General features: G+C 35.4%; 1 protein-coding gene across 1 annotated transcript; it reads right to left on the minus strand.

Annotated features, from left to right (window-relative positions):
- Positions 1-11,096: 11,096 nt before the first annotated feature.
- LOC138326817 (uncharacterized) lies at positions 11,097-46,298 on the minus strand. Its single transcript, XM_069272819.1, has 7 exons — positions 46,161-46,298; positions 43,800-44,016; positions 24,146-24,204; positions 22,002-22,159; positions 20,538-20,630; positions 20,056-20,172; positions 11,097-11,456 (listed from the first exon to the last, which is right to left on the minus strand). Exons 1-7 carry the CDS (start codon positions 46,296-46,298, stop codon positions 11,147-11,149), a joined length of 1,092 nt encoding a protein of 363 aa, XP_069128920.1. The 3' UTR covers positions 11,097-11,146.
- Positions 46,299-72,089: the final 25,791 nt, after the last annotated feature.

Below are 72,089 nucleotides of genomic sequence, written 5' to 3' on the forward strand. Positions count from 1 at the left end.
GTAATGTTCAAAACTGCTCTGTATTCCAGTGTGTTTTTCGCCTATTTAACTTGTTTGCAAGCATTACTTCGAAAAGATAACATTGCCATTTTCTTAGTAATAAAGTTTTTATTGTTTTACACATATGATTTACATGGTAAATCCGGTATAGACATAGATATACGCAAACGCGAACATCTTTCAGCAGGAATTTTGATAAATTATCGTTACTTGAAAAACTCGATATGTTTGTTAATTAATTTTGTTCTATCTCTGGTTCTTATTACTGATTTTTTATCTATTCTTATTCTTCTTATATTAACACATATGGACGTTGAGTCTAATCCTGGCCCTGGCGTTGGCGAGCTCTCTGTTTTCCATCTGAATGTTAGAAGTATTAGAAACAAATTAGATTATATTGAAGATGCAGCTGGGGAATATGATATCTTGTGCTTTACTGAAAGCCATCTTGATGAAAACGTCTGTACCGATGATATTCTTTTATCGGGCTTCCATGCACCATTTAGACTGGATAGAAACAGGGCGGGGGGTGGAGTCATTGTTTACGTTAATAGTCTATTGAAAGTTGACCGTCTAGATCATCTTGAACACCCAGGTGATGAAGTTATTTGGATACGAGTTATCTTGCAACATACCAAATTTATTTTATGTACTATTTATAGATCTGAAGTTTCAGCTGCGGCTTTTTGGGAAAATTTACGAAAATTTTCAAACCTCTATAGAAAATGCTCTAGATATTTCACCTAACATTATTATTACTGGTGATGTTAATGTTGATTTGCTCAATGTTGCACCAAACCATATTCTTTTGGATATTATGAGTACTTTCAGTTTAACAAATGTAATCAATGAACCTACACGGATAGGTCAGACTAGATCAAGTTTGCTTGACCCAATTCTTTTAAGTCAGTCTATATCTTGTATTGATTCTTCTGTAATATATATTGATAGATCGATAAGCGATCATGAAGATTGTATTGTCAGTGTAACTTTGCCATGCGCTTTTAAATCTGTTTATAAGAGAAAAAATTGGTTTTATAAAAGAGCCGATTATGTCAAGTTAAATAATCTTATATCGCAATACGACTGGCGTGAATCTTTGCTTGGTAGTGGGTCTGTAGACAATGCGAGTGAAACTTTTACTAATGTATTTTTAAATTTCATTAAAGAGTGTATACACTCTAAAGAAGTTACAATTAGGCCGTCCGATAAACCCTGGATGACTTCTGAGCTCAGAACAAATCTAAGAATCCGGGATAGGTTACATAAAATAGCTAGAAAATCTAAGCGTTTTCAGGATATTCTCAATTTTAAAAGACAACGAAACAAAGTAAACAATATGAAAAAGTATTGTCGTTTAAACTTTAATGAAAATGTGCATGGTATAATTGATAAATATTTTACTTCTGACCCAAAAGCTTATTGGAAGTTAATCAAACGTTTACCTAACTCTAATGGAACTTCACAAATTATACCAACTCTTGCAGATCCTGTTACGGATAACATAGTTACGAGTGATGATGAGAAACCAAATTTATTAAATGAGTACTTTTGCAGCATTACTCGTATAAATGAACAAGACGCTCAGATCCCAAATATTACACTGAAAACAAATAAAAGTTTAAATTCTATACAGTTAAATCACTCTGAAATCAAAGATGTACATGTACTGCAAATATTAAAGCTCGGCAAGGCCTCGGGTCATGATGGTATCAGTCACCATATGTTAAAACATGTTTGTAATACTATTAGTAAACCACTCGAGATACTTTTCAATATGTCTTTGTCATCTGGCATTTATCCGAAACTTTGGAAAATGGCAATTGTTATGCCTTTATTTAAAAAAGGTGATATACATTCCGTAACAAATTATCGTCCAATATCTCTTTTGTCCACTGTTGGTAAAGTGTTTGAACGTGTTATTTTTAATCATATATTTAATTATTTCATGGAAAATTCATTATTTTATAAATACCAATCTGGTTTCCTCCCAGGACATTCCACTGTTTATCAATTAATTGAAATGTACCATAACATTTGTTTATCCCTCGAAGAAAGAAAACATACATGTATTATCTTTTGTGACATTTCAAAGGCTTTTGACAGGGTGTGGCATTCTGGGTTATATGTAAAGTTAAAGTCCTATGGAATTGGAGGCGAATTATTAGTTTGGTTAAAGGACTACCTAAGTCAAAGAAAGCAAAAGGTATGTGTTAGTGATACCTTTTCAAGGTTGGGAAATATTGAGTCTGGGGTTCCACAAGGTTCCATCCTAGGCCCTCTATTATTTTTGATATACATAAATGATATTGCAGATGTTTTTGACTCCGCGTCGCGTCTTTTTGCAGATGATACCTCTCTTCAATGTTCTTCCTCTTCTTGTCTCGAAATTCAAACAACTTTAAACAAAGATCTTGAATCATTAAACACCTGGGCAAAAACATGCCTAGTGTCTTTTAATCCAGATAAAACCGATGTTCTTTTTATTTCTAACAGTAATGAAATAACTGAATTATTAGAATTAGAATTTAATGGTAATGTTTTAGACTTTACCGACCTTCATAGGCATTTGGGTGTGGTATTCAATTCTAGTGCCAAATAGGGAGATCACGTGGAAGCAATATATTCTTCAGTAATGAAAAGTTAAATGTGTTGAGAAAATTGAAATTTTTAATAAAACGTGACGCTTTGCTCAGAATTTATCGCGCTTTTTTTTACCTGTATTAGAATACGCATGTGAATTATGGGATGGTTTTTCAAACTCTGACTCGGAAAAATTAGAAAAAGTTCAAAAGGAAGCTGCTATAATAATAACCGGTCTTCCCTCTTATGCAAGTATCGATTCTCTAGATTTTGAAACTGGTTTGGAATCTCTATCTTTTAGAATTAAAAGGAAAAAACTTCATCTTCTCTATAAAATGCGCACAAATCAAACTCCTGATTTTCTTACTTCTCTACTTCCTTCTACCGTTCAAGATCAAGCTGCCTATCCATTAAGAAATAGAGATGACTATAGAATTCCGTATTACAGACTTTCATCTACAAACACTTCTTTTCTACCTTCTACTCTTCGCTCTTGGAATAACTTAGAAAACTCTGTTAAGTCAGCAATATCATTGAGCCTTTTTAGAAATTCACTAAAACCAGTTTTTGAATCTTCTCCTTCTTACTTTGGCATTCGTGACCGCAAGTTAAATATATTGCATACAAAACTTAGACATCAATGTAGTTCCCTAAATTACGATTTGTTCAGGATAAACCTTGTGGAAACTCCATGCTGTAACTGTGGACATATTTGTGAGAGTGTACATCACTTTTTTTTCGAATGTAAAAATTATAATGTTGAAAGGAATTTGCTATTGGAAAGCCTAAATAATATGAATTTAAATGTTCTTATTGATTTAAATTTAATCTTGTTTGGAAATGAGGATCTGTCTCTGGAAAAGAACACAGGAATATTTTTATATGTTCAAAACTTTATTAAATTAAGCAAAAGATTTTAATATTAGACGAATACCTTTATTGTTATACACCTATCAGTTCTTTTCGATATCTCTTTTGTGTATTTTTGTGTTATCTAGAAATCGACTTAAATCACGTTATTTTAGATATTATGGCAAGTTGGTACTAAGGCGACGATTGCTTATGGATTTGATGGAAGACCTGAACAGCTAGGAGAAAGATTTTAGGAGTGTGATGGACATTCTTTTAGAGGGAAGGCAAAGAACGAGATAATTAGTCCAACTGTTGCCGCAAATTATTATTTATTAATTAAGTCGATTTAGTATTACAATTTTAAGACATTGTATTTTCTCCTTCTCCTTACTCCCCCCCCCTCTCTCTCTCTCTCTCTCTCTCTCTCTCTCTCTCTCTCTCTCTCTCTCTCTCTCTCTCTCTCTCTCTCCAAAGTCCAAAGTGTTCTTATTTACTATTTAATCATATTTATATATTTCATTACTTTGCATATCATGTTTGTATTCGTTCTGTATTTTGGAAAGGGTGGCAATATAAGTTGCATAAAACTTGTACCCAATCCTTTTGTATATATTTGCAATAAAATATGTTAAATCGAAAAAAAAATCGGCAAGGGATTTCTGGCCACGCGGAATCGGCATGAGAGAATGGATCCCGAGACAAGTCTTTCTAAACCAAATTAATGATGGTTGACAAACTTAATATCATGTGTTGGAATATCGAAGGTGTGATGGCGGGTACTCACTATCTGCTAGAATGCCTTAATAAATTCCATGTGGACATATGTGGTATATCTGAACATTTGATTAGAGAATATAATTTGTCATTTTTTTTATACATTTAGACAATGCGGTTATACACATGTAGTTAAACCTGTGTGACCCGTTTCGTTTTAAATGTAATATTAGGGGAGGTGTAGCAATTCTTTGTAAATCTGATAAGTTCATATTGACAGAATTAACTATCGATAGTCCTAGAATAGTAGGCGTGGAAATCCAAACACCGAACAAAGAGTATCTGTATTGTTTTTCAGTTTATATGCCAGCATCCTCTCGACCTATTGAAGTATTTATTGAGCATACTGAACTACTAGAGTCGTTGGTAGAAGTGTATTCTTCGAAAGGAAGAGTTATTATCATTGGTGACCTTAATGTTAAAATTAGAGGTGACCGATGTAACTTCTATGGTAATGAAAGGTCATTTGTGTTCCATTCCTTTTAAGATAGAACCAATAGGTTATCTGTAAATGTCCAGAAAAATTGTCTCGGACCTGAGCACACTTTTTATCCTGTAACAGGGAAATGTACGACGATCGATCATATCCTAATCCAGACAAGTTTTGAAGATCTAGTAAATTAATGTGAAGTACTGGATGATGACCCTCACAATTTATTAGACCATCGTCCAGTTATATGTTCTTTATCTTTACCGGTCTCGGCCCCGTTAAACGCTAGTTACTATACCCACTTCAGGAACAATTGAAAATATTGAAATTTTCTATATGAGTATTGTACGTCCTATAAAGTGTACCACAAATAAAACAATGCCAATAAGTAAATTTAAAAAAATTCTGAAACCATATTGGAGTAAGGAGTTATCAGAATGGCATAATATCATGACATTTAAAAGGAAACTTTGGATTACAAATGGTAGGCCAAGGTCAGAAGACGTTAGTTTCTTAAGCTATAAAGAAAGGACATGTACTTTCCGTAGGCACTTACGAATTGCATTCGATAAGTATATGTCAACACAATTTTCTGAACTTGATAAATGTGGCGAGTTAAATCAATCTCTATTTTGGCAACTTTACAATAGAAAAGCACGGAAAACAGCGCATACTATAAGAGAATTGAAATATAATGAAAAAATTCTCAGAGAACCTTCTGATATATTGGATGTGTTGCATTCACATTTTAGCACAATATTAAAAGATAAACATAGCGATTTTTTTAATGTTGAATTTGCAAACTTTATCAATACAAAAGTTGAAAATATAACGGCTAATATCAAAGCTGAGAAGGAATGTTTTTCGATACCGCTGTTACAAGTGTTGAAATATCTAATTTATGTAAAAAACTAAACACCAACAGGGCTGGAGGGCATGATGGCATAGTTTACGAACACTTTAAATATGGTGACAAAAAACTGTTTGATTTTATCGGATGTTTATTTAATATGGTCATAGATAACGAGTATGTACCTAACAATTGGAAAAAAAAGTTTGATTATTACCTTATATAAGGGCCAAGGAAAGCCAAAAGAAAATCCGGACAGTTATAGGGGCATTACATTATTATCAGTTATTTTAAGTTGTTTGAGATGATAGTTTCGGACAGAATAAGCTCTGTTTTATGTTCGAAGAGCTTTCCAAACAGACAACAGTCCGCGTACCAAAGCCAGTTATGTAGTCTATGTACATCCTCTAATTTACATGAATGTATTAATTACAATTTAGAACACATTTCAAATGTTTATGTAGCATTTTTAGACAACAACAACGCGTTTGGCACTGTGTGGCACGCCGGTCTGCTCTACAAAATTCATGAAATGGGCCTAATAGGCAAAGTATGGGTTATCTTCAAAGAAATGTATACCAATGTTAAGACTTGTGTAATGTATAAAAATTTGTTGTCCAAAAGTGTTTTAATGGAGAGAAGGATTTTACAAGGGGGGGGGGGGGGGGGGGGGTCGCTCTCTTCCAAAATGTATCTGATTTTCATAAATTAATTATTAAACGAAATAGAAAAATGTGGTAAAGCCACATTGATTGTTGATTTGAAAGTTAATATACCCACTCAAGCAGACGATTTATGTCTTTTAAATACAAATTATCAAAGTTTGCAGGACATGGTTAACAAATGTGAAAATTATAGTCGGAAGTGGCGGTTTACGTACTCTTCAACTAAAAGTAATATTATGGTGTTTTCCAATAAACGCACAAAGTACAATGTATCTAATATTTTACTTTACAATTGTGTTCTACCGGTAGTTACCGAAATCAAACACGTTGGTATGTAGTTAAATCACTATAGAAATAGTGTCGAAAGAACTAAAAAGGCATGTTGTAAGCTAAAAACTGGTATTATGTCACTTCTAAAGTCAGGTGCTCATCCTAATGCTCTTAACCCTGCAACTATTGCCAAATTGGTCAAAATTAAGATCTATCCATCTGCTCTAAACTTAGAGATATATATGCTAGAACGAGCGCAGAATTTTATTGTCAAATGTGTTCAAGCCTTTAGGATGATGACCAAGACTGACATGTGTGATTCATTGCTAGGGTGGGTTACCAATGAATCGTATATTGACATAAAAAAATTATTGTTTGTAAGAAGAATTTTCACAAAATTTTTGTCACCAGATATTTTACGTATTTTTGAATGCAGAAAAGCAACAAGGTTTTATACCAGACATCATAAGTATATTACGAAAATACTCATTGTATGATTCTTTTACTCTTTATATTAAATCTGGTACTTCTCCTAGTAAAAAATATTGGCGAAAACGTGTTTAAAAAATGTCACAAATTTGATGAAAGATCACGTCTAGAACGTATGTCAAATGATATAGTTTTTATCAGATTCAAATGTATTCACCCTAAAAATAGGTTGCACTTTCTTTGGGAACTTGCTGTAAAGTTCCCACAGTATAATAATCATCTACATTGTATTTTGAATGTTTGTGTAAACTCACGAATTATATCAAATTGTATAGAATTATGTCAATATTGTGGAATACTTTTTAATGATCATGTTACCCATATTATTTTGCATTGTGATAAAAATAGCGAAATTCGTGACGAGTACTGGTGTTTTTTGGTGAATAATTTTGGATTAGAATTCATGTCGTCGCTTCACAATTAAATAGATTTTGATTTATGTAACACCTTGTTGGGTAAAGAATTTGCTTATTATTTCTCAAACAGTGCCTTTGAGCAGTTTAGATTAGGAAATATATCTTTTTTCTATAGACTCCTGAAAGCATGCGATCCTTATTGCTTTGCATAATCTCAACTTATTACTGATTATTAGACTTGAACTTGTACATATTCTGTAAATTTCTATTTGCTTTGTTTTGTTTCTTGTTTTCAAGTTAAATGTCCTTCTTTATGTAATCTTCAATTTTGGAGGAAATAAAGATAATAATAATCTCAGTAAAAATACCTTTCAAAATAAAAACAAATAATATCAAAGTACAGATTAAATGGCCATTCGTTGAATGTTGAACCTGGTAGGTAAAGCGGTATACCTAGACCTCAAATGTTATGTACTTTTTGTGATAGCCACGAGGTTGCAGATTAAGTCCATTTTATTTTGCTTTATCAGATTCAATGGCAAAATGTCTAAAACCATGCTTTTATCACCGATTATCTGTATTCAAAATGTTTTGCAGTACCAATTAAAAACCTTAAAGAAATTGGTAAACATTTAATTGAGACAACAGCTAAAAGAAAGTTACTATTAAATAGTTAAACAGAATATTTATAAAAATGTATTAGACACACCTTTAAGGCAGTAAATTGCGCTGCAGTTTTCTAATTACCATTGCATATGTCTTTCATATGTTATTTGGATATAAAGCCTACAGGTAAAGAACTATAACCGAATGTTGTGGGATTGGATATAAAGTCTACCAGGTATAGAACCATTACCGACCGTTGTAGGGTTGGATATTAAGTCTACCAGGTATAGAACTATTACTGAATGTTGTAGGGTTGGATAAAAAGTCTACCAGGTATAGAACCATTACTGAATGTTGTAGGGTTGGATATAAAGTCTACCAGGTATAGAACCATTACCGAATGTCGTAGGGTTAGATATAAAGTCTACTAGGTATAGAACCATTACCGAATGTTGTGGGATTGATATAAAGTCTACCAGGTATATAACCATTTCCGAATGTTGTGTGGTTATATGTAAAGTCTACCAAGTATAGAACAATTACAGAATGTTTTGGATTTGATATAAAACCTAAAAAATCAGGTATAGAACCATTACCGAATGTTGTAGGTTGGATATAAAACCTACCAGGTATAGAACCATTACCGAATGTTGTAGGGTTGGATATAAAGCCTACCTGGTAAAGAACCATTACCGAATGTTGTGTGGTTATATGTAAAGTCTACCAAGTATAGAACCATTACAGAATGTTTTGGGTTTGATATAAAACCTATCAGGTATAGAACCATCACCGAATGTTGTAGGTTGGATATAAAACCTACCAGGTATAGAAACATTACCGAATGTTGTGTGGTTGTATATAAAGTATACCAGGTATAGAACCATTACCGAATATTGTAGGGTTGGTTATAAAGCCTACCAGGTATAGAACCATTACCGAATGTTGTAGGGTTGGATATAAAGCCTACCTGGTATAGAACTATTACCGAATGTTGTGGGATTTGGATATAAAGTCTACCAGGTAGAGAACCATCACCGAATGTTGTAGGGTTGGATATAAAGTATACCAGGTATAGAACCATTACTGAATGTTGTGGGATTGATATAAAGTCTACCAGGTATAGAACCATCACCGAATGTTGTAGGGTTGGATATAAAACTTACCAGGTATAGAACCATTACCGAATGTTGTGTGGTTGTATGTAAAGTCTACCAGGTATAGAACCATTACCGAATATTGTAGGGTTGGATATAAAACCTACCAGGTATAGAACCATTACCGAATGTTGTAGGGTTGGATATAAAGTCTACCAGGTATATAACCATTACCGAATGTTGTGGGATTGGATATAAAGTCTACCAGGTATATAACCATTTCCGAATGTTGTGTGGTTAGATACAAAGCCTACCAGTCATAAAACTATTACCAAATGTTTTTGGGATAGCATATAAATCTGCCAGGTATAGAACTATTACCAAATGTAGTGGTGATGAGATATACGGTCTACCATATCGTAGTAAATATAAAGGCATTTCAGTACGAAAAAGCTGACCAATCACATACCTAAAGAGAGCGACTCTCAGCTTCAAAGCAATACATTCAACCATAGTGTACCCTCATTCGATTCTTTGTATGTACATACTGTCGTATACAGAGCCTTCACTTTTGTTATGACTTATCTCTGGGGTAGATATTAAAACAAAAATAGTATCCCCTGGCCATAGGGAGACATGACGATTTTCCCCCAAGGCATGTCGTATTTCCAGGGGGTGTAGCTCGAGCCCAAGCCAGACAAATAATATCTGTCTAGTGTGATAAATTATACCGAAAATATATCAAAGTGTTTATGCTTCACAATACAAGCCTAACGTTAGCTAGATTTGAAGCACTTTTAAATGTTAGTATTACAGTTTCAGTGAAAACCAACGGAAAGCATCAGGAAAAATAAACCAAAGTTTAAAGTCATTTAAGAATTTTAGTCTTTTTGACGCCTATGGCATTTAAGGAAGGTCAAGGTCATTTATTCAAACAACCTATAATATATATCGGCAATTAAGATACATTTTTATTGATTTTCCCCTAAAAAACTTCAACAAAGTAAGGTAATTAATTGGGTCTGTATTGCTCACATGTTCCAGGGTAACAACACAAGCCCCAACTTGAAGACTAGATTTTATCTTAATCTGTTTATTTCTACAGAAGGATTTTATAATAATAAACACACACATATGTATATATAATGTTGGTTAGAACTTTGTGTCAGGTCAGGTTGTGAACAGTCAGTAACATGTTTGCGAAGCGTTTCGTGAAAAGGCCTACAGCTTATATCGATCGTGTCACGTGATATTTTCCGAAAATCGAGAGTTTCCGTAAACTTCTTCGTATTGTTCCGGTTTATATTTATTGGCATCCTCGATACTCCAGGGGTTCCGATCACTTACGATCTCTACACCCCTGAACTATCTCATCGTAAAACTGGAGGCAACAGAACAAAACAGGTAATTTATTCTTTGATGTACATCAAAAGAGCCGTATAACGGTACACTGTGGTTGACTATGTGGCTTTGAAGTTGAGAGTCGCTCTCTCTGTAGTCTTCAAAGGAAATCTTTGCTGGTGTGTGATTGGTCAAATATTTTCAGCTGAGCTGCCTTCAATTTCACTATGAAATAGCCCAGGGGTGTAGAGATCGTAAGTGATCGGAACCCCTGGAGTATAGAGGATGATTTATTGGGGGCCACATTATTATTTTTTTTTTCGAAACTTCACAGTTGGTCTCAATAACATCTTACTTGGTTTAAGTCAACATATTATGCAGAGAGAACGTGGTAATTGTAACGTATTTTGGATTGGAAAAATCAGCCACAAAAGTATTTATAAACTGAAAAAATAAATCCGTAATTTTCTAATAACACGTTAATTTGTCGTCCTCACAGGTGATGTCTCTCGACCAATCAGATACTGTGATTCAGCGGTAAAGTATAATTAATTATTTTAGTTATTTTAGTTGGTGACTTATCGTCCTGGTAAATGTTTTAGTTCGGGCTCTCGCACCAAAGCAGGGCACTTCAGAATGTACACAAAAAAGGCGTTAGTTCATAAAGCTTTCTGTGCTATGTTTTGTACAGCTTGGAAGATGAAGTTGTGAAAAAAACGAACGCGCTACTTTACTTGTTTTGTTCACGTTGTTTACAATAAAAAAAAACATAATTTAACTCTCGAAAATATGACTTTATTAGGCGATCAGACTGGACACGGTGATGGTGTAAAGTATTACCAGTCACATGTTCTACAGGAACACGTTAGTGGGAAAGCGTCGTTGCGGAAGGAGAACATTCCTGTTCTGCGTCTAGTCCTCACGTCTCTTTTTGACGTGTCACCGCTTCCGGAATCACCGCTTCCGAAATCAGATATATCATCAAGGGTTGATTCATCAAATCCATCGATCGATGGATCTTCCAAACCCGTGAAAGTGATCCGACGCCCACTGTCATCCTTAAAGTAGGTGTTACAGTATACCAGGAACTTCTTACGTACATACGTACTTGGTTCACACCTTGTGTTCGGCCCACAACACTGTTCTCTGTAGATAGAAACATCACCTTCACATAGAAACGCGATATAACGATAAAATATCCTACAGTGTATAAAACTATGATTTGTAATATCTATCACGGACTTAGAATAAGAAATAGATAAATATATGTATAGTTATTACTTAAACTTCGATGAACCTGATAACTTTGGTAAAATATAGAGCTCATTCTTCACTAATGGATGTAAGAGTCAAATAAGCGTACGTAGTACAAGGGAACACACAACATACCTACCTGGACGGGTTTACAAGGATACATTTTACAGTACAGTAGATTATCTTCACATCCTAGATTCTGTTTATATGTATATCTATTTCCTAGAGTTATAGGCTCTGTATACAATGCTTTGAAATTCGTGACGTACTTATTACTGTCTAGAGAACAATAACTTAGCATATATGCTAATTGATGCTAATAGTTGATCGAGATTATCGGCCATCGCCAAATAATTCTTATTTATGCTGTCAATTCGAATTAATTTACCTGCAACTGGATTTATGATTTTTTTATTATATCTTTTATTATTTCTTTTCTGCATCATTTCATTCTACAGTCATTTGATATTGACATATTCTTAATCACCAATGTATACATGTAAAAACTCTAAATTTGCTATCAATATGAGAGTATAATAATTAAGCATTGATGTCACTATTTTTTAACTTCATCGGGGTGTGAAAGAAATTTTGTTTGCAAACTGTGTGAATCCGCGTAAATTATTGTAGGATACGTCCAATGCTTTCCCATTTCTGCCTTGTCTTTTTTGCTGCATTTGCGGTTAGCATATATGTGGAGTATAGTTCTAAATCTCTTGTTTTTAATAAAGGCTTTGCATGATTTCTAATCGGGTATTGATTTCTTTTGTTTTCTTAACGATATATATTTTTAATAGGCAAAAAATATCAAGTCTTTTAGGCTTCACATCTTTTATAACTCCAAATAGGAAAAAGTCAGGTTTCCTTACTATGATGATATCATAATGATATGCAACTATGTTTATGAGACTTGTCCACAAAGCTCGACTCTGTGTACATAGTCCCAGAAGAGGTGGCATATTTTTTCAGGTGCTCCACTGCAAAAACTGCATCCTCAATTGTCAAGGATTTTAATAACATATATTGTGAAGAAAATTCTGTGATTACTTCTATATTGTAAGCTTTGCAATTTCTAATCCTGTGTTTCAATAAACGGTAACGTGTAAACCAAGTGTCTAAGATAACATGCCATCTCTCCTAGGACTTTACAGAATTTTTTGTATTTGTAGACACCATTTGTTAGTAAAATTATCCGTGAAGATTTTTCATAACCAAAAGTAAGTTTTTATTCACGACAGAAACAACATTGTTTCCATATGTATTAATTATACTTTTCCACTCTGTAGGTATAGCACTTATGACACTTTTAAAGTTCATGAATTAAAATAAATTCGAGATTTTTCTACAAATTGATTAAATGTTTAAAAATCCCCATGTTTGTTTACAAAATCCTTCATATAAAAAATACCTTCTTGACAGAGTTGTTTGAACAACATTGTTTTTCTTTCAATGTTTTTATATTGTTGAACCATAAGGGCTGAGACAAAAAACATTCAGAGACTGTGGGAAGGTATTCATTTAGAAATCCCCATATATGGAATATTTCTGCCCCAAAACAACCTATTTTGCGTCTTTTGTATTTCCAAGAGACCGTTTTTGGTCAACGTCCAAATCTTATTACCAACATAATTTTAAATGTTATCAATTAGAAGTTCTTTCCCAATCTACTTGATTATGAACATCTAAACATTTTTGTTAATCCACATAAACTTTAATGCTTTACAGTAAGTAACAAGAGATCCCAATGGAATGTTGGCGCCAACCATAAAAAGATTTATGTCTGACAATAGAAAGACGGATCTTTTCCTGCTTTTCAATAATTTTCAAACATACTTCATATCAAATTGGAGAGAGATCGCTTCAGTACTTTCTGAGACACAGCGGTAACAAACTTCAACGATAAAATCCAGGATGATAGCCGGTTGGCCATCTTGTTGACAGATCAGTCCCTTAAAAATACTATACACAACTAGGGCCCAAGGGGAACCTACGTATGGATGGTATGGATATCCCTTCAGTTATTTTGATATCAAAATACAATATGGCGGCCGATCAGTTACAAAATGTAATATGCACAACTAGGGGCATAGGGAAACCTGAATATGCAATTTGAGAGAGATCCCTTCAGTACATTCCGAGAAATAGCGGTCATAATTTTTAACAATCAAAATCAAAGATGGTGGCCGGTCGGCAGCCGTGTGGGCCGATCAGTCCAAAAATGCAATATGCACAACTAGGGTCCTAGGGAAACCTACAAATAAAATTTGAGAAAGATCCCTTCAACACTTTCTGAGAAATAGCGATAACAAACATTAACTATCAAAATCCAAGATGGCTGCCTGGCGACCATCTTGTAAACCGATCGGTCCCAAAATGCAATATGCACTACTTGGGGCCTAGGGAAACCTACATATGAAATTTAAGAGACATCCTTTTAGTTCTTTCTGAGAAATAGCTGTAATAAGAATTGTTAATGGATGGATGGACGAAAGGACGGACGGTCGGATGGAAGGACGGACGGTCGGATGGAAGGACGGACGAAAGGACAGACGGACGACGGACCACGGACGAAAGACGATTTGAATAGCCCACCATCTGATGATGATGGACTAAAAATATCAGGAACGTTCAGTCCTCCTCCTTTATATTCACTAATTAAAAGGTTTCTTTTTAATTTTTCAACTTTACTATTCCAGATAAAATTGTAAACAAAGTGCTGCAAAGCATGGCATTATCCTCCCCACCACACTGTTGGTATAAAACCCAAATACATCAAGGTCAAAGTAACAATTATTGAAGAATGACTTTAGATAAAAAAACAGAAGGTAACGGAAAGAAACTGTAATTTCGTATTTTTGACTGAGTTTCAATGGTAACAAAACAAAAGTCCAAAAATGGAATGTCCGCAATAGCAAAATGCACAACTAGGGTACTTGTCTGATATATTCAGAAAATTCTTGGGGTTGCTTTGAACGGTTTTGGAGTTATAGTCCGGAAAAAAGGGAAAAATAATTTGGTTATTTTGATTAAGTTTCCATGGTAACGGAAAAAATTCTCAAAATGGAAGGTATACAATAGCAAAAGGAACAAATAGGGCACTTGTTTAATATAATCAGAGAGTTTCAAGGAGCTGCGTTGAACGGTTTTTGAGTTATAGCCTGGAAAAGAATCTCGGAAGGACGGATAAAGCCTAATTTAATATCCCCTGCGACCGCGTTTCCCAAGGGATAAATATAATTTGAAATTGTTTTTATATCTTGTGTAGTGGGCTAGGGAGGACTGTTAAAACTTGGACTAAAATTGGAAACGCTAAAGTTTTAATCACAGTCATCTCTCCTTTTATGGAGAGGTTTCTAAACGACTAATTAGATAGAAGAGCTTCAATTGACTGATAGTTTTGAGTAAAATTCTCCTAAAAAAGTCTGCTTTTGATAAATTATATATGATTCCTAGAAGCTTGAATTTAGCATGGTGATTCCTAGAAGCTTGAATTTACCATGGTGATTCCAGGAAATTTTTTTCTCGTGTTAATGTCCTCGCCACAGCCCCTTTTTACCCCCATACATACAGCTTGAGATTTTTCAAAACTTGTTTTAAGGCTAGAACATTTTCAAAATATGTCAACAAATATAGAACTCTTTCTAAAGATTGTTTATCGTCATCCATTATAAGAGTTGAATTATCTGCATATTGACTCACTAGATACTCAGTGTTATTGATTATCACACATTTGATATCAGGATCATGTTTTAACGCAGAACTTAAAAGTTCAATACAGAAAATAAATAAATAAGGAAATAGAGGACCCCCTTGTCGTACACCACGACTTACTTTCAAAAAGGAAGAAAGGTGACCATTGTTTTCAACTGAAGCAGTTACATCAAGTATATAAAGTTTTAAAACTATATTTTGTATATATATTACAACTAGAAATTTGATAAGGTTTCTTCTTTTTTATTATGATACAGTCGCTTTATTTTTAGCGGTGTACAGTCAAACATAAGGCCTTTATTAAAATGCCTCAGTGAAAACAGTTCCGTTTAAGATTACACACAAAGGTTCAGTTTCTATTAAAATTCAAGAAACAAATTAAGGCTTTGTTGTTTATTCATTTGCAAGTGTTTACGTTGTATATTTTAAAGTAGTGCTGTAGTGCTCAAAAAATCAACACACAACCATGTATACTTTATTTTTTTCTTCACATTACTTTTTTGATATATCATTACATATTATTCTTGTACACATCTTTATTTGCATTCTTAGTGTATGAGTGTTTCGTCACTATATGAATCAACCAACTGACGAAAACAAACATTTGCCTATGAAAACACTAGGAATACACTATGAATACAACAATTCTCGTGCATCGATCAACTGATTTCAAACATCACGCCAGTTTCATATCAATAAAAAATAGTCCCCCAAAATATTTTAATGTATAATCTTTAATGTGTTGTTTCTTGATATAGAATCAACTAAAGGTTACGGTAATAAGTCAATCAAATCTTATTTTAACTATATTTTTTGTTCATCGTTTGTTATTTGCAAAAAAGGTCGAAAGGTGGAAGCTTGAAAAACGTGACGTTGTAGAACGACTTTTTCATCCAGCTGTTTTTTAATCTCTTTTCTCGTCGTATATGGGTGCCATAATTTTAAATATAATATAACAACCTTTCAAATATATTTATTTTCATAAATAATTCTAATGTAAATACATGTATATGTTTTCATAGATGCTATGAATAGCAGAAGCTATCTTCATATCTTCCGAGGAGCGCTAACGCGCTTTATGTTTTACAAAGGTGGTAACCCTCTATGACAGTCGGTAATTTGACCGTCGTCCGGCGGATCACAAAATACATCATATTCAATGTGTGTTGGAAGTGGGCGAGGTTTTCCGATTGACCTATCGATGACAAAAGGCCAGGGTGTTACCTCTAGTCTATTCCACACCAACCAAAGATTTTCAACTTAAAAAATACTATCCTCTTTTTAAGCCCATCAAACATTGCAACAATTCAACTATCTAACTGTTGAATAGTTGAATATAACTAAATTGGTTACACACACAAGTAAAGATCTGCAGCTGGAACCGTATGTAACTTGTTCGTTACCACGACCACACCGTAGTGTCTTAGCTAAGCTAAGATGTGGTAGTTTACCACTACATATAGAGACAGGCCGCTTCACTAGCCCAGTGACTCCTTTACAAGAAAGACTGTGTAAATATTGTGATTTTAACGAAAAAGAACCTAAATCTTATTTTTATGCGACTGTATCTTTTATAATTGTGAACACCAAAGACTTTTTACAGAGATAATATTATCAATAATGACTATTCAAAGTATAGTTTTGATGTAAAGTTTAATTTCATGATGTCAAACAGTAAAATTCAGTTGATATTAGCTAGTTCTATACTCAGGTTTTTTTTTTTTAAAGAAAAGACGTTTAATTTCGTTTTTAGGTACATGTACATATTATCTAATGTTGTTATTTTCAACAGTGCCTCTTAAGTCTTTTTATATATTACAATTTTTTCTCATTTTTTGCATATAACACATTTACAAATAGATGGGAGTATTTGACATAAATTTCATTTGTATAAATTCTTTACATCAATGTTTTTAAGTACATATTAAGGGGAAGAATTCTGTGTTGCATCCTATATTGGAACCATGGTATTGTAGCATCAATGTTTTTAAGTACATATTAAGGGGAAGAATTCTGTGTTGCATCCTATATTGGAACCATGGTATTGTAGTGTCCTTGTGTTATTTTGAAGATATTTCTGTATATTTGTTTCCAGTTCTCTATTTAGATGTTGGTATTTAAAAGCCATTTCAATTCTACAGTGTTCATATTTTGTGTTGATTTCATCAGATTTTTATATATATCCTTACATCCCCATTTTTATAAGAATGTATATATGATGTGGAATAAAATGTCTATTGATAATGCAACTTGATTCTTTTCCTAATCTATTTAATCTTAAGGCACTTTTAATTAATTCACTTATCCCTGTGTAAAACAAGAAATATCAAGATTTTACATTGATTTTTTGCTTGAAATGTATAAAAACTTTTAATCTGTATCTAAGAAATCAGATACATATTTCACTCCCTTCTGATATCATTCTTTCTGGAAGAAGGATATATGGCCTATTCTTAGAGCTGGGTTGTACCAAATATGATATTTCAATAATTGACCAGGCCGCGAATACATTTTTCCAAAATGTATTATTTGTTTTGTAGTTTTTTTTGTATAATCCGTGTCATATCTATAAGATTTGAAGTGCTAAAATGATCTGTTTCAAATATGGAGATCAATTCTTTTTCTTGGGCCAATTTTAATCTTCGCATCCAGGTTAATTTTAGACTTTTCATAAATTTACTGAGATCAGTCATTTTAAACTCCCTTCTTCTTAGTTTTTGACAAGTGTATTACGTTTTATTCTATCAACAGGCGATTGCCATACAAAGTTAAAAAAAGTTTTATTCAACATATCAATCTTTTCATCATAAGGATATGGAAGGGACGAAAAAAAGATGGTTTTATTTATTGTATTTATTGCTTTATTGTAATTTATAAGAGTAAATTTTGTCTTTCCCTATGTTAGCTTCCATCTGTGATGATAGATGTCTCTACTGAACCTTTTATTTCCAATCCAAATAACATTTGTTTTTTCACGGTTTATCTTTAAGCCTGTTATCTGCCCAAAACGGACTAGTATACACAGAGCTTCATCAAATAATTTCTGAGATCCATCTAAAATGAATGATGTATTGTCTGCGAATTGCAGAAACCCCTATCACTATACCACTCATATATCTGTATTTTTTACCATAATAGCAAGGATTTCTGCAACTAGTAGAAACAGGTAGGGTGATATAAGGTCACCTTGACGACATCCACGACAAAAAGTCGGATAAGCAGCAGCTTTTGGTTATGGTAGAAAAGATATTTTTTATTAAATATTTGTATCCATTTTTGAAGCTATCCTTAAAATTAAGAAAAAATCTATATTTTTTTTATAAAAATTCCAAGAATCAGAATCAAATGCTTTCTCGAAATCTATATAAAAAAAGAGCCCAGGTATATAATTTTCATCCTTGAAATGCATTAAATCGTAAATCAATTTTTTTACTTTATAAAACCAGTTTGTGTTTTCGAAATGATTTTGTCTAAGACTTGTTTTAATCTATTTGCTAATTTGCTATACATGATGAGGCAAGTTTATATGTAACATTTAACAAAGTAATTGGACGCCTGTCTTGGTTTAACACCTTTTGGAATGCATGTTATGATACCTTGTCTTTGGGTAATGGATATTTGGACATTTTCATATCCGTAATTTAAAGCTCGAACTAAAAATAATTTGATATCTATCATAAAAAATGGATAATTCACAGGTAAAGCCATCAGATCAAGGGGATTTAAAATTTTCAACTTTTTAAGAGCATGAAGTATTTCTTTTTCAGTTATATTCCCTTCAAGCGTATCACTTTGTTCTTGAGATAATCTAGAAAAAAATATGTCCTAATAAAAGTTCTTGTAAGTTGATAATAAAATATATCTTATTGTATGTTTGAAAAAAATGTGTGACACTCTAATAAAATAAATAATAATTATCATTATTAGTAGTTGTAAATCATGTTTTTATGGTCTAATAAATATATACAGGTAAGGTTTATATATAGGTACACGTGGATTCCATTTGCAATATATCAATTACACGGACATCGAAACAGAATGAATTTAACATGCCGTCATAGTGATAACTAATATTAGTTACACATATGATCCCAAAAAGGTTTCCCTTAATTCATTCTTGTTGATATCAAATGAAGATTTCGATATTGAAATACCCTATTTATAGTGATATTTATGATGAGTTAATTATAAATTCCATAGGAGTATAGTGTTTTTGGAATCAAATTTATGAGAAGAGTTGCAAAAGATAACTAAAAAAAATGAATGTAATTCGACACCTTGACAAACCACTTATGGTGGGATAAGGTGCCATTCAGACACAAAGAATTTTTTAAGGATTCTAAAACCTAAATTATTCTGAATGGAAATCGAAAGTGACATCATATATAACTAAACATGCACCATTCGATAACATACCAATGCATGTCAAAAATACGACAACCAAAATAATGCTTAAACAACGCGGGTCGTCTAAGGTTTCCAGTAGTCGTCCTAATCACAGCGCGTTTTTTATGCTATTATTGCGCCAGACGACAAGTCATCGAAATTTATCTGCACTGTTACATAATCTAACATAGATTACACGCCACGATGATGTTCATTTGTTTGGTGGTGTAACTTCATATCAAGCCATCCATATAATATATCTTGATGTTATGAATGTTTTTAAGAAAATTGTTTTTGCCATTTCGGAAACTAAGTAAACTTTTTACATTTGATTCTTTCGCTGCTTTTGGTAAATATCATGGTTTCATTGAGCCATTTTAAATTTTGTGCTTACCCACAACATTGAGCTATGTAAATGTCGCCTGGTGCAATAATCTCACACAGTATCTCTCCATTCTTCTTCCAGAAACCGAGAAGACGTCTAGTTTCTACTGGACATATTGGTCTTCCCCTGAAATAAGGAAACAGTAATTTCAAAACAAACTGCTGTCCTGTCGCATATTAGTTTACGTTTGAAAGTCTAATCATTATTAAAATGAACGTCTATGCTACGTGCAAATTAATAAGGAGATGTTCAAATCCATTAATTAGTTTATTAATTTTACTTCATTATGGTTAATACGTCAGTCAGTACCTTTCTATAAAAGTATACAAACTCAACAGCTTATATTTCATTATAAATTAATAAGTAAATCGATATCTTTCAATATCTGATAAGCGATTACATGTAATACTAAATATATCTTAAAACTGAATACCTTCACAAAACACCATCAAGTGCCGATAAATATAAGACACAAAGAGACTCATACATACACCTCCTGATCGACGGGTGCAGAATTTGTAATGCAGCTATCACGGAAAACATGTGCGATCCAGTTCTTCCTTATATCTCTCTCTAACTGGTCACTGCATGTAACATAAGATATATATATGGGTCAATGAAGTAATATCAACAGTTGTTTTCCATATAACACTGGATCCTTATAGACATAAGTCTGTAGGATACGAATTACTTAGTAGTAAATATAGGGCAAAGAAGTATTATATATATATATATATGTATATATATATCATCCCTTTGTTTCAATGAGTAATGTAGGCGGTGCACCAGTAACTATCTTAACCATTGATATAATAGCAGTTTATATAGAGAATACATGGTTAGTATCTTACAATACAATGTTTTCTTTGGTGCGAGATTTAGGAAAGCCGAGATGACGAGGCTTTGCCGAGTCTTCTCGGCTTTCCGTGTCGAGCACCAAAATAAAACTTGTATTGTAAGATACTAACCGTGTATTCTGTTTATCCTGCAACCATTATGATATTCAAAACAAAAGCAAATTGGCAGTTATTTACTTGGTTTCTCTCGAAGCGAGACGCTTCTTTGAAGCGGAGGTAAACATTCATTAAACTACTCCTTTTTACTGCCGTGGGAAATAAATAAGCGCATTCACAAACAGTATTCGTAATTTTATTCGGTGTGATATATCACTGAAACAAAATAAAAAATACTAAAAAAAACAATAAATACATACATACCTTCGCCATGAGCCAAGAAAAAGACGACATCGCCATACGAGATTTTCATATCGTAAAATGACGTCATTTCGGTGAATGTGACGTCACGTTTTAGAGGGACTGAATGACGTTTCATTCACCGGAAGTTTTTTAAAAGTTCTGGGTCAAGTTAGAAAAAGTTCCATCAAATATGGAACATATTCACGTGATCGTATTGACGGATAAAGCATTCTGTATTGACGGATACAGCACAAGTTTATCCAGCAGTAGTTATCAGTCAATTTGTGGGGAAGTTGCAGGATAAATGTCTATGGAACGCCATATAGCTGTCTCATATGGTTCAAATATATACTGTATGAATTTTCATTATATTAAATGGTTTTATCATGATATGATTTGATCTTATCAATATATGATATCATTTTAACAATATTTTATTAGATTTGAGCAAATGACACGATAACAGCTTGGCTACACGCACAATTGTTACTGTTAATGTTTTTTTGTGCTGCTGAATTTCGTTTTATTGATCTTATTGAAAAATTACATCGTCTTTTTCAAAATGTGTACACAACATGTTTCGTTATGACATTTTAGATACTTTATACGCACTGCTTTTCCTTTTGTCCTTAAGGGTGTGACATACGACCATCAGTTAAGCGTTATAAAAAGGTGTATATTACATGTAATTATGATGTAGTTACATGGAAACTAGTTTTATTTTTTTATCATTTTTCTTCACTGTAAAACAATGCATACTCAAAGTATTTTTTCTCCAGTGTGCGTAGTTCTTCATATATCAGGTCCTTTTCATCGATCTTACTTTTATCAGTAAAAACGCATCCACACTTCCAACCACGGCACCGTGCGTTAACCGACAAGGTACATACGCACGCAAGAATGACGAGAAGGCAAATCTACGAAAATAGGAAGACTGTGAATAGCAAATATATATTATATAAGTATCGGCCACTTTTCAGTGAGTTATCAACTTGGGTTAGTGATATAGCTTGAGGCCGGAGGCTGAGGGTTACATATATCACTTTCGAGGGTTGATAATTTACCATATCCACTGGAAAACAGGTTGATAACTGTTTCATATATAGCATTTACACGATATTAGCCCCTCCAAAGAGACTATACGACAATTGACAGGTTAAAATTTGACAAATATTTGTAATTTTATTTTTTCCAAGAGTAGTTTGTCCATTTAAGTATATAATAAATATCCATGTAACGGTCTAAATATTAGCTTGTTTTATATTTGTAATTTATTTCTATCATAGATTTTGTTCCGGAATTTCGGAAGTTAATGTCCGGTTTTCGGTTCATAACTTTACTATATGCTCGCATTATGGGATATATTTACATCGTAGCGGCGAACGTCTGAGATGCCCAAGAAGATATTTAATGGTCGTTTGGACGAAGCGATACGTTAATTTAATTGTTTCATTTAATATAAAATGGATAGTTTGGTCAAATTAGATCTAAGTCACCGAAGCGTGGACAGACGACAAGTTCCTCACGATCATATTTCTTACTTGTATGCTAGTTTATGTACTAGTACATCAATGAGGTTAGCCTCTAAAGCTGTCGTAAATACTTTCGAGTAGTTGTTTTACATTTATGCTTCATTTAGTCTGATCGTTAATATAATTTTGGGTCGAAATGTCTCAGCTTCGTAACAGAGTATGTCTCATATTGGGGCGAGCTGTACTTTTGATTCTATAGTTGTAACTTTGCATATATAGGCCTTATATATGTTACAATTCGTATTTAGTTCATAAGTTTTATAGACTGTTTCTTTGTGTTTCAGTCAATCTGTTTTTTATTAAACATTTATGAAATGGAATTGGCCTCATTTGTCGATCTTCACATCACTACAATCCAAATTCTTTTGCTTATGTTTTCGGCTAACAAAATCGGAAGGCTTTACTGCTGAATCAATTTCCCGTCTAATATTTCTTTTTTCCATTCTATCTGCACATATTAACAGTCAGTCTACCAAGGCTACTCAACTTCACTTCTCGATAGATTGAGTATACCGCGGATTTGGATACTACATGCAGCTAAAACTAAACAACACACATCATTGTGATATAGAGACATTGTAGCACGGGAGTTTTTGCTTCAAGCAATTTTCATTATGAATTCTATTGCTTTTCTTGTAATTCTATAAGCAGTTAATTATGATCAGCTGTTAACTGGTTTAAATGGAACACATATCTAACCCTTAGTACATCTATGGTCAACAATATAAATCATACAGCAAGTTACACTTAAGTTAAAGATACGTAATCTCTTATAATTTTCAAAACGCACTCCAAAAATACGGATGGACTTTCCTAGATTTTGAAAGATGACAAATACGCAAAAAGCTTAATTATGAAAACAAGAATAAAACTGAAAAATACACAGTAAAAAATCGTATCTTAATACTATAATGAGAACTTACCCAAAGAAGCCCCATGGTTGGTCGAACGTACTGTTTAGTGAAAGTCACAATATTTATACTATTATGCCATTCGTAACCAACCAATGATTTTAAGTTACGTATTGCAAACTTCTGCAATTCTTTTAGATTAGCATAGGCCAAATTGCCTCACGGCGAGTTTCATGTTTTGTCTATTAGTAACGCTAGGGCAATAAAAATTGACAACCGTAGGCAATCAAGTTAAAAATATCAAAATGCTTTCGATATATATTGTCGTTTGCGTCCTCTTTTATAACGTCCATATGCACTTATACAGCTAAATCGAAATTCTAAAATTAGGTTGGCCCGGGGCGACAAGAAGTAGCAGAATTAAAGGACATAGCAGGTATAATATGATTGTCTGCATATATTTTCGTAAGCGACACGTTGATAAAATATGAACTCAATTTCCAAAACCAAAGATACCGACCTTAGTTGATGCTGATCTACCAGAGTCACTTTCGAGGGTTGATAAATCACCGTATCCAACTGAAAACAGGTCGATATCTGTTTTATTATATGGCATTTACATGACGTAAATCATTGATTACATTGTATACATGTATTTCCTCTTCTTAATATTGAGTAGGCCTCTCTCCCCGAGACTCAATAGTCCTGTTGAATAATTTCGAAGAGAAAAATGAAGGCTAATGATATCAATGAAATAGAGAAAATACCACGTACAATGTAATATATTTTACTCATTATTCGAAAAATCTGACAAAAATGTACACACAAATATTGGCAGGGTCACATTCAACTTCGCTAGCCAAGGGTATTAGTCCGATTCTCTTTCAACTATCCTTGGCATATCTCACTTCAGAACAGGTGGTCCCGCACTGCGCCACCTGCTGGATCACCGCAGTTGCGCCCCTTCCATTTACGTAAAAGCAAACAATTAAAAAGTTTGATAAAATGGCAGCGCCCAATGAAACACGCGTGTTGTTTGCGACAGATTCAAAATACCAAAAATGAACATGTGTGTGAGTCATTTGGTTATTAATAAGTTCGGACACCAGTTTTTGTGTTTCATGCAGAAGTTCTGCAATGTCCAATTTTGTAACGAGATCGCAGTATATCTTTTAATTGTTTAATTTGTGAAACATAAACCACGCACGTACTTTCCAGTCTGTTTGGAGAGCAACGTCTCCAAGACGTTCATTTAGCTGGTATAAAACATGTTATTGATTAAAAAGAAAGTAATATAACTTCGCTAGGAGTTGATGTTGACAGGTATGACATGCCTTATGCCACAATACACAAATGTAGGTCACTATACTATCGCTTCACTTCAGCTTTGTTGACATATCAAAGCTGCGTTTTCAATGGTCGCCTGAACCTAGCCGCATCCAATCAGAATTTGAAAGCAAAAACACCTGTTCTGAAGTGAGATATGCCAAGGGTAATAGGAAGAGAATCGGACTTAATATCCTTGGCTAGCGAAGTTGGGTCACATTGTTTTCAGTAAACCTGCTGCTCTTCGTCACATCTCGTTGAATGATGACGTCACAATTGATATTTGACGCCACCGAAATTCCCTTTACGCTATATTTGGGAACGACTTGAACCCAATAATATACAATTATCGACCTATTTTCAGGTGGATACGGTGAGTTATCAACCCGAGTAAGTGATATATCCCGAGGCCGGAGACCGAGGGTTATATCATTTTCGAGGGTTGATAACTCACCGTATCCACCTGAAAATAGGTCGATAACTGTTTTATTATATGACATTTACAGAATATTAACCCGGTTCTTCAAAAAGACTTAACTACAATAAACAGGATGATATTTGCAAATGTTCCTTTTACAAAGCTTGCTGCCTTCCGCCAAATATGTTGCCGACTATGTATAATGACGTCACAATAGATTAACCCGACGTCTTTGAATAAAGAAACTCCCGTAACGCTATTTTTAGGTACGACTCGACGTCAAAAGTGATTATGACGTCACATCTCAAGGGAGGTTTCCTCGATCTATTTTTGACACAGGTTACTGGACTCGCGAGAGGTATCTGGACTGAGTCCAGTAACCTCGCGTGCTTTTCGACGCCAATTTCGAGGTTGATATCGCAGTTGATGAATACTTCTGAGAAACGTATGGGCCAATCAAAATGCAGCAAAAGCGACAGTCATATAATAATATACAATTATCGACCTATTTTCAGGTGGATACGATGAGGTATCAACCCGAGTAAGTGATATATCCCAAGGCCGGAGGCCGAGGGTTATATCATTTTCGAGGGTTGATAACTCACCGTATCCACCTGAAAATAGGTCGATAACTATTTTATTATATGACACTTACATGATATTAAGGATGTACTCCTCTGAGAAGTCAAAATTTTCTTGTATTAAACTTTTTTTCTCATATGAATTTTTGGAAAGAGGAGTTCATACCATGAAAGAAAATGGAAGAAAAAACATATGTCCGTGTGCTCGTTTTTGAGTTATTGTCACTCAAAGATACCAAAATGACAAAATAGTGGATTTTATTGGAATTTCGCCGTTTTGACCACATACACTAGAATTTAAAGCCATAATTTCCTAATGAGGTGTTTGATATGTATGGATGTTTGTAGAATTTATTTTCCAGTAGTCTTCATTAAAAATATATCAGTTATGATTAATAAGAGTCATATTTTTTCTCAAAATAACAACATATGCTACCCCTACCCCTTAATTTTGAGCTCCAAAATGCACCATTTTCAGCCATTTTTGTCAAATTTAATACTTTATAGAAAAAGTTCTGGTATTAAACTTTTGTCAATAGTTTGCATATCAATAGGGAAAGGGTTGTTCTTTCTAAATCAGGCAGAAAAATGGGGGGTCCGTGTGCTTACTTTTTTGCCCCATTTAAATATATGTTATTTTTCAATATTTTTGACTAAAAAATAAAAGTGCTCAAATTACCATTAAATGTAAAAATAAAGTGACAAAAGTGTATCATTTCACACATTAATGTTCAATGTTTTAATTAACATGAACCCAGTGAAGATTAACAGCAAAAATTAACTCGATACAGCTGAAAATGCTGACGCGGTGATGATTTAAGTAAAAACAATTTAAGTAAAAAATGGGAAAACGATGGCTCTTCTCAAAGCCAAAAAAGACACAATTTCAAAATGGCCGCCAAATGGGCCATTTCTAAAAATCGCTGTGTAAAAAAATCTACTAAAAATATAAATGTAATTTTTTGACAAAATTTGCTACAGACCACATGCTACAGATATTGATAAATCGTATTTGAAAATCTCATAACGTTTTTGATCTATGTCGAAACGAGACTTTAACGGGACTGAAACCACAGAAGAATACATCCTTAAGCCGGCTCTTCAAAAAGACTTTTAAAACTACAAAAAACAAGATGATATTTGCAAACTTTCTGTTTACAAAAGCAATTACATGTAGTACATGGTAAATATCCAAATGCTTCTTGCTAACGGTTTAGACTGGTAGAACTGGAATATTGTATCAGCTGCAGCCCGTCTGCATTCTTGAACGTTTTCCATAAATTGAAGTTTGCAGTTGTCACCGTTGATCGCAGTAAACTTGCTGCCTTCCGCCATATATGTTGCCGACTATAATATTGACGTCACAATAGATTATCCCGACGTCATTGAATGAGGAAAACTCCTGTTACGCTATATTTGGGTACGACTTGACGTCAAAAGTGATTACGACGTCACATTTCAAGGGAGTTTTCCTCGATCTATTTTTGACACAGGTTACTGGACTCGCGAGAGGTATCTGGACTGAGTCCAGTAACGTCGCGTGCTTTTTGCCGCCGATTTCGGGGTTGATATCGCAGTTGATGCATACTTCTGCGAAACGTATTGGCCAATCAAAATACAGCAAAAGCACCAGTCATATAATAAAATCTTATATCAACCTGTGAAGTGATTGTGACGTCACTTTGCATGACGTCATAATGCAAGATTTCTATATTTGGATACCACCTGGTTTTTATGGAATATTATATCAACCTGGAATGACGTCACAATGCATAGTTCGAAATTTTCTGGTGGATATCGTATTGTATCGTGGCGGGAAAGTGTAGTTTCAGCCAATCAGGAGCGAGCAAAACACACAGCCATATAATAAACTGCGATATCAACCCCGAAATCGGCGGCAAAAAGCACGCGACGTTACTGGACTCAGTCCAGATACCTCTTGCGAGTCCAATAACCTGTGTCAAAAATAGATCGAGAAAAACTCCCTTGAGATGTGACGTCATAATCACTTTTGACGTCGAGTCTTATCCAAATGTAGCGTAAGGTAGTTTCCCTCATTCAATGGCGCCGGGGTAATCTATTGTGACGTCATTATTATAGTCGGCAACATATATGGCGGAAGGCAGCAAGTTTACTGCGATTAACGGTGATCAACTGCAAACTTCAATTTATTGAAAACGTTCAAGAGTGCAGGACGGGCTGCAATTGATACAATATTCCGGTTCTACCAGTCTACAGTAAAGAAGCATTTGGATATTACCATATACTACATGGAATTGCTTTTGTAAACAGAAAATTTGCAGATATCATCTTGTTTTTTGTAGTTTTAAAGTCTTTTTGAAGAGCCGGGTTAATATTAAGTGTCATATAATATAACATTTATCGATTTATTTTCAGGTGGATACGGTGATACACAATTATTATCAAATTTATTTAAATTGATATTATTTGAATTGTTTAATCTGTATAAGATATCTAAGTCATCATGTAAAACATGTTAATTGTGTTATAATGTTAGGAGACGGCTGTTTAAGTTGGAATAACTTGTGCCTGATCCTTTTGTGTTTTTCAATAAAATATTTTCAAAGATGCTCCACCGCCGACAGAGCATAAATGATATTCATCATTTGAACAATAATTGGTGTTTAATCTTGTATATATATGCCTAATTACCAAAAAAATTAAAATGAAATAGTTTATTTCGCCTTTGGTGCATGCGCAATCAGTACTTCATTTTATATAGAATATAGTGCCACGGAATTTTTTCGGGATGCAATTAATTATTTTTCATATTTTTAACATGAAGTAAAATTAGAAGCTCAATCTTTTCAATGGTGGTGATGGTGTAAAGTAAGTAACTTTTGTAACTGAAGAAAAATACTAAATTGTCTGTTCCTGTTTTTGATAGTGAAATTATTCCATTTGCCAGCGGTGGAGCATCTTTAAAGTAAAGTTATCAAACCTCGGAAACGATATAACCCTCGACCTCCGTCCTCGGAATATATCACTTACTCGGGTTAATAATTCACCGTACCCACCAGAAATTTGGTCGATAATTGTATAATAATAAAACAGATATCAACCTGTTTTCTGGTTGATACTGTAATTAATCAACCCTCGAAAGTGATATAACCTTCGGACTCCTTCCTCGGGTTATCTCACTTCCTTGAGTTAATAGATCACAGTATCCACCTGAAAACAGGTCGGTATTTGTATAGTAACGTCACACCCGAGTCGATATTCCTATTTTGACGTCATTCCCAAGTAGAGATTGCAATTGTTACGTCACAATACCCCAATGAGCCATTCTTCTTGCATTTCTATATTACTTAGCTTGAAGCAATTATTTTAAAATAATAGTCACATCTAATTCAAAAATAAAGACTTTTGATTCAGTCCATATGTTGTTATAACGCCCTTAGTCCAGTTTCATGAACACTCCTTAAATTCAAGGAATCCCTTAACTTCAAACTCACCATATGAAAGCATTGATAATTTTAAGGATGTATTCGTCTGAGGTTTCAGTCCCGTTGAAGACTCGTTTCAACATAGATCAAAGAGGTTATGAGATTTTCATTTTTTTATCAACATCTTTAGCAAGATGCTACATTTCTATTTTTTATAGAATTTTTTTACACGATTATTTTAAGAAATGGCCCATTTGGCTGCCATTTTGAAAATGTGTCTTTATATTTTCTATTAAAATTGTTTTTACTTAAATCATCCCTGTGGTAGCACTTTTAACAGTGTCGAGCTATTTTGCTGTAAATATTTACTAGGTTCGTGGTAATTAAACTATTGAATATTAATGTGTGAAATGATACACTTTTGTTACTATATTTTACATTGAAGGGTAATTTGAACACTTTTATTTCTTACTCTAAATCATTGAAAAATTACAAATATTTAATTAGATTTGATCGCGATCAAAACACGGGATTTCCACCCAGGTAATGATATAAGTAATGTTATCGAACAAACGATTGCTTTACTACCCTTTTCCTTTGTTTTTTCCCTTCCATCTATTAAGAGATTTGATTCTGCTAATGTACTGTATACACGTCTCTATCTGGACCTTTGTTCTCCATGTCGTGCTTCTTCACATCACAAGATCGCATCTGTTTGGTTCCAAGTCCACGTTCATTCTCCTTTTCTTATATGAAGACCAAGGGGGAAAACTCGTAAAATTAGAGTTAAAATTACATTATGTATTCTCATCACATTCATATAACTACATACACAGCCTTTCCAAACACAACGTAAGGAGAAAGCTAGAGAAAAGTATTTTGTTTTAAATGGAAATTTAAGATGTTGCTGCCTCTCGGCAGCAATATATGGTGCAGTATCCGAACACGATGTGCCACGGTGATGTGTGAAATGTGACTGACAAAAACTGAAACTTTTGATAAATAACGTTGTTTACGGTAAATGAATGATCGCATTACCTACTAAAACAGCGTGCGTCTAATTTTGCGATCTGCGATACGGTTTATCGCACACAGCACATTTTGGAACTTTGGGTTCAATATTACGAAAGCTTGTCTTATCGTAATTTAATCATCTTATACTAAGCAAATAGAGTCAAATATATTCCCCATTATTAATTATTGTAATATTTCACACAATATATAGCTTGTATTATATTCAAATGCTGTTTAGCTACGTATATGATGAAGAACGACCTTTATGTACGTAAGCATCCTCGATACTCCAGGGGTTACTATAACTGAAGTTATATATATCAGCTGTCAATGAGTATCATCTACCAATGCATATATCCTTACGGACAGACTGGACAGACATTGTACATGAAACGGACATACTTTCAGCTATGATTTCATTAGGTCAGACAAACACACGAACAAATTAACTAGACATACATATACACTATTAAACACCAATGATTGTTGAAATGATGAGTATCATTTATACTCTGTCGACGGTGGAGCATCTTTAAGGACTAACAAGGAAATAAAACAAGGAGGAAAGCCGGAGTACCAGAATAAAAAAACCCACCAAACTACAGTCACTTATTAGCAGCTGATCCACTTATTTTTTATCAGGTACAGATTATAGTTCTTTTTAATTGTCATTCTTTGCGAAAGCTTAATAACTACACCCCTGTCATAGTTATGGTATTAATAATTAAAGTACTGAAAGTATTGAAGTGGTATTACCTCTGGGTGATAGGAGTTGATTCGAGTGTTAAAAATAAATAAGTAAACGGTTATGGTATTAGTATAACTTCAAATAAGTAAACGGTTATGGTATTAGTATAACTTCAAATAAGTAAACGGTTATGGTATTAGTATAACTTCAGATAAGTAAACGGTTATGGTATTAGTATAACTTCAAATAAGTAAACGGTTATGGTATTAGTATAACTTCAAATAAGTAAACGGTTATGGTATTAGTATAACTTCAAATAAGTAAACGGTTATGGTATTAGTATAACTTCAAATAAGTAAACGGTTATGGTATTAGTATAACTTCAAATAAGTAAACGGTTATGGTATTAGTATAACTTCAAATAAGTAAACGGTTATGGTATTAGTATAACTTCAAATAAGTAAACGGTTATGGTATTAGTATAACTTCAAATAAGTAAACGGTTATGGTATTAGTATAACTTCAAATAATAAACGGTTATGGTATTAGTATAACTTCAGATAAGTAAACGGTTATGGAATTAGTATAACTTCAGATAAGTAAACGGTTATGGTATTAGTATAACTTCAGATAAGTAAACGGTTATGGTATTAGTATAACTTCAGATAAGTAAACGGTTATGGTATTAGTATAACTTCAGATAAGTAAACGGTTATGGTATTAGTATAACTTCAGATAAGTAAACGGTTATGGTATTAGTATAACTTCAAATAAGTCAATGACTCAAAGAAGACAGGATATAAACTATTCACGGAAGAAAACAACATATTTAATGCAAGTAGTTGTTTGTTTTCGTCGTAAAGAATTTAACAAATTGATTTATTTTCACATATTTTGTACAGGTCCAGTTATTATATTTACACATAATGCATTTCAGTGCAGAACCTTCAATCTATGAGGAAATATTAATGTTACCTGAGTCAAGTTAATATAAAACCAGTTTTATGCACTCTGGTGAGTTCAACAACTGAAACACTTGTAATGTCAAATTAAAGAACAACAATTGCACATGTTACATTTTTTTTATTCAGACGTTAACAGAGTGTTTGAATGCAAAAATACACATATTTAACACATAATTATTACAAATTGATGTTTTTGTTATAAAAGAAAGTATTAAGAGATATCTCATCAACATAATTGGCGACCTAAGAAAGCTACACAAGCAGGGTTGGTTGAAACTCTGGCGCTGTTGACGTTAATTATTTGTCAAGTATTTAGTAATGTTTGGAATATTTCACACAATGAGTAGGAAACAATGATTTAAGAACAGCTAACTTTGCAAAAACTTTTACAAACAAAGCACGATAGATAGTAAATAAATATATTTTTTCAGTGAAATTGAATACAAGTGTAGTTTAAAGGAAACATGTTAAGATATTTACATTTAGCATACATACTACTAGACGTCAACCAAGCCAAATAAAACTATATTTTGTTAAAATACAATCTCATGCTAAATTGCTAATAGTTATTGACAAGTAATAATGCTCAATAATGTGCTTTCATATATAAACTAATATAGTAAACACCTCCCCAGAGGAAAATGCAAGACCCCTGGAGTACAATTTTTGCAAAGAAGTATAACCCTTTAATTAATAAAAGAGTATTATCTGTGAGTTGAGAAGAAGAGTTTTGCGAATTAGGTCAATTGTTATGTGTCAATAAACATGTAATTCACAATTTTGTTTTCCTTTAGACCATTAATAAGCGCAGAATTCTGATTCAGACGTTTTGGAAAAGTTGAAATTGCTAATTTTTTTTGGGGTTGTGCGCAAAGGATGGCGGACAAAAACAATGAATTTGTGAGTGATATGTGATGGCATTATATAATATATGTATCTTTAAAATGGTCTCATTATCGAGATTCTTCATTTATAAAGAAATAACTTGCTGGTTATATGTATATAAATCTTAAATCATGCTTAGGCAATACTACATACATAATTGACCATTAGTGACGAATATAATTGGCATCAAGGAATTAAACTAACTTAGTTAGGCGATGTTGTCTTCTGTATATATCAAGTTTAAGAACACTATACTATCTATAACTACAAAATTAATGGCTGTCAGGTTGTGTTACATAACTAACGCATATTGTCATAAAGGATGTCTTTCATGCTTCATAACTTCATTAATGCTACATTGCTACGTACATATATATATATATGAGAGAGAGAGAGAGAGAGAGAGAGAGAGAGAGAGAGAGAGAGAGAGAGAGAGAGAGAGAGAGAGAGAGAGAGAGATCTAGTTATCAGCTGTTTATCGGCATATGTTTTATCAAGTTTCAAGTACATTACTGTATATCTATTAATTATAAAACTAAAATACCTAAATTAACTAAATGGAATGTCCATGCCGATGACCCATTTCATTCGTTTCGAGATCCGACTGAGAAAACTAATGGCTGTGGAGTAATACTGCAGTACCTGATACCATTTTATAGATTCTCCTCTAATAAATCCACAAGAAATGTATATGGTAATAATTTTTTCGGTTTCGTGGTTGAAAAATACCTCGCGGGAACCCATATTGAAGGATAGTGGCACGATTGCTTTTTTCTTACAATTTTGATGAATTCACATAAATCTATCAGATTAATACTGATTTTGTGGAACATCACTGGTTTTTTTTCTGCTATCAGAGAATATCTGAATTAAGCTGCCTCTGAAATATGTGAAATTGAATATCCTTTTAACCCTACTAACATTAAATATTTTCATATTGATCTGTACAATATAACGAAAAAACACACATTACTTCCGGGAGGAGAAGATGGGAAAATTAGTTCTATTGAATCATTTGAAATGGGTTGATATTTCTAAAATTCCCTTTACTTTACAGTACAAAAAAATCCAAGCTTCAGTTCTTACAATATAGATAATAGCAAATTCACTCAGCAATTTTACTTTGACAGAATAATTAACTTTGAAAAAATCGTGTGTTACAAATTATGTAAGTACTTCATGATCAACTTAAACGATATTGATGCTGCTGAATAAGCTTACAGAATGATTCTTATCTAGTTTATATTGTATCTGGGTGCAAATTTCTCCTACAGGTACCCCAAATGTGTGACTAGTGACTAAACCAGGTAATGGACAATAGACTTGTCGTCTATACATTGTGTTAAACGTTTATTATGATTATTATCTCGGCTTGTATGGCTGATGGGATCTATGAATGTGTTTTAACGTATTTTGTACGGTTATAAATACATAGCACAAAAATCTGGATCATATCTAAAGTTGGTTTTGACTATACATGTAGGTGAATAAATCATTCATAAAAATAATAAAATGTAACCTGAACGGATTTACTTTTTTCCTGAAAAATGTCTTTGTTCTTCATGAATTTCAACGAACATAAAACATTTCGAAATATTTTATTTCATTTTGCCCCTAGGGAAATGAGATTGTTAAGTGTTTTGGCTATAATCACTTTTAAATGTTGTCTTTGTACAACTTCAAAACACACCAAATAAAAAATCACAACCATTATTACATGTTATTTTTAATATGTTTACAAGTACACGTAGCTCTTTATAAGTGGAAGATGTAAATTGGAAAAGCAACAAAATAAAGTTGTGTGAACCGATGTGAAAGAAAACCGATCCGTACGGTAAGCGCCACGGTAACACCGTATCACTAACACTGAAATGTGCATGTTCCTAATTTATAGATATCCGACATTGAATATTGATATAGCAGTTATAATCATAGACAAGTTAATTTTAATTGTTGCTACAAAAAGCTGAAAAGATCATTACATAACCTTGTATATTTAGAACATACGAAGATATTAGTACGTGATATACGGACAATAACATAGGAAATAAATAAAATTCTAACACTGCAAAACTTGGTGGTCAAATGGTACAGATGTATCTTGAATATCAAGATGTTACTATTGTCAAAGTATAGTCTGAATTCATCATTTATTTAGTTTTAATTTCTTCTTTACGCCTCTCTCTTTTAAACAGAAAACAATCCAACCGAAAAGTAAGAGAGGAAGGTTAGAAGAAATAGCAAAAGTTGAAGGTAAGTCAGCATGTTTATTTGTATGTCTTTACTTTAATGCCGAATCCTTGTAATGCATGGTTTTATTTTCATCAGGACGAGGTGAGACTCCATGGCACACATCGAGTGTGGCTCGCACTGCATTTCATTGACCTATCAAAGGCTTATAGAATGGTTCGGCTGTTGGAACCTAGTAGTTCGTTTGTAAAGAAAATGACGGCATGGTGTTTGTAGATGAGCCGTGAAAAATTCTTTCAAGTTATGAGTTAATGTATGCTGGTCCATCAGGATTTATATTAGCAATAATACCTGTTACAAACACTGGAATCGGCCTTCCGCAAGAAACGGGAACTATCGTTATTTGTGGATGATGTTTTTCAATCGATATTAGATATACATGTATGACCGTTAACCGCGATTAACTAAACTAATGCTTAGACCAGTGGCTAACTAGTGTTATTGCATTCTCAATTATCATTGCTAATATTACATCACAAACTAGTACTGTCAGTGATGTTTGTTTGTTTGATTAATGTATGTCCTATTAACAGCTATGGTCATGGAAGGACGACCTCCCATGTATGCGGTGTGCTGTATGTATGTTGTGCGAGGTGCGTGTTTTGGGAGACTGCGGTATATTAATGTTGTGTCTTCTTGTATAGTGGAACTGTTGCCCTTTTTATAGTGCTATATCACTGAAACAGGCCGCCAAAGACACCAAGCAACACACCCAACCTGGTCACATTATACTGACAACGGGGGAACCAGTCGTCCTACTCCCTGTATGCTGAGCGCCAAGCAGGAGCAGAAACTACCACTTTTATAGACTTTGGTGTTTCTCGGCCAGGGGACAGAACCCAGCGCCTTCCTCACAGGGGCGAACGCTCAACTCAAGGCCAAAAGTGAGGCGGTACCAAGGGAGGCATTAGGAAAGATAAAGTCAGTTAGGAAGAAGAGAAAAGATAAGATCCTAAATTTAGTCGCCTTTTACGATCATGCAATAGGGGCAGCAGGTACAATTCTAACGCCCTACCTGCAGGGCAATGCAACTAAACGTAAACACATTTTACTGCAAACAGGTGAACTTCTTACTGAATATACATATCATAAGTAATCGGTATTTTATATGTTGTTCCGTACCATAATTAAAGGATTTTATTTAAAACACATATTGGCTTGATCTACCTTCAATGGTGAAGAAAGGAAGCGGGAGACAAACATAAAGACAAAAAAATAATTCTAAGATTATAAACTAAATAAGAGAAGGCCTTGCATGACCACGCCACCGTGATAATGACCTATACCAGCCGTAGGATCAGGTCAGCGTATCATCACTGAACTATCCATATCATTTAACGGAGAGCTCTCACTCCATACTTCAGGGGTTACTTTCACTGTCATTATATTCACCAATGATATTAATCCCTGACGATGGAAAGCTCGCCACTTCCGGATTCTTCTTTGATCTGATTTGATGTGTTGTTGTCTTTGAAAGGTTTCTCATCTTTCTCCTATTGGAAAGAATCAGGAAACTCGAGTTGTGTTAGATCCCCTAGAACGTAGTAATTTACAGGAAAAGGGGTATCATGTAGATTGCGACAGCTTTCTCTACTGTTTGGATCTAGCAAACGAAATTGCTTGAACGAGGGACATACAAAATGCATCTTACAGGAACACTGCGGTCTAATAGGAAAATGCCTGTACTTATAAAGTATGCCCCCGTAGGTCCCAGTGAGACTGTTTACATGCGACAAGGCGAGGTTCTAACTGCTACCTATAAAATCCAAACAAATGGTAAGAAGGTTGTCCGTCTCCTCTCTACTCTAGCTACTGTCGATCGCAGAATGGGATGCACGCAATTGTAAAATCGTATAATAAGAACACGGGTTGGTGGGTGAGGTGGACGTGCTAATGAGCTTTTATAGCAATAACAGTAAATGTGGAAGGGTTTGGAAAAACTTGTAATTCACATCATCCACCGGGTATTATTAAATGAATAACCTGTCAAATCGTGTCAAAGGATTTGTCAGGAAAATGTGGAGGCCTGGTCAACGATCATATAATAGCAAAGCGGTCAGGGATACCCAAGCCCAAAGTGATATTTTCATTCGGTTTTAACCAAACGGAATACAGAATTGGCAGTGAAAAAAGAGTAGAGATAATCATAAAAAAGAATTAGTATATATTGTAAATACTGTGGGGGATATATTGTGCATTGATTCATACATCATGTTGACATAAATGTATTTCTGTTTCTCTGGCAGAGTTTCCTAACTAAGCTCACTATTAAGTTTTTTATGAGAAGTTGTGACTGTATGTATTTTAAAAATGAAATCCTAGTGTAAAGGGATTGGAGTGACTAAACCATGCAGACATAATGGTTGATGTCCTTATTTATTGGCGTGGACTTTAAAGTTAGATACAACTCTCCACCTCCTACCTTATAAATATGATTATTTAACAGAAAACGTCAACTGAATGATAACTTATCTTATAAACGATCCTACGCGAGAAACACTCTATCCATTGATTTTTTTTTATATTTGATAACGATAAAAAATTATATCAAATTAAATATCATATACATGTACATGTATGTATCGTTCGTGCTATAGTTTCACTTAACATATTCGTACAATATCAATACTTCCCTCACATTTACTTTGAAAATACTGTTGAACAAATCATTAGAATCAGGATCGGTAAAATCGAGCTAGAAACAAGCTACAAGTAATATGAATGCGTTTTATAACGGAAATTATTGTTCTACCGATGGTATTCTGATTGAAGAATAATCTTTACATATCTTTATAATTACCTTGTTAATACTTTTATAATTACCAGACATCAGTCTGGCTTTAAACCACGGGGCTCATGTGAATCAAATTGTGTTTATTTATAATGAAATTGCACGTTTGAGTAATATGAATCCACAAGCCTTGGTTTGTACGACAGTTTTCTTCATACCTACATATAAAAGAGTCTTATGATATTTAGCATGTGATTAGTAAATATCTGAACACTTCATACTTATACATAGTAAAGTTAAGACAACATTTGATACTTAATGTATGACCTGTTCATCAATACACGTAAGTGTTCATTGTCCTTTATAACGTGTTGTATGCTTTATGTATATATTAAATATGATATATGTACCTTATTTTATGATCACTGCATTTATTTAGAGTTTAAAATTTGTGTAATAGTGTGTGTGAATTTATACAAATAGACAGCTCGGTGTAACTTTTAACTTTGATACAAAATGGTCCGATCATATAAATAAAGAATTTAAATTTAGATAAATGTTTTACGGAAGCTTAAATACATGTTGAAGCGTAATGATATATTAAAGATCTATAAACCTACATATTACCCGTTTTAGAATATGCATGTGAAGTTTGGGATGGGTGTACTTTGGGTGATTTAGGAAAATTAGAAAAAGGTTCAGCGTGAGGCAGCTAGAATAGTTACAGGTCTACCATCATATGCTAGGAACGATTCATTATATATGGAAACAGGTCTTGAATTTCATTCATTTAGAAGAGAGAGATGTAAATTGCAGTTGATTTATATAATGGATAGACACATTAAATTTTCTATCAAACACACTTCCTACTTCTGTTGGTGTAAATAGACAAGGTCCCATACTCTAGCATTACTAATTTTATGCTTTCAATCACTAATATGTTTTTTCTTCCTTCATATTTTGTAATAATTTGGAACTCTCTCTTGATTATGATATCAGATCAATGCATTTCACATCTATTAAATCAGAACTGTTCTCTAACTTCCCTCTTCCTGTATCCCGCTACTTCATACAAGGGGATAGAAAACTTAATATACTTCATTCCAGATTAGGACACAAATGCAGTTCTCTTAAGCACGACCTCTACCACGCTAATCTGTCCCCAGACTCAATCTGTTTAAGCTTTAGTTACTATTGTGAGGATGCCTATCACTACTTTTTTAATGTCAAACATATTAATCTGCTCACACAGATCTAATTAAATTATTAAATAATTTAGATTTATATATACCATTATCTTTTGATTTATTATTGTTTGGAAATGAACATATGTCTTTGGAAGTAAATTGTGATGATTTTAGTAAAGTGCATATTTTCATTAGATCCAGCAGAAGATTATAACATGTTTAATAATATTTATATAAATAATCTGTATGTTAATGTCAGTTATCGTTTTTGATGTCAATGTATGTTACCAGTTTAGGCTGTAATCTGATTGTCTATGTAACTTTGTAAGGAGATAGCTTCATAAGTTGTCATAACTCATGTCTGATTCCTTTTGTCTTTTGGTAAATAAAATATGTTTGTAGTAAAAAAATAAGTACACATGTTTGTATACTTAAGATCTTAATTGAGTGTTCATTTCATATGAGGTTTTTCTTCGAGACGTATTTTATAAAAATTTTATCACATTTTTATCACGTACATACTACATCAACCTGCATTGAGAAGAATCTCACGTCAAAAGGTTTTGTGAAAATCCAGCGGTGGCCGCTATTTTTGTTCCGGCGGCCTTGAAATCCTTATGTCACATCATTTTTCATGACGTCATTTTATTTTCGCTGTCATGACGTCGTAATGAAATTCCAGCCAAGGAAAATCGCTCAAGGTCATATTCCACTGGTGAAATGCAAAAAAATATTACACGGGCGAAATCACAGGATATCAGACGGATTATGTGATAAACGACATTATGAGTAACCTTCTGTTGTTATATGAGTTTTTTTTTTCATTTCAAAATATGTATAAACATTAATGTATTTAAATTATAGTTTGTAACACCTGATCCACCTAAGGAGATAATTGATCTAGACTGTCTCCTTCACGGAGGGCTGAAGTTGGTTGCGAGTTCCTAGTTCCTAGTTCGGAACTAGGAACCAGACCCGAGTTCCGTTTAACTTAAACGGAACTAGTAACCAGACCTGAGTTCCGTTTAACTTAAACGGAACTAGGAACCAGACCCGAGTTCCGTTTAAGCTTACACGGAACTAGGAACCAGACCCGAGTTCCGTTTAACAAACATACTGGCCAACGAGCGGAGTTCCGTTTATTAGGATTCCTACCTCTAACTGCATGTTCAATTACATATTATATACAAGAATCGAACTTAAAACTTTCATGAATAATACAGCACAGAATTAATCTCCTTAACACAAATTTCCTTAAACGGATCTGACAACTAGACTCCAGTTCCGTTTAACTTAAACGGAACTTGGAACCAGACCCGAGTTCCGTTTAAGCTTATACGGAACTAGGAACCAGACCCGAGTTCCGTTTAACAAACATACTGGCCAACGAGCGGAGTTCCGTTTATTAGGATTCCTACCTCTAACTGCATGTTCAATTACATATTATATACAAGAATCGAACTTAAAACTTCCATGAATAATACAGCACAGAATTAATCTCCTTAACACAAATTTCCTTAAACGGATCTGACAACTAGACTCCAGTTCCGTTTAACTTAAACGGAACTAGGAACCAGACCCGAGTTCCGTTTAAGCTTATACGGAACTAGGAACCAGACCCGAGTTCCGTTTAACAAACATACTGGCCAACGAGCGGAGTTCCGTTTATTAGGATTCCTACCTCTAACTGCATGTTCAATTACATATTATATACAAGAATCGAACTTAAAACTTCCATGAATAATACAGCACAGAATTAATCTCCTTAACACAAATTTCCTTAAACGGATCTGACAACTAGACTCCAGTTCCGTTTAACTTAAACGGAACTAGGAACCAGACCCGAGTTCCGTTTAAGCTTATACGGAACTAGGAACCAGACCCGAGTTCCGTTTAAGCTTATACGAAACTAGGAACCAGACCCGAGTTCCGTTTAACACAAATTTACTGGTCAATGAGCCGAGTTCCGTTTATTAGGATTTCTACCTCTTATAAGATATTGAATTACATATGTTATAAAGGAATCTAGCTCTGAGCTTTCAGGAATGATACAACAGAGAATTAATCTCTATAACACAGATTTTATTAAACAGATCTGACACCTAGACCCCAGTTCCGTTTTGCTTAAACGGAACTAGGAACCAGACCTTAGTTCCGTTTAACACAAATACTGGTCAACCAGCCGGGTTCCGTTTATTAGAACCTCTACCTCTGATAAGATGTTTAATTACCATTGTAATTCTGAAAACGAACTTAAAGCTTTCATGAATAATACAACACAGAATCAATCTATATAACAGAATTTCTTCAGCAGGTTTGACACCTAGACCCCAGCTCCGTTTAACTAAATCGGAACTAGGAACCAGACCCGAGTTCCGTTTAACACAAATACTGGTCAACCAGCCGGGTTCCGTTTATTAGAACCTCTACCTCTGATAAGATGTTTAATTACCATTGTAATTCTGAAAACGAACTTAAAGCTTCCATGAATAATACAACACAGAATCAATCTATATAACAGAATTTCTTCAGCGGGTTTGACACCTAGACCCCAGCTCCGTTTAACTAAATCGGAACTAGGAACCAGACCCGAGTTCCGTTTAACACAAATACTGGTCAACCAGCCGAGTTCCATTTATTAGAATTTCTACCTCTAATAAGATGTTTAATTACCATTGTAATATAGGAATCGAACTTAAAGCTTCCATGAATAATACAACATAGAATCAATCTATTTAACACAGAATTTCATCAGCGGGTTTGACACCTAGACCCCGGTTCCGTTTAACTTAAACGGAACTAGGAACCAGACCCGGGTTCTGTTTAAGCTCAAACAGAACTAGGAACCATATTCGAGTTCCGTTTATTTGATCGGAACTAGGAACCAGACCCGAGGTCAGTTTAGAGCCGACGCTTGCATAGATGTGACTTTTTAAGATATAATTTTACAGGAATCGTCTTTGAAATTTCAGGAACATGTAATCAAAGTTAAAATGATTTCAGTGTAGATTTCTTTACACGAAGCCGACAACGAAACCTGTTCTGTTCTGTTTAATATAATACGGATCTAGGACCCAGATCCTAGTTCTGTTTAAGCCGATGTTGGCCTATACATTGCCTTTAAAGACTTTAATGAATATCCTGATGCTTAATAGGGTCCCGTATCGCAATACGAGTGCCTTATAGTAATCAGGTTATCGGTCTATCTGCCGTCCGTCTGTACGCCCGTCCGTCCGGACGTCCGCCTGTCCTTTTTTATTTTTTTTTGTTACCAAGAAGTCTTAAATTGCAGATGTAGGTTACCTTAGTGCCCCTGTTCTGCATATTACATTTTAGGGCCAATCGACATGATGGCCGACAGAGAAACAACTTTGATTTTGGAAGTTGAAGATGTTTATCTCTATTTCTCAGAAAGCACCAAAGGGATCTGTCTGAAATTTCAGAGGTTGGTTTCCCCTAGGTTCCTAGTTGCGTATAAGGCATTTTTGAACCGATCTATCAACAAGATAGCCCCAAATGGGCCATACAACTCAATGAAAAAAAACAACAAGATGGCCAAGAGGCAGCTATCTTGGATTTTAATATTTATAGTTTAAAAAGCAGAGAAAATATTCCTCTTTCGTCAGACATACATCATTCTTTGGTAGGCGCCAAGAATCCTCTAAGATCTCTTGTACTATACTGTCATCAATCATTTCGAAATCAGAGCTTCAATTATACATTTCATTGTCAAGATATTACTTTTCTTAATCGCAAAGCACCTTGAGCGGTTCCTTTTTTGACGTGTCAGTGTTCTAGCATTTTACAGTAGTCGTCTTCGGAACCTTTAGGAACATATAATCACAGTAAAACTCAATATAGCTTAGAAACGGAGTCGACAAACCATGCACGAGTTCCGTTTAAGATCATACGAATCTAGGAATTAGGCCCAAGTTCCTTTTAGCCCAACGCATTCAAATTCCACATTCAGTTCACGTGCATTTACTGACCAATGCGTTGAGTTTGTTTATTATGATTCCCACGTGTAATAAGATGTTTACTAGATATTTTCATTGGACAATTTGATTGGTGTTTATCTAACAAGGAAAAGTGGTCAATGGCATTCATATCTTAACTTGAGTTATGAAGAAGAATTTTTCCTCATCTCGCACGCTTAGGTTAGCCCTGTTGCACCTCAGTTTTGGTCAAAGGTTCAAGACCCTGGTTATGCAATACACGATAGACTGCCGTCCTCTTTGCCAGCTATGCTTGAGTGTTGAACTCGGGAAACTTGGTCAGTGAACCAGGTAGCGTTCGGCTCCAAGGAGCACCATAAGATGGAGAGGATGTTGCGTCTCTCCGTCCATAATGTCATATATAAACTAGAATACTTCTGCCCTGAACAGGACATTGAGAGCATTGGCTTCTTTGAAGGTGTCATTGCTCGTCAATGTCTTGTTGGCTAGGCACTTCTCTCTGTTTTGAAAACTGTCGAAGAACCTTACCTGTCCAGTTTGTTAAATACCCTTTCTCAGAGCTCACTCTTCCTTCTGTTCTGATTTGAAGCAGGACGTGGTCCCTTCTTCCCTTTTTGAAGAGAATTCAGAGGTTGAAGGCCATTACCTCACAGAGGTCAGCACCACCAAAGAAGAAGGCTAGAAATTCTGCTCCTACTGTTATATGCAACCGAAGTCAAAGCCTTATTTCAAGGGTAACATTGGGAAGGGTAGGAAGAGTACAAACCCTCACTGGGACAAGACGAAAAGTTCCTGATTCGTTTCTCCGTCCTTGATCGTTCCATACGAATCGAAAGGTCTGTTCTTGATAATTCAGCCAGTCTCAGATTCAAGTCCTCCTCTCGTAAATTAGGGTTTGGGTTAGGCAACAATTCTTCATCTGTGAAGGTCTCGATATTACTCGTTTTCATCTTCCTGTAGGAGATCGTCAGTCCACCTTCTTTCTGGAGTCAATGGAAGAATATCACACAGGACTCTTGAGCCTTTTCTGTAGTGAAGGAGCGGTTTGGCATTCCATACTTGCGGCATCCACACTTTGTGTCAAAGTAAGTATTTTTTCCCTCCTTTGGGGGATCCGGAGAAGGCAGTTTCCATCCGGGAGGAAGTAAGGACCATGCTTTTAAAGGGCGTGGTCGAGGGGTGCCTATTATGAACTACACACTCGGCTTCTATTCCAGAATATTTCTGATCCGCAAGAGGTTGGGAGCTTGGTGTCCCATCAACTGCTGTTGGTTGTAGTGTGATTTCTGCACTCTAGGGAAGAAATGTTCACAACTATGTCGACGAATAGCTAATGATCAATCTAGTTCGGGAATCTGTGGATCGGAACACATGTGAATCTTTTGCTTAAAGTTGGCTTAAAGAGTATGAGGTGCCCCTTCTTAAAACATTGTCTTCTTGGGAAACCGTTCCCACACGGTTCATAGTATTGTCATTCCACCTTTCCAAATTCGAGAAGGCCAGATATTTTCCGCTGACCTTCATCGGCCGGTCCCTCGTCGAAATTCGTTGGTCTCTAAATATTCTGTGTTATCTCAACTCAAGGGGTTTGCTCGGTGGTGTACTCTGAAAGGCAATTACAAATGTTCTTCAGGGGGTTTCGTTGTCGTCCATGCCAGCTCCCACCGTGACCATGTTCATGGATGCGTTCATGGAAGTGTTAGGGGCTTCCCTCGACATCCATTGCCAGTCGATAGAGTGGTCTGGGGAACATGCAGAAGATGATGGCTGTTCTGTTTTCTCTGCAGACCTTTTAGAGGATTCTGCATGGCTACGGACAACTCAACAGTGGCTGCTTATCTGGAGAGACAGGGACATCAGCTTACGTCCTTTGTGCCCTCGCTATCCGTATTTCCGTATTATTCCTATCTATAAGGAAATGCAGTTTACAATTTTAGTCAAGCATCTTCCAGGAAGGGCAAATGTTCTGACGGATAATCTCCAGGCGGCGCCAGCTTGTTATGACAGAACGGCATCTATATCCCTCGACCTTTTTGCCTCTTTTCTCAATAGTCAGTTGTCAACCTTTTTGTCTCCGTTCCAAACCAAATGGCTTGGGCTGTGGAAGCAGGGTTCTACAGAAGTTTCCGGAGCATTATTACTCCCTCTTTCTGATAGGGCCACTGTTGCCGCGGCAACCCTGGTTTTTCGGAGCTCTTGTCGTTTCGGGTGGCTTGTCCTCTGGTTCTCCCACCAAAAGCAAATGTCTTTCGTTAGAATCGGCCCCAGACGTTACCTTCACGCTTGGACATGATTCAGGAGTCCTAGCTCAGACAGGCTTTTCTTCGGATATGTCAGCTCGTATCGCCCGATCAATAAGGTCTTTCTCCTCTGCCGTCTACCAGTCACGCTGGACGATCTCCTTTGATTGGTGTATCGTCAGGAAGATTGATCCGGTCATGGCCTCTGTCCAGCTGATTGCGAGTTTCCTTCTCCTTGTTGTTTAGGGAGCGCAATCATGTACTATTGCAGGCTATCGCACAGCTATTGCCAGTGTATTTTCTTTCCGTGGTAGACCAGAGGTAGTATCTTCATTTCTTTGTCTGTCTTGATTCGGGGGTTCAATCTGGACAGGCCTAACGTCAGCTCAACAGTGGAACCTAGAACTCGTGTTTAAGACACAAATGGGGGCTTCGGCTTCTAATGTGCCTTTAGGATCGGTCTCCATAAAGTTTTTAACTTTTAAGACTGTCTTCCTGCTTGCTGTTGCCTCAGGCCACAGGAGAAGTGATATTTATGCATTGTCTTTTCGCTCTTCGCGTATTTCCTGGGCAAGAGGTAGCTCTGCCGTTACCCTTCTCACTGATCCTGCAATTTGGCCAAAAAATTGGGAACCAAGTTTTTCGCTCCATTCCATTAGAATGCCTTTCCTGTCAGTCTCTATTGAATCTGGGGAGAATTATCGGATGCTTTGTTCCTGTCGGGACCTTAAAACAGGGTCAGGAGGATATCTCCTCCCAGTCGATCTTCACATTGATATGTCAGGTGATCAAGATTGCTTATGAGCCGTCTAATGATCAATCTCATGCGAAATGAAAGGTGAGGGCTCATGAGGTTAGAGCCCTTGCGATTTCTTAGGTCCTTGTACCAGGACATCATGTCTTCTGCCGTTTGGCGTGGTCAGTCTACTTTCACCTCCGGTCTCTGTCCTTCCACTCTGATGGACTGTTTTCCTTGGGCCCAGTTGTGATGACTCAGTCTGTGACTGTTCCTCCTCAGTAGACATTATATACATATATGGTCTTTTAACCTTATGCGAGCAGGTTTCACAATGGTGCACCTCTTTCCAAGGGGAGGTATGTCCGTTTTTTCCTTTGTTAATTCAACCCTGTTTTATATTCTCTGCATGGGGCCTGTCCCCTACATTTGCCATTTGACTGGGCTGCCTGGCTTCGGCTCTCCATTACGGTAAGACAAATTCGCGTACTAAAGTTATGGTAGCGTATTACTGAAAAGAAATTGAGGTTTTTCAATGTAAAACCAATTTACATGATGTAAAACTAACAATAACTTTATGGGGTTCCACTCTTCTGTCCTCCCTCCCTTTCATCCTCAGTCATTTGGCCTCGTGGCTACATAGACGTTTTTAGGAAGGGACACCATTATATATACTCTCGTCGAGTACGAAATAAGGTACGGTAGGGAGACGGGATTCTTAAATATTAGGTTTTCAGGGCTATAAAAATTGGTGTATGTAGTGTATTTGAATTCTAAAGTTATGGTAAGTATTATATCATGAAAAGTGGCTTAACATTGAAAAAAAACTCTAATTTCCTTATAAAAGACTTCTTCTCTAAAACTTAGCACGATATATAACAAAAAAAAATTGCAAAGGTAGTATCTGTATGGGGTGAGGATACAAAAAGGGTGTGGCTTATCCCCTTGGGCCTGGGGGCGGGGCCAAAAGGGGTCAATTTGTTTATTTCCATATAAACGACTTTTTCTCTGAAATTAAGTATGTGATAGTACTCATATTGCGATGGTAGCATCCTTAGTGGGAATTCAAAATTGTAAAAATATTGGGACTGACTCTCTACCGCTATTGAATAGCACTGATAATCATATGATATTGAAATCATCATTATATGATGGGGATTTAAAATTAAGCAAATCGTGGAGTCGGTTTTACTATTTCCAATTGTTTTTGTGACAATTACATCATAAAACAGGTGATTCTTCGTGATCTATTTTGTTGACTCATGGAAGGATATTCTTAACCAAGATCAATAGGTACAATATACATGTATATTTCAAAGGCAGTTTGGTTTATGCTTGAAGTTCGATTAAATGCACATCAATTTAACAGAATATTAAAATATCAGAAAAATATAAATTTGAAATACTCCTTCACATAAAAATAAAAATAATAATAAATGGAGAAAAATAATCTGAAAATCTGAATATTTCGAGAAAACATTGTTAGATTTAAAATTTAAAATAAAATCCTTTTACCATGGGGATTATTTAAAGATATCTGTAAAAATCGTATGTACTGGGCTTAAACGGTCTGTTGCCTAGAATTTCCATTTAATTTCAACGGAATTCCGGTCTCATTCATAAACGCCGCACGTCGCGCTATCACATAACTTAACTCGGTCCTTTTGACAAATTGAGCTAAAATCAGTAAATGCTATGGCAAGCCAATTTAAAATTTATTGAAAGAGCTTGGTCCATCCGGAATTTAATCAAATTATATAAGATATCTTATATTATTATATTCGATATCGGGCCCTTCGGGTCAGGTGAGCTTTACACATATCTTTGCAAGCGATGGGTTATACGGAACTCAGGTCTGGTTCCTAGTTCCGTTTAACCTTAAACGAAACTCGGGTCTGGTTCCTAGTTCCGTTTAAGCTTAAACGGAACTCGGGTCTGGTTCCTAGTTCCGTTTAAGTTAAACGGAACTGGAGTCTAGTTGTCAGATCCGTTTAAGGAAATTTGTGTTAAGGAGATTAATTCTGTGCTGTATTATTCATGGAAGTTTTAAGTTCGATTCTTGTATAAAATATGTAATTGAACATGCAGTTAGAGATAGGAATCCCAATAAACGGAACTCGGCTCGTTGACCAGTACTTTTGTTAAACGGAACTCGGGTCTGGTTCCTAGTTCCGTTTAAGATAAACGGAAATCGGGTCTGGTTCCTAGTTCCGTTTAAGTAAAACGGAACTGAGGTCTAGGTATCAGATCCGTTTAAGGAAATCTGTGTTATAGATATTAATTCTGTTCTGTATTATGAATGTAAGCTTTAAGTTCGATTCCCGTATATAATATGTAATTGAACATGCAATTAGAGGTAGAAATCCTAATAAACGGAACTCGGCTCGTTGACCAGTACTTTTGTTAAACGGAATTCGGGTCTGGTTCCTAGTTCCGTTTAAGTTAAACGGAATTCGGGTCTGGCTCCTAGTTCCGTTTAAGCAAAACGGAACTGAGGTCTAGGTATCAGATCCGTTTAAGGAAATCTGTGTTATAGATATTTATTCTTTTCTTTATTATGAATGGAAGCTTTAAGTTCGATTCCCGTATATAATATGTAATTGAACATGCAATTAGAGGTAGAAATCCTAATAAACGGAACTCGCTCGTTGACCAGTATGTTTGTTAACGGAACTCGGGTCTTCCGTAAAAGTTAAACGGAACTCGGGTCTGGTTCCAAGTTCCGTTTAAGTTAAACGGAACTCGGGTCTGGTTCCTAGTTCCGTTTTAAGTTAAACGGAACTCGGGTCTGGTTCCTAGTTCCGTTTATTAATCGGAACTAGGAACGTTCCGTTTATTAAACGGAACTAGGAACTCGCAACCAACTCTGTTTCACTATCTGATATCATGTGACTATTAACACCTGTAAATAAGATTAATTGAAAAGTGCTAAAACGGGCATTATGGCGATAAAACTCAAAGAATCAATAGGGACGTTGCTTTTCTTGGGTGCCGCGTATGGGAGTTGTCGTGTTATGTGTTACCACGAAGGCGATACAAAAAATGTTTTATTGTTGTGTTTTTTTTAATATATATTTATATGTTTAAATGTGTATTTGTCTACTTTATACAGCTCTAAATCATAAATGGAAGTGTGTTATTATTGCATTGTGTTTAATTCTCATCTGTCATACAATCATGCTCAACTGGAACCCATATGCAAGTTCTAAAATTTTATTCAGCTGCCGGATGATTGGCATAACTTACGTGTACTAGGCCCACGTCATCGACAATGGGTAACGGTCCATTATGATCTCCAGTTAATATTCTACCCAATTCACATTTTATTTGTTTTCATTCTGGCTTTCTGATCCGTTATATACTACTAAAACGATATTAGTTCATTTTGACAACATATGTTTTCTACTGAGCACTTATTTATTCTCTTAATTCTCTTAATGTTTTGTTATGATATTGAAAGTTACCCAATTGTACAAAATATAAACTTGGTTCACTTGAATATAAGATCTATCAGAAACAGCCTTGGTAAATCAGAAGGCAGTGATAAAATCTGTATTAGGGATCTCCATTAATACATGTGTAATCTCGACATTCAATGCACACCTTCAATCCTCACCCTCACAGAATAGATAGCCTGGTCCAGGGGGAGAGGTTATTATCTATCACAAAGACAATCCTCAACCTCACAGAATAATAGAATTACTGGTCCAGGGGAGAGTTATTATCTATCACAAAGAAATCCTCATCACTGTATTAGGGATAACATAGCGATTATCTACAGCATCTCCCCAGAAGATAGAATTACTGGCAGGGAGGTTATTATCTACTCCAAGATACTCACACTCACGAAAGATAGAATTATGGTCCAGGGGGAGAGGTTATTCCTATCACAAAGACAATCCTCACCCTCACAGAATAATAGAATTACTGGTCCAGGGGAGAGGTTATTATCTATCACAAAGACAATCCTCACCCTCACAGAATAATAGAATTACTGGTCCAGGGGAGAGGTTATTATCTATCACAAAGACAATCTCCCCTCACAGAATAGATAGAATTACTGGTCAGGGGAAGGTTATTATCTATCACAAAGACAATCTCCCCTACAGAAGATAGAATTACTGGTCCAGGGGAGAGGTTATTATCTCAAAGACAATCCTCACCCTACAGAATAAATAGAATTACTGGTCCAGGGGAGAGGTTATTATCTTCACAAAGACAATCCTCACCTCACAGAAAGATAGAATTACTGGTCCAGGGGAGAGGTTATTATCTATCACAAAGACAATCCTACCTCACAGAATAGATAGAATTACTGGTCCAGGGGAGAGGTTATTATCTTCAAAAGACAATCCTCACCTCACAGAATAGATAGAATTACTGGTCCAGGGGAAGGTTATTATCTTCACAAAGACAATCCTCACCTCACAGAATAGAAGAATTACTGGTCCAGGGGACAGGTTATTATCTATCACAAAGAAATCCTCACCTCACAGAATAGAATTACTGGTCCAGGGGAAGGAACAGAATAGATAAATTACTGGTCCAGGGGGACAGGTTATTATCTATCACAAAGACAATCCTCACCCTCACAGAATAGATAGAATTACTGGTCCAGGGGGAGAGGTTATTATCTATCACAAAGACAATCCTCACCCTCACAGAATAGATAGAATTACTGGTCCAGGGGGAGAGGTTATTATCTATCACAAAGACAATCCTCACCCTCACAGAATAGATAGAATTACTGGTCCAGGGGGAGAGGTTATTATCTATCACAAAGACAATCCTCACCCTCACAGAATAGATAGAATTACTGGTCCAGGGGGAGAGGTTATTATCTATCACAAAGAAATCCTCACCCTCTTCAGAAATCCTCACCTCACAGAATAGATAGAATTACTGGTCCAGGGGGAGAGGTTATTATCTATCACAATAGAAGAATCCTCACCTACAGAAAGAAATTACTGGTCCAGGGGAAGGTTATTATCTATCACAAGAAATCCTCATCACAGAATAGATAGAATTACTGGTCCAGGGGGAGAGGTTATTATCTATCACAAAGAAATCCTCACCTCACAGAAAGAAAATTACTGGCCAGGGGAGAGGTTATTATCTATCACAAAGAAATCCTCACCCTCACAGAATAGATAGAATTACTGCCAGGGGAGGTCCAGATAGATGAATTACTGCCAGGGGAGAGGTTATTTCACAAAGAAATCCTCACCCTCACAAATAGATAGATTACTGGTCCAGGGGAAGGTTATTATCTATCACAAAGAAATCTCATCCTCACCCTCACACAATAGATAGAATTACTGGTCCAGGGGGAGAGGTTATTATCTATCACAAAGATAATCCTCATCCTCACAAATAGATAGAATTACTGGTCCAGGGGGAGAGGTTATTATCTATCACAAAGACAATCCTCACCCTCACAGAATAGATAGAATTACTGGTCCAGGGGGAGAGGTTATTATCTATCACAAAGACAATCCTCACCCTCACAGAATAGATAGAATTACTGGTCCAGGGGGAGAGGTTATTATCTATCACAAAGACAATCCTCACCCTCACAGAATAGATAGAATTACTGGTCCAGGGGGAGAGGTTATTATCTATCACAAAGACAATCCTCACCCTCACAGAATAGATAGAATTACTGGTCCAGGGGGAGAGGTTATTATCTATCACAAAGATAATCCTCACCCTCACAGAATAGATAGAATTACTGGTCCAGGGGGAGAGGTTATTATCTATCACAAAGACAACATTGCTGCAAACGGACGATTTAGAAAGGGATGATTTTGAAATGATATGGTTAGAGGTAGTAGTTCATAATGATATTTTCTTCTTGAATGCTTATACAGACCAGAAAGTAATGTAGACTACTGGAATAAACTTGATGATACGATTACCAAAGCTACATATACTTCGCTTGATGTGATACTGACAGGTGACATTAATATAAATATGCTAAATCTCCCATTGAATGATCACCTATTTAGACTTCTTACTAAACATAACTTATTTAGTCTTATTAATGAACCTACAAGGATAACACCTTACAGAGCCACGTCTATTGATTTTATCTTTACTAATTACCAAAATATAATATAAAAAGAATCCCCACCATTTTGCAATGATCATTCCTTAGTACATGCATTTATTTCCTATTTTGTATTCAAAAAAGTATGCCACAAAATTACAATCCTAAAATATGAAGAAGCAGACTTTTGAAAAATGGACAATGCCTTATCTGATATTGACTGACTACATTTATCGTTAAATCAGGATTCTAAAACTTTTAATAGCACTATCGTAAGTGCAATCACTGAACAGGTTTATAGATTCATTTCTTCCAGAATGATAACCAACCGCCCAAATGATAATCCATGGATAAATAATACGATATGGCTGAAAATGAGACATCGAAATAAAATTCACCATAAAGCTTAACCAATTAATAATCCTCATTATTGGGAACGATTTCGAACCCCAGAGAGGGGGTCAAATTTACTATAGCTTATCAAGTGAAATGCATACAAAATTCTGGATTAGATTCCTCCCCTAAATGTCCTGTAACGACAAAAACTCTGCCTCGATTTACTTGAATCCATGTGATGGTGCGCAAACAAGGTTGACTTGAAAAGGACCTTCTGAATTGACTTGCACACAACTGTGTACCGAAGATTTGTTACCATTCGCCTGAAAAATATCTATTTAGGTCACTCATCAGCAAACAAGCATCTAAAGACAAAGCGGCACTAGATCTTGGCAGCTTCGTAAAACTTTACTAGGGACATCACTGTACATGTTTGTAGCTGTTGAAAGATTGGAGGAAAGAAGCCCATCCGGAGTAGAATGAATTTTAATTACTGTCCCCTGGCATGACATTTTTGTAGTTAAAGTGCAACTAGAAAAATGAAAAAGATACAGGAAAGAGCCATTCGTTTTATTGAAGATAATATTACAACTGATATTATCATAATTTTGCTTTTAAAAACATGGCATGTTAATTTTTTATAATTATTTCGAAAGTTGCTCCCGAATACCTTCACAATTTACTTACTTCCACAACATCTTTTTATTGTCTTAGGAGTGACCACCAGCTGGAGCAAGCTAGAGTCAGAACAACCAGGTATGGTTTCAAGTCTTTCTGTTATGAGGTCGCCCGTGTATGGCATGGTCTGCCGAACCATTTGATGAAGATAATCACCCTGAGTTTGTCAGACTGTTGTTTGCATGGGACGGCCCCATATGCTCTTGTGCTGTGTGTACCTGCGCTTAACTAACTCCTTCTTACTCTTGTATCTGCTGTCACTTGTGGAATCTTTTATGCTTTAGTCAGTTTTTTTGCTCTCTATTATACCATATTTTCTTACTATTTCTTACTATTACAAGTTTAATATCTTTTATCTCATATGGGGCATACAAGCACAGCTCATATTTTCTTTCATTTTACCTATAACCAAATTATACTATTTTTTTAAAACTTATGCTACATTAGCATATATTATGCCAATTTTTACTTTTAGCTATTATTAACACATGTTTATGACACTCCCATTGTGCCTTAATATATTATATTTATTGTTGTTTCTTATTAACATTCTGCCTCTGTACTTGAATTCATAGTACGCTTTGATAAAACATTTTCAGCTGTTGAAGTTCAATAAAACATAACTAAACCTTTGGGATACTCCACATGGACTGACGAATTTAACGGTATGATTCTATGGACTCTCGGTTTTTTGTGATTGATTTCGCCGTAAATTTCGTTATACGTGTATTTACATTTACATTGCATCACTACTATGTAACCTTACCGAGCGCAATTGGCATTCATCAGTCTATGAACTGCCATCCGCATATTACGACGTCATTATCATTACCATTGTGACATCAGCGATCACGGAAGATTTATTTAATATAGATGCAAATTAAATCTCCTGAGATATCATCATAAAATTGTTATCCAATGTAAATGTAAGCATTGAACTGCTGTCAGTTGGCAATCATCGGAGTAATGAATGTCAACTGGTCAACGGCAAATTTAACATGAAGTGCTAGCGCGCTTCATTAAATTTGCCGCAGTTGACATTCATACGCCCATAATAGCCAAATTACTGCAGTTCAATGCTTAAATGTGCATTATAAAAATTACAATTATACGTATGATTTTAGCCTTAAGACACGTATGTCATGACTGTACATGTATATACATGTATAATATTTTTACGATTTTGTATACCAAACGTTTGCAGTATCAGGGGATCGAACATGTCTTGGTAAGCGAAGGTGTAATTTGGTATTCGAAGCAAAAAGCTCCGCTTCGAGATTCAAACGTGATCGGGAAATCTTTTATGTCACTTCTATGCTTCATGCAACTATTTTGTTGATAACGCGCTTCGATGACAAAATGATTGCAGTTTCTAAAACTGCAAGAGATACTTACTGTCCTTACTTAAATAAAAATCTATTGAAAAAATTGTAGTTCGTTAGAACGGCCGTATGATATACAGAATCCTGTGAAATAACCTATCAACCAATGTTTACCCTGTTTCCATTGTGAAAAAATGCTGAATTTACAGTACCGATCATTTTATTTCGGTGTACGAAATCATTGGTATGCGTAGTCGTGGAAACCACCAGTTTTGATATGATATGTTTTAGTGTTTGACTATTAAACTCGTATTTTCTATTATTTTATTAACATATTATTTACCTAAAACTTATGATTATATATAATACAGATGGTTAAGATAACCCAGCAATCCGCCAGAGTAGGTTGTAGGTTTTATTAGGTTAATATAGATTAGGTAGGGTAATGTAGGCATAGGCAATACTGTGGTAGTCCAAAATACCAAGGTTATTTATTTATGTATTTATTATTATTATTTTTATTTCACAAGCTAACCAATACTTTCATTAGATCTATATATTTAATTGGTTTCTTAGGTAAAATCTGTATTTTCGTTTAAATATCTACGGTGGCTGGGAGCGGACATGAAATAAATAAAATTATTGCGTGGGAACGAAATATTATTGCGTGGGAACGAAATATTATTGCGTTCGAACGAAATATTATTGCGTTCGAACGAAATACTACTGCGTGAGAACGAAATATTATTGCGTGGGAACGAAATATTATTGCGTTCGAACGAAATATTATTGCGTTCGAACGAAATACTATTGCGTGGTAACGAAATATTATTGCGTGGCAACGAAATATTATTGCGTGGCAACGAAATAATTATTGCGTTCGAACGAAATATCAACGGTTCACCTTTGGCTATTTCAAATGTGGCAGTCTACAATCTCATATCAATACTCTTTGTAATTAGTCATTTAAAGTGGTTTTGTGTAAACCTTCTTAATGAAGTATATTTTATATACAAATGTAGTATATTTTGCTTCAAAACCATTAATTTAAAGTGTATTGCATACATTATTTGGATTTGTATTCTATTTCAGTATTTGCCTTCAATGATTTGCGTTAGAATTGTAGAAAAGGTCATGGAAATTCATTGTTTTACTTTTTAAAATTAGATGACTAAGTATTGATAAAAAATCAATATTTAATTAATAATGTTCGTTGTAACACAATTTGTACACATTCAAATGGAAACATAATAACAAGATGTATTAAAGTCACATAAACTGCTTTTATTTACGGCAGCGTATTAGGACCAATATATAATTTTATTTATGGCATGGCCGTACAACTTATTAACTTGTACGTATAACTTACTATCTATTGTTACAGTATCGTGTAGTGTATATAACAATTTTTACAGTCGGTGGTGAATTGAAAGTATAAACCCCGTTGATGTCAACCAAAGGATACTCAACTATATTTCTCGATAGATTGAGTATGTCACTCGCAATTTGGAGCCGCGCGGATGAATTTATGATGGTCCAAATCAGAAACTTTTGGTGTTTTCAGTACTGAACGAACGTTCGATGATCATGTATCAAAATAAGTTTGAACACATATACATGTAAGTGTGTAAATACAAATGTAGAAAAGTTACATTGTATATGCTAGGTTTACACTATGTTCCCGGCGGCCACGGCAGCCCCGTTTCAGACCACAGTGGACAAAACGTGGTGACCGAGAGACAACGTGAGACAGCGCAGAAGGACGTGATAAACAAACGTAAGCGGCTGTGAATACCGTGGATGCCGTGCCAGATTTTTAAACTGTCAAAAAATTTGCCACGGCAGTCACGGTACAGATGGTGAACGCCACAGGACGTAATAAAACGGGATTGACGTAACAAAACGTAACAGTGCGTACGAGGCCGTAACAAAACTCCCAGACGGTCCGTGGTTGAACGGGCATCAAGCACGTTCCCCGGAATCTCACGGTGATTTCAAGTTTTGTGGCGTTCTGTTAATTTTTTTCCACGTTTTATCACGGTTGATGCAGATTGGCTGCACGTTTTGTGCCGTTTTGTCCAGGTTTGTCAAGGTTTTGACGGCAAGCCAAGGTGGAAGATAGCCGTTTCGATGCGCACATCACGGTTTGTAACGGTTGAAAGCCCGACGTGATACGTAGTGTTGCGTCTTATTACGGTGTTGCGTTGCAAGCAATATATGATGGAGTATCATTGCCTGGCCTGGTACATATTTGCTTCTTCATGGAGTTATTTGTATCAATAAGTAGAATTAGTCATTATCAAACACCTTTAAGCCATCAAATTATACCAAATCTATCATTGCAAAAGGCAGATAAAGTGAGAACCATTTCAGAAAAAAATTATTTGCGTAGAAACACTTGGCTATGATAATTTTAATTTTGTAATCAAAACGTGTTTGAAATGACATTTTCGTCAATAAATATTGTTTTATTTGCTCCAAAAAAGCCCGGCATCAGACTTTCATCCCTAGCTGCAATATTGTAGCTCAAAAGACTTTTTGACAGAAAATAGTGCCGTCTTTAGAGCTACAATTGGTGTCTATTACTGCTAATGGAGCAAAGTAATGATTATGCAAACCATTATAAAACGCTTGTTTGCTTTGTTATCGTACTTGTTTGATATTGCTTACCTACTAGGCAATAAAACTGAACCATAAAATATCAAAATCTCATCGAGGCATTATTTTTTTTACATAATACATATGAAGGTCTTTCTGAAGGGATTTTATACAGCAAGTCCACAAATTGTGAATTTGACGTCTTGTGAGCGGTACGGTAGATATTCAGAATGGTAGTTATGTTTGTTTTGGACAAAAATAACATGAATTGGAAACCTACAAAAAAATATAGAAAACCATGCCCGAGTGATTTTCGGAGGCAGTGCTCCACTACGACATATAGGAACCAATTCGTACCCCGTCGAAAGGTATAGTAGGCCGGGTACGTATATTCGTTCTATTTCATCCCTAGTAAGCCTTGGCCGACCGTGAAAAAGTTTTGGAGCTTGATCAAAACGTGCAAAACGTAGCAGACCTCATCAGATCGTAACAGGCCTAGAGAGAACGTAGTGGTATCCGTGATAGACTTTGCTAAAGACGTAGTGTACCTTTAACCTCCGGGAACAGCACTTTGCCCTATACCCACGTTCTACCACGTAATCCGTAAAAGACCGTGGTAAAACTTCACAAAACCTAGCTCAACTTGAATACCGAGACAAAAATAGCCAAAATTCCACGGCGCACCACGTTCCGGGCAAACGGGGCTACGTGGTCGCCGGAACATAGTGTAAACCTAGTTGCTACCGTACCTCTTTTAGCAATGCTTCAGTGCGTAAGATAAATAAACAATGTTGTACAATGTTACAGTTTTGCACATTCCGATGACGTCGTAATGTTTACAATGTTGTATGTCGGCGAGTCTGTGTCGTTCGCTACAACATGTAGATCTACATCCTATTTGTATTTTTAACATCTTTTGTTGTACGCAAATGGATAAGATATGTCAGGACAACATCAGTCTTTGAGTTGGATAAGTTTAACCAAAACGACCTAGCACGACAATGCATTTTTGTTCACCTCGGGGGACAGACAAGTCTATCTACTGTGAATCGGCGAGAGTAGGCCTTACTCAATGGAACGGAATCATAAAGTTATAGCTTTACAATACTTGTAATAGGTATCTCTAATATTTATTGAAGTGTTTGAAACAACAATATAAATATAAGCTAACATTTTGAGAGCGGTAAACGTTTACAGTAGTGGGCCTACCTGTGTTTGTACATGTCCTCGAAACGACGTCCGATACATTTGAAAATCTCTAAAATCCGGAAATAATGACATGTAACCTTTTAAACATCCGTGTATTCAAGTAATTCCAAACGTAAACTGATTAAGTAGAACTCAAGTGATCACAAAATTGAAGAATCTCTGTTTATCACACCTCCTGGACACAGGCGATTTGAATCGGACGCCGCGTCACAACTACGATAAATACCCTGCAACGTTATGAATTGTGTAAGCGTGTGTAATCATACCAAGCAAAAGATTTAAACCCCAGATATATGCTTCATCAGGCGGAACTCATTTTATTTGTATGTTCATTGATAAATTGGCGGGAATTTCCGCCACTTCGAGTGGCTGTTCCAAATGCTTGTCGGAACCAAACGATATAATGTAATTTAAGCCTTGTAAATGTCAAAAAACCCTATCGAGGGTAAATTTTAAGCCTATGAAAATAATAGTTAAGACTGTAAATATAAGGATTAAAGTCTCTTTCTGGTGGTTCTATCGAAGGATAAAGTTGAGAAGGGTATCGTTATTTGGAATTGACCGCGAAGAAAAAGACTTTAATCCTTAAATAATGACAATAAAAAAGCACAATTGGTGTCTATTACTGCTAATGGAGCAAAGTAATGATTATGCAAACCATTATAAAACGCTTGTTTGCTTTGTTATCGTACTTGTTTGATATTGCTTACCTACTAGGCAATAAAACTGAACCATAAAATATCAAAATCTCATCGAGGCATTATTTTTTTTACATAATACATATGAAGGTCTTTCTGAAGGGATTTTATACAGCAAGTCCACAAATTGTGAATTTGACGTGTTGTGAGCGGTACGGTAGATATTCAGAATGGTAGTTATGTTTGTTTTGGACAAAAATAACATGAATTGGAAACCTACAAAAAAAATATAGAAAACCATGCCCGAGTGATTTTCGGAGGCAGTGCTCCACTACGACATATAGGAACCAATTCGGTACCCCGTCGAAAGGTATAGTAGGCCGGGTACGTATATTCGTTCTATTTCATCCCTAGTAAGCCTTGGCCGACCGTGAAAAAGTTTTGGAGCTTGATCAAAACGTGCAAAACGTAGCAGACCTCATCAGATCGTAACAGGCCTAGAGAGAACGTAGTGGTATCCTTGATAGACTTTGCTAAAGACGTAGTGTACCTTTAACCTCCGGGAACAGCACTTTGCCCTATACCCACGTTCTACCACGTAATCCGTAAAAGACCGTGGTAAAACTTCACAAAACCTAGCTCAACTTGAATACCGAGACAAAAATAGCCAAAATTCCACGGCGCACCACGTTCCGGGCAAACGGGGCTACCGTGGTCGCCGGAACATAGTGTAAACCTAGTTGCTACCGTACCTCTTTTAGCAATGCTTCAGTGCGTAAGATAAATAAACAATGTTGTACAATGTTACAGTTTTGCACATTCCGATGACGTCGTAATGTTTACATGTTGTATGTCGGCGAGTCTGTGTCGTTCGCTACAACATGTAGATCTACATCCTATTTGTATTTTTAACATCTTTTGTTGTACGCAAATGGATAAGATATGTCAGGACAACATCAGTCTTTGAGTTGGATAAGTTTAACCAAAACGACCTAGCACGACAATGCATTTTTGTTCACCTCGGGGGACAGACAAGTCTATCTACTGTGAATCGGCGAGAGTAGGCCTTACTCAATGGAACGGAATCATAAAGTTATAGCTTTACAATACTTGTAATAGGTATCTCTAATATTTATTGAAGTGTTTGAAACAACAATATGAATATAAGCTAACATTTTGAGAGCGGTAAACGTTTACAGTAGTGGGCCTACCTGTGTTTGTACATGTTCCTCGAAACGACGTCCGATACATTTGAAAATCTCTAAAATCCGGAAATAATGACATGTAACCTTTTAAACATCCGTGTATTCAAGTAATTCCAAACGTAAACTGATTAAGTAGAACTCAAGTGATCACAAAATTGAAGAATCTCTGTTTATCACACCTCCTGGACACAGGCGATTTGAATCGGACGCCGCGTCACAACTACGATAAATATCCTGCAACGTTATGAATTGTGTAAGCGTGTGTAATCATACCAAGCAAAAGATTTAAACCCCAGATATATGCTTCATCAGGCGGAACTCATTTTATTTGTATGTTCATTGATAAATTGGCGGGAATTTCCGCCACTTCGAGTGGCTGTTCCAAATGCTTGTCGGAACCAAACGATATAATCTAATTTAAGCCTTGTAAATGTCAAAAAACCCTATCGAGGGTAAATTTTAAGCTATGAAAATAATAGTTAAGACTGTAAATATAAGGATTAAAGTCTCTTTCTGGTGGTTCTATCGAAGGATAAAGTTGAGAAGGGTATCGTTATTTGGAATTGACCGCGAAGAAAAAGACTTTAATCCTTAAATAATGACAATAAAAAAGCTAACATATTAGGCCGGGATCTAGGGGGGTCAACGCTAGGGGGGTCAACGTGCACCCCCCCCCCCCCCCCCCCCCCCCACAACTTAACGAACCAATGTTTTTTCTGAAGCCTTATGACCCAATGATAACGAAATCGAGAGGTAACATTGTATAAACTGGGATGAACTTCCGGTTTGTAGACTAGTAGCGTCTCAAAATGATTTTTTTACAGCACAATGCCAACTAATAGGATATCAAATTAAAACTGAAGAAAGCATTTGTTTCCGTTAATACCACGACACTTTCCGAAATTTGTTTGTTTTAGAAATAGCGCATCCACTGTTAACTTTATTTTTCTGAGTATAACATAAGGAAATGTCAGATGGTTAGTGCAGTATCACATATTTCTTTCAATAGTTCTTAATGATAAGCATTATCGTTGTGCGTGCTTTCTCGCCAGAGTGTCGATGAGCTGATGTGACATTACATTACCGGTTTACCATCGTAGTTCTAACTTGTCAACCGTCCATGGCCAGAGGTAACATCAATAACTTTTATAGCTTTTCCTTAATTCGTATGAAGCACAATTCCTTATTCTTGTAAACCCTCAGTAACCATAGATGGCACAGGTGGATTCTTTGAGGTCATAAATGAGGTCTACAGTGAAGTTCCTCTCTTTGCCAAGTCTGGAGAGCACTGTAGAAAACTTTTTCTTGAGAGTCTTCAATTGTGTATCCACGCATACACCAGATGCGACACAACCAGTACCTTCAAGGGGCTGGGGAAAGTCTGACCAATGAAATTTTAACATTTATGACCTCATTAAAGACCTCGAGGATATCACCTGTGCCATATATAGTCGCACGAGTGTCCACAAGGTTGATGAATGGTGCTTGAATCATTCCACCATTCGAAGAATCTGGATCTGGTGTGATTTCCTGAGAGGTCTGAAACAGCATATACGATATGTTAGAATCTGAAGGAGATCCCACATCCCTGAACCTGTTGTTCCTGATATAAACTCTGGCCATGGATGGGTCATGAAAGATGACAGGCTAGAACACCACTGGTAATGTAGTGTCTGGCTTTCAACGAATTGGATACTGATATCTCGATTACTCTGATTCGGACTGCATGTACCAGCTACCAGACATGCCGAGTCACGTCAGAGGATTGTGCAGTGAGACGGGAAAGCACGCACAATAATAATGGTTATAATTGAGAACCAGTGAAAGAAATATGTGACATTGTGGTAACCATCTGACATTTTGCTTATACTATGCATAGGAAATAAACGAAACTGTGACTTGTTCTACCTAGATATTCTTTCAACTTTACATTCATGTTTCCTACTTAAAAATCACCAATAGTCAACTAATTTGAGTTACTTATAATACACCAGGAAACTGTAGTGTCAGCGGTTTGGAGTTAGAAAAATAGTGATTATATACCCTGTATACGCACCCGGTGATGTTTTGTAAACTTAATGATGGTATAACAATAATTCTTTTGTGTATCTCTATATATTTTTATTGTTTTACTGAGTGATTAAATGTCAAATAACTGTTTACGAATAATAGTTTGTTGTTGGTAAACATTTTTGCTGCGTCAAGCCAAATATGAAAAAATTGCTAAAAAATTTTTGAGCTTAAAATCCAATTTTTTCATTTCCTACCTAGAAATCACTACATATATTGAATTATGTGGTCCCGATATGAATTTGTTGTTCTATTATGATCATTTTGATACCTTATTTGTCTAATTCGGTTGAAAAATGTCAATGTAATGACTATTTTCAATTGTTAGTGAAATTCGAGATGGCGGCCATCTTGATGACGTCATAACTGGAGCTTGAACAATGTTAACATTGGTTTTTTGTTGATGTTTTTTTTTACTGATTGATAAGAGGTCAAATAACTGACAAGAAATAATAGTTTGCTGTTGGCAAACATTTTCGCTGTGTCAAGCCAAATATGAAAAATTTGCTAAAAAATTACCATTTTTGAGTTTAAAATCCGATTTTTTCATTTCCTGCGTAGAAATAACTACATATATTGGTTTATATGGTCTTGATATGTATTTGTTGTTCTATTGTGGTCATTGTGTTGCCTCATTTGTCTTCTTCGGTTGAAAAATGTCAATGTTATGACTATTTTTCAATCTTTAGTGAAATTCGAGATGGCGGCCATCTTGATGACGTCATAACCGGAAGTTCTTCCCAGTTTATACAATGTTACCTCTCGATTTCGTTATCAGTGGGTCATAAGGCCTCAGAAAAAACATTGGTTCATTAAGTTTGTGGGGGGGGGGGGGGGGGGGGGGGGGGGGGGGGGGGGGGGTATGTATAATTCATTTTTCACAAAAAAATATGGGCAGCCACTTGAAACGTCATAATATACACGTGCATATCAAAAGTCGCCAATACTTTTAAATGACATATGTATCAATTTACTAGTAAACGTTTCTGTCATAATTTGCGTGCCCCTGTGTTTTGGCTGAGGTGAACAAGATTGCAATTCACGGTCTCGGAATAGCAGTTGAGACTACCTGTTTTACACATGTTCATTGAAATTTAACTGACTAAAACAGATATATCTAGATTTAATATCCATGAAAAGTTACATAATATGAGACCACGATCGGGAGCATCGTGGGTAGCTATAGGCCAAGGACGTCTCCTTGCAGGCAGTGTATAGGATTTGCAAATTATTTAGTCTAGATCATGCGCGGATCCAAGGGGGGGCGGACCCGGCGTACGCCCCCCCTAAAATAGGAGAGAGAAAAAAAAAGAAAAAGGAAAAAGAAGGGAAAAGAAAGAGGGGAAGGAAGGAAAAGAAGGAAGAAAGAAAAAAAAGAGGGAGAAAGGGAAAAAATTAAGGAATTAGATATAGAGTGGGAATTAGACAGAAAGCTCCATATCCTACCTTTACCGTTTAATGTTATCATTTAAAAAAAAAAAAAACGATAAAATCCCAATATATTAGATAATTTATTGTCATTAATATTCAATATTGACAGGTTATATCTCGATATCCTTAGCAATAAAAGTAAATGGGGAAGGGGTGGGTGGAAGGAATTGTAGCTGGCCATGAGTCTTCGTTGGTTGACTATATGTCATGCCCTTCGTTTTCCAGGTTGTAAATGATATATTACACATTTTTGAATCAGCATTAAAGTCCTGTATTAAATCCTACTATCAATTCACAAATGTGTGCGTACTTTCAAAACGCCAGTTACAAGATCACTACTGACGCCGAATGCTTCTAGAAGCCTTTTATTTGTCCTAAGAAAATGTTTGTAAAGAAAAAAGAGGAATGCGACAGAGAATGAGAGCTTCTAGGGTCTAGGTGCACCCCATGGCCAGATGCCTTCCTTTTTTGTTTCAATAAAAAACATATCTTAATGATAATGTTATAAGATAGGCAAACGATGTTAAAAAATTAATGCACATGACAAAAGGCTCCCTATTAGAAAACAGGATGATAGCAATGGTTCCTGGCACCGTATGGCCATAGACAAGACTACTAGCCTTCTTTTCTTTCATTGTCCAATACACGAATTATGAAGATTGTGTAAGTTAGGGAAAATGAATTATCTAATCTGAGAGATAATGTATTAAAGTAAAAGCTTATATCGTTAAAAAAAGTTCACATACACTTTCATTAGTCCTATAAAAACCTTCGATAGGCGACCCCTAGCTGCAATATTGTAGCTCAAAAGACTTTTAGACTGAAAATGGTGTCTTCTTTAGAGCTACAATTGTTCCCTATTACTTCAAAACCTTCAAAAAAAAGTATGAAAAACTGTGCCCGAGTGATTTTCGAAGGCAGTGCTCCACTACGATACATAGGGTCCAATTCGTACCCGGCCTAAAGACATAGTAGGCCGGGTACGTATATTCGTTCTAGGCGGCCCCCAGACCCCCATCCTTTTCTTTGCTTCGTGCCTCTATGAATAGATATTCAGATTTTAGGCAGTGCAATTCTGTAACTTTGTATTCAAAATATGACATTAGACATCAAAAATAATAAACGAACATTTTTACATGGCTTCAATTATTTTTTGGAAAAAAGTGTACATTTATTCGAGGGCTTCTGGGGGCCTAGGCGGCCCCCAGACCCCCGCCCTTCTTCGCTTTATGTCCATATAAATATTAAGATTTTGATATTGCAATTCTGTAAGTAAAAAAAAAATAAATCAAAACTTCAAATAAAAAATATGACACTTGACACGAAAACCATAAATAAACATCCTTAAATGGCTTCAATTATTTTCTGGAAAATGTGTTCATGAAATCCTCAGAATGCAGGATTTTGCACCATTTATTCGAGAGCTTCTGGGGGCCTAGGCGGCCCCCACACCCCTCGCCTGATTTGCTTTGTCCCACGCCCCCTCTAACCTCAAAACCTAAATCCGCCCCTGTTAGTCTAGATGAAATAAATGATTATTCTAATTACTGGTTTATGCAAATAATGAATGTACATGGTTTGTGCCAAGTCTTCTCGGTTTTCCCTGTCGACACCAAAATAAAGCTTGTATTGTAAGATAGTGACTTTTGTCATTATACATACAGAAGATGGTATTCAAAACGAAAGCAAATTGCCTATTATTTACACGATTTCGCTCAAAGCGAAACGCTTCTTTGATGATCAAGAAAAGATGCATTCACTAAACCAAATGAGTGTGTACTCCTTTTTACTACAGTGGGAAATATGTAAGCGACATCATTCCGGTGATTGTGACGTCACTGTTTGGCGGGACTGACTGCCGATTCATTCACTCCTACTAAAAGTGACGTCACTGGAATGTTCGGGATCAAGTCATCAAATTTAGAAATTGAATCAAACCAAAGATATAAAACGTTTATTTACTGACATCGTAATATTTTCTTATTGCAACTATTACAGGAAATTCTTATTATCCGGAATCGAGTTCTGTGGCCGATTAATGTCGATATTAGTGCTGAAAATGCACTGTTTCTTGATATTGTTCCGCTTCTTTTGTTTACTTTAAATTAGTAAAACGAACTTTACCCGCGAAGGGCGTCAGAACGCTTGTTTTCAACGGGAATAAACACCGTAGTGATGAAGACCTTCCCAGTATGGCAACAGTTAATATTTGCATCAGGGAAATTGGGGACACAAAAAGACGATTTTCTCCAAAAGTAAGTAAGTTATATATATACACTACATTAATTTTGCTGGAACACTTAAAATATCGTTCCAATTTCAGAACAATTGGAATTATGAAGATACCTCTTACAGTATTAGGCAAGGCCTTAACTGGCGAAGCTCTACTTGTCCATTTTATTTTCTATGTAGAAGACATAATTTAGAAATAAAAAGGACGCACTTTGAACTATAGAAGTATATGATGTAATAATTGTCTAGCATAAACTCAAAGAAATGAACTCAAATATTCTGATTTCTCTGTGTCCATTCAAGGCCTAAAGTGCCGCGTAGGCGAATCCTATGTTTTCGCGCCATTTGTTGACGTTATGTGACGTCATGATTCCTTGTGCTCATCTTCGCTTTGGTGTATATTTTGACTGCATTCTATAGCTTTTAAGCTTCAAAGTGTTATTATTATTATCTAAAAAATAATAAAAAATGTTTAATTACTCCTGTTATGCTTTTGCATTAGTTAAATATATATTTACTGGGGAGAGCAGTACCGGAGCAACGCACAACCTCCCCATATGTATGAAAAAATGGCGGCCGCAAACTGAAGCTGTCAGTGTGTAGGATTGAATTTTGAAGATAGTGTTTTTTCTTATATTTACGTGCATCTGTTACCTTAGAAGTACTTCGCACTTCGTGCCCTTCGGATACGAAGGGCTGCGCCCTTATTATATAATGTAAGTTAATTAGTCTAAGACACAGTGTTAGTGTTTCTGGTCCAAATATATAAAATTACGAAATTTACGTCTCCCTTAATTAATATCCCCATCAACCCCCCCCCCCCCCTATAAGTGTTGTTATTTTTCGGGTCGATCCGAAATCCAAGATGGCCGCCACAGCCGCCATCTTGAAAACACATTTTGAACTTCTTCTCAAGTTCTACCGGTGCGATTTGGCTGAAACATGCATGAAGTTCACCTGACATGGTCCCGACAAATTGTTGTAATTTTTCGGGTCGATCTGAAATCCAAGATAGCCGCCACAGCCGCCATCTTGAAAACACATTTTGAACTTCTTCTCAAGTTTTACCAGCGCGATTTGGCTGAAACTTGCATGAAATGATCCTGACATGGTCCCGACAAAGTATTGTTACATCTCTGGTTGATACCTAATCAAAGATGGCTACCATGAAACTATATCTAATTAATTTCCTACATATAAAGGCCCTTGGACCTCTTGTTTGAAATGAAATTTGTTGAAAGAAATTGAAAATGATCCTGAAATGGTCCTGACAAAGTGACAACATATAAAATTAATTTTACTATTGCGAAGGTAGTCAGATGACCGTTATGGCCCTTTGGGCCTCTTGTTATAGCTTATTGGGTGCGCTGAATAACTGTACTTCTAGATACCATTAACAGATTTATTAATTATTAGAATCATAGCTTTGCTGGAATACTGGTATTGAGTTTATAACAAGAAAAACAATAATGAACACAGGATACTTCTACTTTCACTTTCTCCAAAAATACGTGACTGCGGCTACAAATTATATCTCAAGGTCATTCTCCGTTGCCAGGCGGAAAATTCCGAAGCAACTGTTCACGTAAAACAGCTTTTAAGTAAAGATTCAGGACAAAATGTAATTGTTGGAATCAGGTAAGAATAAATTGGAAGGTTTATCTTTTAACTAATGTTTTCATTTTGAATTTTTCCTAGCGTTACTTGTTTGTAATCACGCGAGAGTGTGATTTTGTAATCACGCGAGAGTGTGACTTTGGATACTGTCTTGCGCGATGCGGGATCTTGGGTTGACTTCCTGTCTCCGGATTTTGAGAAAGTTTTCCAACTCTACATATATTGGGTGATTTACATAGAATAATGTTACCGAGACACCTCTATCACAAGATTTCGATTCGCGAACTGCGCTCTCTATAATGTTATGTAAATAGACGTACATGTTACCTATCTTAAGATATCGCATCATTAGGAACGAGGCCTTGTTTATCGACCTAAATCGTATAGGTTTTTTCTTAATATTTTTGTTGGTTTCACTTACACAAGGGTGCCGATAACTTGAAATTACCGCATATCTCACTTGTTTGATGGGGGTTATTATTGAACGCATTACCAGTTACATATGTACTTATGACCCACTGATCACAAATCAAAATGTTAACATTGCATAATTTGGTGTGAACTTCCGGTTATGACGTCATCAAGATGGTCGCCAACTCGAATTACACTAAAAATTGAAAAAATAGTCGTAACATTGACATTTTTCAATGGATGTAGACAAATGAGGTATCAAAATGACTACAATAGAAGAGAAAACACATAAACACCAGGACCAAATAATCCAATATAATTAGCGATTTCTGCACAATAAATGAAGAAATCGGATTGTAATCAAAAAAATGGTAATATTTTAGCAAATTTTTCATGTTTTGCTTTACGCAGCAAAAATCTCTCCAAACATCAAACTATTGTTTCTCATCAGTTATTTGACCTCTTATTAATCAGTTAAAACAACAACAACAACAAAAAACAATGTTAACATTGCATAAGTTGGCATGAACTTCAGCTTATTACGTCATCCAGATGGTCCCTGTCTCGAATTTCACTAAAAATTGAAAAAATAGTCATAACATTGACATTATTTTTCAATGGAAGTAGACAAATGATAATGAAGGTATCAAAATGACCACAATAGAACAGAAAAACATCTACACAAGGACCAAATAATCCAATATAATTAGCGATTTCTACACAGTAAATGAAAAAATCGGATTATAATCTAAAAAATGGTAATATTTTAGCAAATTTTTCATGTTTTGCTTTATGCAGCAAAAATCTCTCCAAACATAAAACTATTATTTCTCATCAGTTATTTGACCTCTTATTAATCAGTTAAAACAACAACAACAACAACAAAAAACAATGTTAACATTGCATAAGTTCCGGTTATGACGTCATCAAAATGGCCGTCCATCTCAATTTCACTGAAAATTGAAAAATAGTCATAACATTGACATCTTTCAACCGAAATAGACAAAAAAAATATCAGAATGACTACAATAGGACAAGAAATACATATTAGAGCCATATGTATTCTAGAGCAAATATTTCATATTTGGCTCGATGAAGTAAAAATGTTTCCCAACAACACAATTTTATTCGTAATCAGTTATTTGACCTTTTAACAATCAGTGAATAAAACAATAGCATAAATATATAGAAATGCAAAAGAGAATTATTTTTATACCATCATTTGGTTTACAAACATCACCGGGTGCGTATACAGGGATGATTGTTTTGTTTTCTAAACCGCTGACACTACAGTTTCCTGATGTCTTAGAATTTCCTTAATCTAATATTGGCTATTGACGATTTATATCTTAACCAATTTGAATTTGAAGTTGGCTGAATATCTAAGTGGGACTTAAAAATTTCCTAACATAATCCATTTTCATGTTCGAAATCTTGTAGACTAGTAGCGTCTCAAAATGAATTATTCCAGCACAACGTCAACTATTAGGGTATCAAATTTAAACTGAGGTAAGCCTGTCTTTCCGTTAATACCATGACACTTCTCGAAACGTTTTGAGTCTTTTACAATGAGCATATCCATTTTTTTTCCCTGTGAATGTAAGGGAATGTCCTATGGTTACTTCAGTGTCGCATATTTCTTTCGCCAGTTCTTAATGATAATCGTTATCATTATGCAAGCTTTCTCGCCAGAGTGTCGTCTTCGATGTCGATGAGCTGATGAGCTGATGTGACATTACATGTACATTACCGATTTACCATCGTCGTTCTAACTTCTCAACCATCTATGGTAAGCGTTAGCAGGAACTCTTCCTGTTTCCAACCTAGTGATTCACATATGGTATATGATGTTCCAGACTCCCCCGGCATGATGGAAAAGACACCAGGTTCACATTTTGCGAAAGGTTGAGTTGGTTCTCCTTAATTCGAGAAGGCGGCCATCTTGATGACGTCATAACCGGAAGTTTACCCCAACCCTCCTAGCCCATGGCCTATAGGGTTTTGAACATGGCTAAAACCACGGGGGTTTGTTAAATAGGTAGGCTGCTTGGGGCCTAGATCATTGGGGCATTGCGTTTTTGAAGTCGTCAGAATCGTCTGTAACCTCCCTACCCCCTCCCCACGTGCGTGCATGTTCGTTCCTCCCCGTCCGATCATGTCCCGCCTCGAGTCAGACATTTACGTTGTGTCTTAGACATTTCTATTTTCACACTGAACGGATGTATAAAGAAAGCTAAGTGTTATTTACCCTTTTTTAATTGAAATATTTTATTCAGTTTCGGTAATCGTGGAGCAATATTAACATAAAGATATAATATATGGTGTTACACTTGGCAAAGAAATTTATATATATATATATTTATTTTATTTATTTTTTTGCTTTTCGGGCAATTATGCCTTTTATTATTGACTTTTCTTGAGTAAGCCTGACAAAAAGTGGTCATTAAAAAAATTTGATGTTTAGTCCATTATAGAATGTTTAACAACAACAAAAACCCGATGTTACACTCTTAAGGTGGTTCGATACAGTTAGGCCTGAAAAATTCCCCTCTTTTAATTTTCTTTAAAATTTGCTCACAGAAAGGTTTGTTGATAAACTGTTTATTAAGGCTTTTATTTGAAATTTGACCGAGCGGTTATGGAAATATTGTACTCTCAATATTACCCTACTTCACCTTCTGTTTTTCTCAAAATACAGTTTTAGACACATATTTTCAAAGCTTGGTAATGACTGAAATATAACAAACAACAACATTTTTTTATCTTTAATATGTAAGTTTAAATGGTTATCAATGACCTCATTGTCGTTTTCACTCTTAAATATACATTAATTGTGAATTTTTTTTACGCGAATGCGTATAAATGAGGTATAAAAAGGGCCAATTGTTGCATTTGAATTTCAACTTTAATACCTAATTTCAAACAATAGTGTCGTTTAATTTTCTTAATTTTTTGTCCACATAATTAGACAGTTGTTTGGGTTATGATGAAAGAATATAAAAAAATTGACCGCGGAATTTTCGCGTAATTAGCCTTTCTATACCCCTACCCCCTAAAAATGAATTTTTATACAATTATATTATAATACCGAAATCGAGCGGTAATATCTTTATAAAGTACAACTTATAGGGCGCAGCCCTTCGCGCCCGAAGGGCACGAAGTGCGAAGCACTTCTAAGGTAACGCATACACGAAAATATAACTAAAAACACAATCTTTAAAATTCAATCCTACACACTGACAGCTTCAGTTTGCGGGCACCATTTTTTTACCCACTGTAAAAAATCCAAATAGCGTGAATACGATGCTTTGAAGCCAGCTCAATATATAATCAAGCGGTTCAAACGCTTTTATGATCCGACGAACGTTATCTTCGTCTGGTAGAAGCTCAATGCAATTGCTCTTTATTTGCAAGCGTGATAAACCACCTTGCAATATAATCAGCTGACCCAAAACGGAATATATGTTACGGAAATAAAAATGTCTTCTTTCTCTTATGTGCATTTCCTTCTCAAATGGGGATTTGGGGACAAAGATAGAGTGAGATATATGAACAAAAACTAAACAGAAAATTCGGCTCCGTTATTTCTATAAATTGAACTTTTTAACATTGCACAATTAATGGTTACTGAAACATCTGGCTGCACTCTTTTAGGCCTTGCCTTTAGTCATATTATATTCAACATTATAACCTGTAAAAGTCTGATAATATAAATTGTTATAACTGTTAATTTTATGTCACGATGCCAACGATTTGATGCTATAAAAAGCTTAGTAATGGCACAAATAAGACATCATTTTGCCTTGATATAATATCTAAAAAATGATTATGGAAAATTCCGTGTAAACAGTCCACTTCAATTACCCTTTAGACAATTCATGATGTGATATTGTTTTAGCGGAAAAATATTTTATCAAAATCTACCTTTCCATCGTCAAGATATCTTAGCTTCAATGGTCGTTTTAGGCAGATCTTCAAGCATAAATTTGAATTTGGCGCCAAAATTGTAGCCATGAAAAGCGTCTACGTGACAACGATCGAATTTGATAACTGCAACTTCATCACAAAGTTGTCGATAAAATCGATGTCATCATACACAACTGTATGTCTTTGTATGTTCTTTTGAGGAGATATCTGCATATCTATTACATGTAGATATATATTTATTATCCGAAGTTAACTAAAACAGATTATTGGATCCTAAAGATTACCTGTAAAGCAAGTATAGGCCTAAGAAAAAATCTCTTATTCTGAATCCTCGATCTACGTTCAGCTGATTACTGT

The sequence above is a fragment of the Argopecten irradians genome, chromosome 7 (assembly GCF_041381155.1).
Source record: "Argopecten irradians isolate NY chromosome 7, Ai_NY, whole genome shotgun sequence".
NCBI classification, from domain to species: Eukaryota; Metazoa; Mollusca; class Bivalvia; order Pectinida; family Pectinidae; genus Argopecten; species Argopecten irradians.

Excerpts from the sequence above, each read along its gene's own strand:
- LOC138326817 (XM_069272819.1), bottom strand. The coding sequence starts at position 46,298 with ATGTCTACTGAGGAGGAACAGTCACAGACTGAGTCATCACAACTGGGC. Across the intron at positions 20,173-20,537 it reads GCACCCGTCGATCAGGAGGT|GGGAAGACCAATATGTCCAG; the intron begins GTATGTATGAGT and ends TCCTTATTTCAG. Across the intron at positions 11,457-20,055 it reads TACATAGCTCAATGTTGTGG|AGAACAGTGTTGTGGGCCGA; the intron begins GTAAGCACAAAA and ends TTCTATCTACAG.